The sequence below is a fragment of the Budorcas taxicolor genome, chromosome 2 (assembly GCF_023091745.1).
Source record: "Budorcas taxicolor isolate Tak-1 chromosome 2, Takin1.1, whole genome shotgun sequence".
In the NCBI taxonomy this organism is placed as follows: domain Eukaryota; kingdom Metazoa; phylum Chordata; class Mammalia; order Artiodactyla; family Bovidae; genus Budorcas; species Budorcas taxicolor.
Window position 1 is genome coordinate 110,190,856 of NC_068911.1, and position 72,089 is coordinate 110,262,944.

The following is a 72,089-nucleotide window of genomic DNA, read 5'->3' on the forward strand; positions in this document are numbered from 1 at the left end:
GAACTGAAGTCTGGAGAGGTCCCCAACACTGCAACCTGATGTTTATGTTTGAATCCAACTTGGCTTCATAAAGTTCATGTTGGTTATAGGAAGGGAGTACTGGGAGGCCCTCCTTCTGGCTGCTATTTGGATCTCATAGGATAGAGACATTAAAATGGCATGAAGGAAGGCAGGATGGAGTAGGAGGAGAAACCCTTAGCTCAATGCTTTAATCAACCCCACGCTGTCCGCTGGACCCACCATCAAAGTCTGTTCCTTGTCACCTTGTGGGATGTCTCTAGGAGGTGCCAACTGTACCTGTTGAACCTACTCACTTTATTTGTCTTTGTTTATAGACTCTGCTGGAGATTGGGTTCATCCTAGTTGGACCAGAAGTTTCCAAGTGGTCCTTGATGCATGGAAACTACAATTCCCCACAGCACACCAGCCCAAGTGCCTGGGCCCTTAGCTTGGAGAGAAACTGGGAGCACTGCTTACCCAAATGAAGAAGTCAGATCCAAGGCAGGAAACTGTAAGGTAATTGTATTACTTTTCTATTGCTGGGTAACATACCAGTTTAGCAGCTTAAATCTATACAACTTTATCACCTCGCTTTCCGTGTGTCAGGAGTTAAGAGTATGGTTTAGCTGGGTTCTCTTTTCAGGGTGTCTCCAGACTTAAAGTGTCGGTTGGAGCTGCAATCTCATTTAGGCTCAGGATATACTTTCAAGGTCACTAGTTGTTAGCAGAATCAAAGAATCAAGTCTGTTTTCTCCTTTAAGGTCAGTGGGCAAATCTCTTTGACTTCAAAGAGGGGCCCAGTCTCTCTTCTAAAGAGTTCATAATAGGGTTATGCCCACCCAGGATAATCTCCCCACTTAAGTTGATTAACTAAAAAAAAAAAAAAAAAAAAAAACAAAGCCTAATTATATCTGAAAAATTCCTTTGCCTTGTAATATAGCAATCCCAGGAGGGATTCCATCATACCACATATCCTGCCCATACTCAAAGGCAGGGCCTTATGCAGGGCTCATATGCCAGGAAATTGTGGCTCTTAGGGACCATCTGAACATTCTACTTATCAAAATGATGACAAGAGTGTGACCCCAGGAGTCAGACAGTCCTGGGTTCAACTTCTGTCCTTGGTCTTTCCTGTCTGTTAAGTAATACTGGTTTTCTGATACCTGACCATCAAATGAAGATAGTCATATTACGGTGCAATCTTGTAGAGGTTTGAGGCAGTTTGTGTAATCACCCAGCACAGGGAGTCCCCCCTCAGCAAGGATATTACGATAAGAAGGAGAGATACTGCTCTTGGTCAGAGAGAAGGGGGAGTAGATAAGCAGTGATGCTGATATGTTACAAGCTTAATTGTTATGGAAAAGTTTTTGAAGGCCTTTGGAATATTGAACTACATCTGCAAATCCACATAAAGAGTGGGAATTTTCCAAGAAATAACTGGGCAGTTTCATATTTATGTTTTCAATTTGTTCAGCCTAAACCACAAAATTCAAACAAAGAAGATGTGAAAGTCTGGCCCAGACATTGCAAACTTGCAGCATCTGATGAAAAGAATAGATAGAAGGAAAATGTTTTTCCTATTTTTGTAATAGTGCTAAATTTTTCTATTTATGAAAGTGATATATGCAAATTATATAATTTGGGAATTATGTATAAATACAAAAAAGATAACCAATATAGGAATTAATTTGTTTCCTTCCAGTCTTTTCTTCTTGCAAAGTTTATATTATTAGTATCTTTCTATGCGTACAGTTGGGCTTCCCTGTGGCTCAGTGATAAAGAATCTGCCTGCCAACGCAGAAGACATAAGAGACATGGGTTTGATCCCTGGGTTGAGAAGATCCCTTGGAGAAGGAAATGGCAACTCACTCTAGTATTCTTGCCTGGAGAATCCGATGGACAGGGAAGCCTGGAAGACTACAGTCCATAGGGTTGCAAAGAGCTGGACACAACTTAGTCACTAAATAATAACATGTGTACAATTACACATCCTTGTTATTTATCTTAGCATTAGATCATAAGCAGGTTTCTTTTTTTGACAACTGTTAAATGAAAACCATCATTTAAAATGGCTATACCATTTAGGGGTTGCAGTTTTGCATTCGTTTATGTGGCTATTTGATTAATGTCTCTCTTTGCCAACTGGGATATAAATTCCATAGGAATATGAACCAAGTCTCTTGTGCATCACTGTTGTATCCCTAGTACCTAATGATACCTGGCACATGGCAGATAAACAATAAGTATTTGTTGAAAGGCTGAAAGAATGAATAAGTGACTATATCTTGTGAATGTGCTATAATTTGCTTGCACTCTATTGTTGTTAAACACTTTTTTCATTGTTATAAATGAAGTTGCAGTGAGTATTGCACATAAAGCATTTCCCATGAATAAAATGGTTCCCCAAATGCAATGTATGTAATACTAGTACCCACCCATGGATACTATATCATTCCTGTAAAGTGTCAAAAAATAGACAACATCTATAATATTCTTGATGAGAGAATCTGGTCTCATTATACTCTCTAGGTTTTGCTGGTTATAACATAGAACATACTGGCTACTGAGTAATAATTGTATCTTTAGGTAAGACCCAAAGTGGGGATTTGGCAAAGGTGCTCTTTGTTTCCCTGGTGATGCCCAAGAGCTTGGGTGGCATCTGGGTATAGTAAGAGATGTACTTACAGTAGACAGAATTCTAAAAATAGATCCCAAGATTCTATGATTAATCTACAGGACCTATGTATATAATGAGCTATTACTACCATAATTATGTTGTGTTATATGGCATGGTTGACTTTAAGATAGATAGATTAAAAGAAAAAGCTAGGGAATGAGATGCCCATAAAGGCTTTGAAAAACTCCTGCATGTTTCTTGGAATTTAGAAAGTCATACACATGTGTAGGGCTATATGCATGCTCAGGGCTGTGTGAGTGCTGAGAAAGACCTGAAATAAATGTCCTAAGCTCTCACCTCTGGCTCACCTTGAAGTTCTATATAAATCTGAAGTAAAGACTAAGGTAAATTTGTCAGCTGGCTGGCTGATTGTTAAGATGTGCCCTAATATGCACACCAAGATTCTAAACAAAGACTGAGACACCTACTGGTTTCAAGAGTTTAAAGAAATTTCTGTTTAGTAATTAGCAACTACTAAGCTAACTGAGCAGACATTTCATTTACCAAATAAAACAGAGAATACAGATTTTATAAAAATAGTTCAGAAAAGTCACTAAACAAACAACAATCAGCAATAATAACAAACTCTGGGAAGGAGGGAGAATATAATTTTCAGAGTTTCCACATATGTCCCATTTTCAACAAATTTATGAGACATGGAAAGAAACAAGAATGGATAGCCCAAACAGAGAAAATAAGCACGTGATAGAAACGGTCCCTGAGGAAGCCCAGATGGTGGACTAAGTAGATAAAGATTTTAAATCAACTATTTAAAATAACTTAAGAATATCATGTTTATGGAATCAAAGAAAATATGAAAGCAGTGTTTCACCAAATAGAGACTACCAATAAATATATAAAAGTTATTTTAAAAGAACCAAATAGAAACTGTGGAGCAAAAAAATACAGCAAGTGAAATTAAAAAAAGCTTACTAGAAGGGCTCAAAAGCAGGTTTGATAAGGTGGAATAAAGAGTCATTGAACTTAAAGACAAGTCACTTGAGGAACAGAAAGAAAAAGGAAAAAAAAATGAACAGAGCCTTAGAGACCTGTGGTGTATTCAAATGTATGAACACACACACAATGGGACTCCCAGGAGGGAACAGAGCAACAGGAGTAGAAAGAATACATGAAGAAATAATGGCTGAAATATCCCAAATTTGTTAAAATAAAAACAAAAACATTTACCCACACATCTAAGAAGCTCAGTGAGCTCCAAGTAGGACAACCTCAAAGAGAGTAACACCTAGACAAAACATAATCAAACTGTTGAAATGCAAAGACAGAGAGAGTCTTGAAAGCAGAAATAGAGAAGTAACTCACCACTTGCAAGATTAACCTGATTTCTCATCAGAAACCATGGACAGCAGAGGCAGTGGGGTGATGTATTCCATGTGTTCAGAGTATAAGAATGTCAATCAATAAATCCATTGAATCTGTCCTTCAAAAATAAAGGAGAAATTAAATCATTGTGACATAAATTTGAGAGAATGTTGTATACAAAAATTAACTTGAAAATGGATCAAAGACCTAAATATAACAGCTAAAATATAAAACAGAAGAAAACACAGGTCTAAAACTTCATGACCTTGTCTTAGGCAATGGTTTCTTAGCAATGCCACCTAAAGTTCAAGGAACCAAAGAAAAACAGATCAATGAATAGCATCAAGAAAATAGAAAGATATCCCCCAGAATGAAAGAAAATATTTGCATTAACACACATACAATGGATAATATACTCTTTTTGATATATGATGTAATAAAATATTTATATAGAAAAAAAAGATAAATTACCTAGATGGGCTTTATTTAATCACATGAACCCCTTTAAAAGCAAATGTTTTTTTCGGGTTGGTGGCAGAAGGAAATGAGAGTAATGCTATCCTTATCTTCCCTGATATGCAGAATCTTGTGTAAAGATTCAGCTGTGAGGCTGAGTCTAGAATTATCTCACAATTGTCTTCTTCTGTTCCTTTGTTTTCTTTTTTAAATTAATTTTTATTGGAGTTTAGTTGATTTATGATGTGTTCATTTCTACTGCACAGGAAAATGGATCAGGCATACATGTACGTATATCCCCTCCCTTTTGGACTTCCTTTCCATTCAGTTTCCCCACAGTGCATTGAGTAGAGTTCCCAGTGTTATACAGCATGTTCTCATTAGTTATCTATTCTATGTGCAGGTGTGTTAAGTTGCTTCAGTCATGTCTCACTCTTTGTGACCCCATGGACTGTAGCCTACCAGGCTCCTCTGTCCATGGGATTCTCCAGGCAAGAATACTGGAGTGGGTTGCCATGCCCTCCTCCAGGGGATCTTCCCAACCAAGGGATGGAACCCACGTCTCCTGCATTTGCAGGTGGGTTCTTTACTGCTAGTGCCACCTGAGAAGCCCTTATTTTGTACATAGTGTCAATATTGTGTATGTGTCAGTCCTAATTCTTCTTGTTCCTTTCTTATTTTAGAAGACTGATGGGTGGATCTAATTAACTGTAATAATTTTAGAATATATATATATCCTCAAAATGTGATTCTGACTGACTGGCTGACAATCTGGAGTCTCCACAGAAGGCCACTTACCAGAGGACTTCACCATTGCTCAAAATCTAACTTTCAGCACCCAACAGACTTGGGAAGCAGCCTTTGTCTCCACACTGGGAGTGGGCGGGAAGAGCAATAACCAGCCTGGTGGAAAATGATGGATGAACTGTTTATGCAAAGTGTTCATGGGTATAAGGGAAACTTAATTAAAAATGAGAGTTTTGAATTTCAGATGAAGAAAACATTCTAAACACATCATAGCATTAAAACAATAATAGCAACTGACTAACCAACAACTTAAACAGGTATTTACTTAAAAAGGGAGAGAGAAAAGCGAGCAGCCCTTAGACTTTTTTTGTAATGTAAAATGCCAGAGGAAAATAAAGCGATGATTACTGAAGTTCAGTGAAGCAGGCTATGCCCCCAAATTCTCTCCTTAGCCAGTTATCATTCATTTGAAAGCTACAAAAAAGAATACACAAGCATGCAAGAGTTTAGTACTATAGTACTTTTCACATTTTTAAAAAAGTGAAATTTCTTAACTATAAGGGAAATAAATGAACTAATCAAAATAAATGGAATAGAACAGGAAAAAAAGAAGAAGAAAGATTAAAGACAATTTTATAAGTTAGAAAGCAGAATACAGTTTATATTAAGTTCTAAAAACTTAATTTTGTAAAAAAGCAATAATATAGACAAAAGATTATGTAATCCAAGTAGATTAAAAATACACTAGATTTAGCAATGACTATATAAGCAAATTAAATCAATTGTACAAAAATAATTTTTAAAATACTAGCCTATTAATTTTCAGTTTCATTGAAATATATAATTTTTGACAAATTTCCAAAAATTGGTACATAGAAGTTATCACTATATCAATAACTCTAAAATAAATCTAAAGATTGAAAAAAATAACCCCAGGAAATGGGTCAGGCCTGGGTGGTTTCACTAGTGTTTTATGGTCTTTCAAGAGATACACGATGCTGATATTGTTTAAACTTTGTAGAGCACTGGGGAAAAAAGGACCCTTGCAATAACTTTATTTTTGTATGGATAGTGTAAGCCTTGTGGCCAAAACTTGAAAGAGGTAGCATAGGATAAAAATAAATGAAAAACTGTGAGTAATTTCTCATTTATCCATGAAGCAAACATGTTGAATAATATATTAGAAATACAAATCCAGCAGTATAGTCAATGAATAATTCACCATGACTAAGTAGAATTTATTTTAGGAAAATGAGTATGACACAATATTTGAAAATCTGTTAATATAATTCATAATATTAGTAGGTTAAAGGGGAAACACTATTATCATAATTTCAAAATATGAATTTTATAATATTTAATATTATGATTAAAATAACAAAATCTCAGTCTTTAGGAATAGGTGTCTCCTTCTTACCATGTGGGGGCTGGAAGCTTGGTCTCAAGTGAACAACAGACACATCAAAGACACGGTGGGTTAGATGAGGTCAAATGAAATAAAACAACACTTCCTAATGTTATCCTTAGACTTCAGCACAGTTTTGGAAATGCTGCTTTGTGCAAAGAGAAGTGAAAATAACAGCAAATGAAAGAAGAATGAAAATTGTAAAGGATAAAGTTATAATTTATAGGAAATATAAAGACATGAATGGCTTCTGAAAAACCTAATATAATCAACTAAAACCAGTATTGGACATAATGAGAGTTCAAAAGATTTTAATTTGTGTTTTATTGCATAACAATTAACAACTAGAAAACAAATTAGAAAGCAATTCTGATTTATAGGCACACTGGAAAAAAAAAAAAAAAACTAACGGAACAGCAAATTGCCTGAGTCAAGACTTAATGTGTCCTAAAGGCAAAATGTTCAAGCTGATTTTAGAAAAGGCAGAGGAACAAGAGGTCAAATTGGCAACATCTGCTGGATCACTGAAAAAGCAAGAGAGTTCCAGAAAAACATCTATTTCTGCTTTATTGACTATGCCAAAGCCTTTGACTGTGTGGATCACAATAAACTGGAAAATTCTGAAAGAGATGGGAATACCAGACCACCTGACCTGCCTCTTGAGAAACCTCTATGCAGGTCAGGAAGCAACAGTTAGAACTGGACATGGAACAACAGACTGGTGCAAATAGGAAAAGGAGTACGTCAAGGCTGTATATTGTCACCCTGTTTATTTAACTTATATACAGAGTACATCATGAGAAACGCTGGGCTGGAAGAAGCACAAGCTGGAATCACGATTGCTGGGAGAAATATCAGTAACCTCAGATATGTGGATGACACCACCCTTATGGCAGAAAGTGAAGAGGAACTAAAAAGCCTCTTGATGAAGGTGAAAGAGGAGAGTGAAAAAGTTGGCTTAAAGTTCAACATTCAGAAAATGAAGATCATGGCATCTGGTCCCATCACTTCATGGGAAATAGATGGGGAAACAGTGGAAACAGTGTCAGACTTTATTTTTTTGGGCTGCAAAATCATTGCAGATGGTGACTGCAGGCATGAAATTAAAAGACGCTTACTCCTTGGAAGAAAAGTTATGACCAACCTAGACAGCATATTAAAAAGCAGAGACATTCCTTTGCTGACTAAGGTCTGTCTAGTCAAGGCTATGGTTTTTCCAGTGGTCATGTATGGATGTGAGAGTTGGACTGTGAAGAAAGCTGAGTGCTGAAGAATTGATGCTTTTGAACTGTGGTGTTGGAGAAGACTCTTGAGAGTCCCTTTGACTGCAAGGAGATCCAACCAGTCCATTCTGAAGGAGATCAGCCCTGGGATTTCTTTGGAGGGAATGATGCTGAAGCTCAAACTCCAGTACTTTGGCCACCTCATGTGCAGAGTTGACTCATTGGAAAAGACTCTGATGCTGGGAGGGATTGGGGGCAGGAGAAGGGGACCACCGAGGATGAGATGGCTGGATGGCATCACTGACTCGATGGACGTGAGTCTGAGTGAACTCCGGGAGTTGGTGATGGACAGGGAGGCCTGGCGTGCTGCGATTCATAGGGTCACAAAAAGTTGGACACGACTGAGCGACTGAACTGAACTGATGCAGATGACAGCACCCTTATGGCAGAAAGTGAAGAGGAACTAAAGAGCTTCTTGATGAAAGAGAAAGAGGAGAGTGAAAAAGTTGGCTTAAAGCTCAACATTCAGAAAATGAAGATCACGGCATCTGGTCCCATCACTTTATGGCAAATAGATGGGGAAACAGTGGTAACAGTGTCAGACTTTATTTTTCTAGGCTCCAAAATCACTACAGATGGTGACTGCAGGCATGAAATTAAAAGACGCTTACTCCTTGGAAAAAAAGTTATGACCAACCTAGATAGCATATTAAAAAGCAGAGACATTCCTTTGCCAACAAAGGTCCATCTAGTCAAGGCTATGGTTTATCCCGTGGTCATGTATGGATTTGAGAGTTGGACTGTGAAGAAAGCTGAGTGGCGAAGAATTGATGCTTTGAACTGTGGTGTTGGAGAAGATTCTTGAGAGTCCCTTGGACTGCAAGGAGATCCAACCAGTCCATTCTAAAGGAGATCAGCCCTGGGTGTTTTTGGAAGGACTGGTGCTAACAGAAACTCCAGTACTCTGGCCACCTCATGCATAGAGTTGACTCATTGGAGAAGACTCTGATGCTGAGAGGGATTGGGGGCATGAGGAAAAGGGGATGACAGAGGATGAGATGGCTGGAGGGCATAACCGAATCGATGGACGTGAGTTTGAGTGAACTCCGGGAGATGGTGATGGACAGGGAGGCCTGGCATGCTGTGATTCATGGGGTCGCAAAGAGTCGGACACGACTGAGCGACTGAACTGAACTGAACTGAACTGAAAAGCAAAATATAATTCCAAAACATGGGTGCATCCGGGCTTGGGAAAAGAAAGGTCAGTTTCAACTGCAGTTCCTCCCCTTACTAGTGATGTGACCAGTTGCTGCTGCTGCTGCTGCGTCACTTCAGTCGTATCCAACTCTGTGTGACCCTACAGATGGCAGCCCACCAGGCTACCCTGTCCCTGGGATTCTCCAGGCAAGAACACTGGAGTGGGTTGCCATTTCCTTCTCCAATTCACGGAAGTGAAAAGTGAAAGTAAAGTCGCTCAGTCATGTCTGACTCTTAGCGACCCCATGGACTGCAGCCTACCAGGCTCCTCAGTCCATGCGATTTTCCAGGAAAGAGTACTGGAGTGGGGTGCCATTGCCTTCTTCGGATGTGACCAGTTAACTAAGCTTAATTTTATCCTCTTTAACGCTAAGAGAAAAATATCTCATGGGGTTTTTATGAGGGTCGAATGAGACAATGAATCTGAAAACATTGAGAAAATTTCAAAACTATTGGCAGATGATAATAATCCATCCTGGAAAAAAGTTAATCATCTGGAGAAATTTGTATGCAAAATAAGTATATATAAGTATGTTCTATGTAGTTTTGTTTTAGTAGAGAAAATTTAGAAATTACATAATGTCACAAATAGAGTACTGATTAAATATGCTATTATATAGCTAAGTTATTTAATGTTATATTCATTTTAAAATGTGACATGGTAATACATTCACTGGTAATATGAAGATTTTCATAATATGTCTGGTGAAAGGATGAGCAAATGTAGAATTTATGATCCTATTTTGGTGAAAATTCCATATATGATCATATGTATTTAATAGTAAAATGAAAACAAGGATATACACTAAAATAATAGTAATGCTTCTCTATGGATTTTCAGATTTCAGGCCATTGCTTTTTTTTCTTTGTATTATTTGGGTTTTTCAATAATTCTATAAAGAACATTAATTCCTTGTATTAGTAAAAATAGTAAGAAACTGATTGCTTGAGGGCTTCTCTTGCACACTGAAATTACTTGTCAAATCCTAGAAGCTGACTCTCTCTCCTGACAGTTTAAGTAAAAACTTACCTCTTAGTCTTTTTCCTGATCCACAGTCTTTGGAAAGTTAAAGCCCACCCTTATGTGATTGATGCACTTCTGTACATGTGTCAGTATCATCATTCAAGAATTGCTCTGACTTGGGAACCATTGTCCCTTTGATGTGATTTGTGCATTTCAGCTCTCATCATTCATTCAACAAATATTGACTGTGCATCCAGATATTCTGCCAGATGCTTGGTATGAGCTGTTGGTCTGGGGTCCTAGAGAGATCTGAGAAATAACCCTGTTCTTTCTTGGCTAGGTTTCTGAACCAACTGAGAAATAATACAAAAGAGAGAGCACATTGAGAAAAAAATGTTTGCTAAAATTGTTCAGGAGACAGCTCATCTGACAATAGTTGGAGTCTGAAGAGCAGATATGCTTTCCTAGGTCACTGCCTCTGTTTGGGTGCAGAGGGAAGGATAGAGTCCACATCTTACATAGGCAGCAGTGTGGATGGACTTATACCCCCCAGTTGAGCTCTGCAGATAAAAGACTCTCTTAGGTGACATTTTTGAATAAGGGTGAGGAAGGGAGTAGAGAGAAACCAGGTGTTTGCTGCTACTTTGATTTTTTCCTATGGAAGGAAAAGGCCAGGGATAGAGACACCTTCCCCAGAAAGGCAGTGGTTGTCTAAAAGAAAGTAAGCTTCTAGCTTCAAAGTCATTCCCCCTGTTCCTAACCACTGTTTTTTGGATATTTTCCTGGAATCCCTGGTGGGCAGTACAGATTTTTTTCCCCTGGAAGGCTGAGTAGAGGCAGAGAGTGCTATCAATTAAATGAACTCTGAGGCCACACTATGCTTAAGGCTAAGCATTGATTCCCAGGTCTATTTCTCTTTCCAAATTATGTCTAGCCATATTTTTCAATATAGCCCACCAGAGATACAATAAAATTAAATGACAACATTAAGATACTCCTAATAATAAAATGTCAAGAACATAGAAATGCCCCAAATTGAATATAAACACCCTCCCATTATCCAATTCCTGGGGAGAAATTAGTCCAAAAATTAAATTGCTTTGCAAGTTCAAGTGCAAAGAAATTAAAGGCAGAAATCAAATTTGTTTGCCCTTGTAAATGAAAAGTCTAATGAAAACAAAGTTCTTTCCTATTTTTTATTTTGTTCATTGTTAACCAAAGGTGGTCTTTTGGGTGGAATTGGGGAGCTTTTAGCAGCTTTCACTGGAATGATTATGATTGCTTCAGGAACTCTGAAGATGAGTTAGTCCAGTGCCAAATTTCTGACAAGCCTCACTTTTAAAAGACTCAGAATTGCTTCTGTGTGTGCTCAGTCACTAAGTTGTGTCCGACTGTTTGCAACCACATGAACTGCAGCCTGCCAGGCTCCTTTGTCCATGGGATTTTCCAGGCGAGAATACTGAGCAGGTTTCCACTGCATGCCCAAGGGGATCTTCCCAACCCAGAGAGTGAACCTGCATCTCTTGTGTCTCTTGCATTATAGATAGATTCTTTACCACTGTGTCACCTGGGAAGCCCAAATTGCTTCAGTTCAGTTCAGTCGCTCAGTCATGTCCGACTCTTTGCAACCCCATGAACTGCAGCACGCCAGGCCTCCCGGTCCGTCACCAACTCCCGGAGTTCACTCAAACTTATGTCCATCGAGTCAGTGATGCCATCCAACCATCTCATCCTCTGTCATCCCCTTCTCCTCCTGCCCTCAATCTTTCCCAGCATGAGGGTCTTTTCATTTTTTTTTTTTTTTTGACTTTAAATATTCATTTATTTTTTTTTTTAATTTTTTTTTTATTTTTTAAGTTTTTTATTTTTTTAATTTTAAAATCTTTAATTCTTACATGTGTTCCCAAACATGAACCCCCCTCCCACCTCCCTCCCCATAACATCTCTGTGGGTCATCCCCATGCACCAGCCCCAAGCATGCTGTATCCTGCGTCAGACAGACTAGCGATTCAATTCTTACATGATAGTATACATGATAGAATGCCATTCTCCCATATCATCCCACCCTCTCCCTCTCCCTCTGAGTCCAAAAGTCTGTTATACACAGCTGCGTCTTTTTTCCTGTCTTGCATACAGGGTCGTCATTGCCATCTTTCTAAATTCCATATATATGTGTTAGTATACTGTATTGGTGTTTTTCTTTCTGGCTTACTTCACTCTGTATAATCGGCTCCAGTTTCATCCATCTCATCAGAACTGAATCAAATGAATTCTTTTCTTTTCAAATGAGTCAGCTCTCTGTATGAGGTGGCCAAAGTACTGGAGTTTCAGCTGCAACATCAGTCCTTCCAATGAACACCCAGGACTGATCTCCTTTAGGATGGACTGGTAGGATCTCCTTGCAGTCCAAGGGACTCTCAAGAGTCTTCTCTAACAGCACAGTTTAAAAGCATCAATTCTTCGGCACTCAGCTTTCCTCACAGTCCAACTCTCACATCCATACGTGACCACTGGAAAAACCATAGCCTTGACTAGACGGACCTTTGTTGGTAAAGTAATGTCTCTGATTTTTAATATGCTGTCTAGGTTGGTCATAACTTTCCTTCCAAGGAGTAAGCGTCTTTTAATTTCATGGCTGCAATCACCATCTGCAGTAATTTTGGAGCCCCCCAAAATAAAGTCAGCCACTGTTTCCACTGTTCCCCCATCTATTTGCCATGAAGTGATGGGACCAGATGCCATGGTCTTAGTTTTTTGAGTTTTAAGCCAACTTTTTCACTCTCCTCTTTCACTTTCATCAAGAGGCTCGTTAGTTCCTTTTCACTCTCTGCCATAGGGTGGTGTCATCTGAATGTCTGAGGTTATTGATAATAGCTTGGACACTGATAAATACTAGTACTGTTGTCACCTATACCACATTTACAAAGCAAGCCAGTCCCCAGCTCTAATAGTAGTTTCCAGGCACAGCTTTGTGTATAGAACACAGTACTTAATGCTTCCCAAGTCCACAGCAGAAGCCCAGTGGTTATTGAGAAGATCAACTATAAGTCCTAATTTCCCTGGAACTGTCCCAGTATATGTCCTATCCCATAGTTAGGATCAAATAGCACGTTCATTCTCCAAATCATTTGGTTTAAAAAATAAATTATATGGACTTCCCTGGTGGTCCATTCGTTAAGAATCCACCTAAGATGACAAATATTTCTATATTTTCTCCTCTTTTTCTCTTCTTTTCTTTGTTGCTTTTGAATGTTCATTTATTCCAGAACCATTTAACTTACAGGTGATAGACTTAAGAAAAATGTTATAAATTGAGTAACTTCCCAATAAAACTAAAATCTAGATTACCTTCATCAATAGAATGGTCAGATAATTTATTTTTTAATATTTACTCATTTATTTGGCTGCATCAGATCTTAGTTGCAGCAAGTAAGATCTTTCATTGATCTATATGTCTAACCTTATGCCAACACCACATCCTTGTGACTACTGTCACTTTACAGTAAATACTAAAATCAAATAGTATGAGTTTTCTAAATGTGTTCATCTCTTTCAAAGTAGTTTCAACTCTTTCAGGTCCTTTGTTTTCCTATGTAATTTTAGAACCTCCTGTCTTTGCTCCTTTTTGTTAATTTTCTTGCTCCCTTTAGTGGACTCCCTGTTCAGTGTCACAGAAGCTGGAGTTTGAATTCATCTCCTCCAGCAATGCCAGACAAGGCCTGGTCTTGTGATTTATTGCCTGGAGGAGAGTAACTGTGAGCACATGCTCCCTATAGGTAGGCAGCCTCCCAAGAAAGAAAGAGTCAAATGGACACCTAAAATCAAGCCCCAGAATAAGGTGAATCAGGCATGCTTCCTGTTAACAACTGTTACAACCAGAGCAGAGAGGATTGAATCTTGTTCCAAAAAGAACAGAAGAGAAAAAGGGCCTCAACTATGCATGCTCTTTTACCATTTCTTCCCAAGTGAGTAATCAGTCACCCAAAGGAATGAGAAGGGATGAAGAGAAAATAGGAAAGTAACTGCCATCAATGGAAATGTATTGTCCCCATCAGTGTTGACTTAACCTGTCAACATTGAGTTGACAGTCTTAGTTTCCATTTCCATGTTATGAGGGAACCTACTTATTACCTTTATGTATCTCATGAAACAAAGACATGTGTGTGTGTGTGTGTGTGTGTGTGTGTGTGTGTGTGTAGTGAGGGGGTGGTGGGGAAGGAGTTTGTCCTTAAAAGAAAAATGAAGTTGGTCATGGTTTGTATACGACACCTGCAGAGAATTCAGCTGATATCTTCATAAGTCATTGCCATACAGAAGATTTTCATAATTTTTAAGGAGTTTTTTTTTTTTTTTTTCAATAAGGCTTAGGATAAAATACCGAGATTTATTTTTTTTGGGGGGAAAAAAAACTTCCTCTTACAAAAGTGATCATAGTAGATTCTTAATCATATCTCAAGTTAGTTTTATTTCTCAAAACATAGCTCTTCCACAAAAATGCCCTCCCTAGTTATTTTTGGTCTCTGCTTTGTTTCTCTTCCATCCCATTGATGCTTTACCATGGAGCCGCAGCTGAATTCCTCTGTGAAGATGCTGACACATGGGTCAAGGGTGTCATCTATGAGTGCCTGACAGCTGGTCCTCACGTTATTGGAATCTGCACAGGATAAAGCTGATGCTTGCCCTGGACTCTGTCTTCTTAGCCCCCAAAAAAGCCTTTCTCTTGTAGGTTTTCTGGAGCTTTTATGAAAGTGATTCTTTGAATTTCAGAAGTCACCTCTCTTTCATTAAACTATCCATAAACTCTCCCCTCTTCCTTAGAGGATAGTTTTCTTGTGCTGTTCTTAACTTCTCCTGTCCTCCCCTCAACAAAATCCCTATTGTGTATGTACTGTTCTTGTTCTGTAGACCCTGAAGAGCTGACAGGCCATGAGTTTCTAAAATAGACTTACTCTTCAGCTTGGATGAGATGCTTTGCTATAGCTAATTTCTCATCTCATCCTATTCTCAAAATAGGGAACAACCAATGAACTTTAAGTATGTTAATTTGTTTACAACTTACTCTTCTGGAGTAACTCACTCTCACTTAGAATGGGTCCTCAACAAGGCATTTTGCATTTTAAGCCTCATCATGAATTGAAATGAAAGACCATTTCTTCTTATATTTTTAAGTGGTCCATGGGTACAGCTGCCTGGCAAAAAGCCCTGAAAAAACTCGTTCTATTTTGATGTAGGTTTTGACTTCACCTTCTTCCTGAAACATGAGAGGTTTGGTAGAACTCATATAGGAAAGGAAAAAGATGACAGCATTTTGGGAGGTGTTTATTATAGACTGAGAAATGATAACCACATTTGATGCTTATTAGGTGCTAGGCACTCATCTAAAATTTATGCATTTATTTTGTTTTCTGTCAGTCCTCCCTGGCTAGAGTGTAAGCTCCATGAGGGCAGAGATTGATGTCTTTTAAATTTCTTGGTCTATCCCTAGTTTCTAGATTCTGGAGTCACTGAAAAGATAGTTACTGCTTTAGTAAGTCTCTTGTCCCATGCAGTGAGTACTTTGATGATTTGGATGTTACACATGAGTAAACAGGGACTTAATTGGTCATGTAATTTGTCCAAGGCCATGAACTTAATGAGTAATACAGCCAAGAATCTAAGGTCTGACTGCTGAGTCTGTGGTTGAAGCAATTGTCTATACTATATCTTATCTCTCTCAATCCTGTCAATAACAACTCTGTGAGATATATACTACCCTTACTTTATGGATGAGGAAATTGAAGCCCAGAGAGCTCAAATAATCTGTCTCAGGTCACACAGCCAGTACCTTGGGAAGGTACATCTTGAACTCACATAATTTTGACCCTAAAGGCCATGCTTTAGAAGTCCAAGACTTGTCCTTGTACTGTGGTGTATTGGTGAGAGGCTTTAAAAATTAGTGTAATTATACATTTCAGGCTCAAGTCATGATGATATTGAGAATAATGAAAACTCATCAGTGGCAGAAAACAGAAGCTAAACATAGCTCAAATCAAAGATATAGGATCCTTACTTATTATGTTTCAGGATCCAGATTTCCTGGGGTTCACCTCTTTCCACGTGGTGTACCAAGTCATAAGGAGGCTGTAAACCTTGCTTGTGCACTCACCAGCCCTCAGGGCTGAAATATACCTTTTTCTTTTCAGTTAGTGCCACTAAAGACAGATTTGTTTGCTGTCCATTTACCACAATGATGGGTCACTGATCCGAGTCGAGCTAACAAGGCTGTATGTTAACCAGCCAGAGTTGTGAAAGGTACTATAAAAATGATGAGGGAAGCTATGAAGGCGCTCTCTGTGCCCGGAAGGTACAAAGGATGAATGTTCTGTATTCTACTTTTGTGCTCTTGTAGGCACTGGGAGATAAATACCAAGTACTGCAAAAATCCACCTGTCCAGATCCCAGCAGACGTAAGCTCTTTAGGGAATATGGTGCTTAAGAAGTTAATAATGTTTAGAAATCTCTGGATCTGTCAGAATAATGAATGCAGCTAATAAACATTCTAATTAGTTAACCTAGAGAAAAATCTTTGCAACTCTAGAGCAGACATTTTCATATTATCCTGAATGTAAACATTACCTTATCACAGACTGCTGTTTAAATGTTACTCTATATCTTTTCTTGGGTTCAGACACTGTTATTGACTATGCAAAAAGCTGCAGAAAAAGACTTAATAAAAAGTGACAGCAGGCAGCTTTCCCTGCCGGCAGAGATTAAGCGCTTAGCTCTTGGCATTTCAATTACCTAAAACTAATGGAATAAATATTTTACAATATTATTGCCTTTTGGGGGGTAAAGCACTCAAAGAGAAAACTATACATGAAATGGAATTTTTTTTCTTAATGAAATAATTGAAAATGGATTTAATATCAGAATCTGATCATTAAAAAAATAAAGATACCAGCATGAAGAGATCAGGACATAATTTCTTGTATGCATGGCCTTCGCCACTGTCATTTTGCCTCCAGCATAACTTTAAAATAATGCCCTCTAACTCTATCCATAAAACCCTTTTAGCTGAGCTCAGATGATTTTATGATGGCATAAATTTATTAGGGTAATTTTTTTTTTAAGCATGAGGCTAGTCAAGAATTTCCAGCTTCAGAGAATATTACATTTTAGGTGTCATGGGGTTGAGGTACGATTAAGTTTACTCTTTGATTTGGCTCTCAGTGATCCTGTTTTGTGTTCTTCCTTGTCCCCTGGCTTATTGAAGACACAAAACACAAAAAAGCAACAGCTGCCTGGGAAATGTACTTTCTCAATGCAGTGATACTTCTTTATTACCTAGTGCAGAGCCTTCCATGCAAAGATAATAATGGATTTTCTCCACTGATACATAGGGCTGAAAGATAAATCACACACTGCTAATTTCAGTGTTTGATGTCTTTGGAGAGAGGGAAATGGTCTATTTTCCCTTTAGGTATGTCATCATTTTCAGTAAAGTCAATAAAAATAATGTCAAATCTGAATCTGCAAATGACTGGCATATTCCATAATGTCACATCATATCTGATAGGGCCCATTAGTTTATAGTTATTGTTTATAGAATTTATCATGGTGTGTGTGTCTAGGAAAGTTTTATGATGGAACTAAAAATTCAAAAATACCTATCATCTTTTAACAGATCTCTTTCCCTATTCAATTGACTCGCCTTCTGCACATGGCATTTTCAATTCAGTTCAGTTCAGTCGCTCAGTCGTGTCCAACTCTGCGACACCATGGACTGCAGCACACCAGGCTTCCATATCCATCACCAACTCCCGGAGCTTACTCAAACTCATGTCCATTGAGTTAGTGATGCCATCCAACCATCTCATCCTCTGTCGTCCCCTTCTCCTCCCGCCTTCAATCTTTCCCAGCATCAGGGTCTTTTCTAGTGAGTCAGTTCTTCACATCAGGTGGCCAAAGTATTGGAGTTTCAGCTTCAGCATCAGTCTTTCCAATGAATATTCAGGACTGATTTCCTTTAGGATGGACTGGTTGGATCGCCTTACAGTCCAAGGAACTCTCAAGAGTCTTCTCCAACACCACAGTTCAAAAGTATCAATTCTGAACTCAGCTTTCTTTATAGTCCTACTCTCCCATCCATACATGACTACCAGAAAAACCACAACTTTGACTAGATGGACCTTTGTTGGCAAAGTAATGGCTCTGTTGTTTAATATGCTGTCTAGGTTGGTCATAACTTTTCTCCCAAGGAGCAAACAACATTTTCAAGGGACATCTGAACAGTCATGGGTTTTATATAGTTTTATATTTGTTATATCAGTGATAACAGCAAATGATTTATTTATTGAAATTGCATCTATGTATGGTAAAATATCACTTCAAAGACAACTCTTGATATTTCATCCATTTTTATTTTTAAATTGAGGATTTATGGATACTGGCCAATATGGATGGAATGAGAACTATCTTTGAAATTAATTATCTAAAAAGATTATTTGATCACTTAGGAAAAATATGTATACTTGAAGAAAGAACTTGTTGGACACTGAAAAAATGAGCAAGAAATTCTTGCCAAAGGATTGATTAAATTTTGCCTAAAAATATAGTAAAATTATTATGTAATTTCTGTTCCATAGATTGAAGACAAATGATCCAATTATAGCCCATGTAGATTAGGGAACCTCATAAATTCAGTACCAAAATCCAGAACTCTATAACCTAGAATATAACCCCTTTAGCATCTCTGTTGAAATTGCTTCCTAAATCTGCTCATTTCTCTGCAACTTGTCATCTATCAGTCTAACCCTACCTGCTATTTTCTGTTTTCTAAGTCAGTTGTTGCTCTTCTAGAATAATTTCTCAACTCAATAGCCAAAGTGATCAATTAAAGGTATAAACCCAATCCTTTAATTTCCCTTCTCAGACTCTCCAGTTGCCTCCCATTACTATAGAAAATGAAGATCACGGTATCTGGTCCCATCACTTCATGGGAAATAGATGGGGAAACAGGGGAAACAGTGTCAGACTTTATTTTGGGGGGCTCCAAAATCACTGCAGATGGTAATTGCAGCCATGAAATTAAAAGACGCTTACTCCTTGGAAGAAAAGTTATGACCAACCTAGCTAGCATATTGAAAAGCAGAGACATTCCTTTGCCAACAAAGGTCCATATAGTCAAGGCTATGGTTTTTCCAGTGGTCATGTATGGATGTGAGAGTTGGACTGTGAAGAAAGCTGAGCACCAAAGAATTGATGTTTTTGAACTGTGGTGTTGGAGAAGACTCTTGAGAGTCCCTTGGACTGCAAGGAGATCCAACCAGTCCATTCTGAAGGAGATCAGCCCTGGGATTTCTTTGGAAGGAATGATGCTAAAGCTGAAACTCCAGTACTTTGGCCACCTCATGCGAAGAGTTGACTCATTGGAAAAGACTCTGATGAGTGGGAGGGATTGGGGGCAGGAGAAGAAGGGAATGACAGAGGATGAGATGGCTGAATGGCATCAATGACTCAATGGATGTGAGTCTTAGTGAACTCCCGGAGTTGGTAATGGACAGGGAGGCCTGGAGTGCTGCGATTCATGGGGTTGCAAAGAGTCGGACACGACTGAGCGACTGAACTGAACTATAGAAATTTAATCACATCCTTATCATCCTACAAAACCCTGCCTAATCTGGCTCCTGCAGTCTCCAACACCTCAATCCCTAGCACTCTCCATCTCATTGTCTCAAACCATTCTGGACACCTTGTTCCCTTTATTTGAAATGCTCCTTCTGCAGACCTTGCAAGATCATCCATCGCTTCTCTGAGTCCTCAGTTCAAGTCACATCTGTCAGTGGTGTTTCCTAACCCACACTATACTTAGCACATTTCTTTAAAGAACTTTTCAATATCTAATATTTTACTTACTGGTTTATTTATTATTATACTTCTCCTACGACAAGTCATCTGTAAAAGTAAGTACCCTACCAGTCTTATTCACTATTCTACCCTTAGTTCCTAGAAGAGCTCCTGGTACTCTGCTGGTTCTCAATGCATATTTATTGAATGGCCCTAAAGTTTCTCCTGAAACTTGTAAGTTTTTTATCTACCTGAGTACTACATTAACACCCATTTCTAATTCACATCACTTGAATGTGCTCTTCTTCCCTATCATGCTGATCTGAATGCTTTACTGGGAAGCATTTTTATCCAATATAGATGGCTAACTACAAAATTGAAAAGAGTGACGTGTGTGAGAACTCTGGTGATATTTAGAGTGGATAGCATTTTTATTATTTTTAGTGGTATGATGAAATAAGAATCCTTCTAAATGTTCTGGATATCCCCAGGTAGCAATTATCTTGTGAACAGGGTATCCCTGATGTGTTTTGATTTCAAAGCTTCACATTGGATTTCATGGTCACCTACTGGATTCAGGATTTATTACCCTACATTATTTGATAGGTTGATAGGATCAAAATTGTGGCTGAAATTGTCGCCAAGATTCAGTCCCAGCACCATACAAGGGGTAACCCCATTCCAGCTGCAGCTTTATCCTAGGTATACCTCTCCTAATTTATTACTTTTTTCTTATTCATATTAATAACCTAGCGACTTAGGCAGTGAGATGTCTACTTGTTCCTTTTCTAAGGTCAAGGTCAAGACCATCTTTCTAGGACCTCTTTCCTACTCTTTGCTTAAGGCTCAAATTACCTCCATTTACTTCCAGAAATGTCCCTCCTATGTGTTTCCAAAATTGGGGAAGTTGGTAGCTTTTACAAGTGATCCTTCTTATTCAGTACTGAGTATGTGAGTTGGAATATTCTAAAAATTGATTGTCTGGGTTCTTAGAAGTTCCAGGAACCCTGTAATATACAGCAAAAGCACAAATTCTCTGTGAAGATTTTGGAGGAGGAAATGACCTTATGTAGGAGGAAAATGTAGGGGGAAAATGACCTTACACAAGAAGTTCTAGAAAAGAATTTCTAGAACTATATTGATGAAGCATCTGAGAAGAAAGATGATGTTCTACAAATAATATTTTATTTAACACTCATGGAAAATTTAAAGATAGTGTTAAAATTATGGAAACGTCTTGATGAGGATTTCCTGATAGGTCTCATCACATAGAAAGTTTTACACCAGCTAAATTTATTGACATTTTCACGTATTCTTTAAGACTTCTGTCCTAATTCACTGAATAAGAAATTCACTGTTTCTGAATGGCTTTATTTACATGATCATCTGGACCTGTGATGTTGCATAGGTGTTCACTACCCAGTTCGTGCCAATAGTCTTCTCCTTTCCTGTGTTCATATCACACCTCTGAGTTTCATAGGACTTATTAAAATTTCTTGAATGTTTACAAAGGATTTGTTGTTATTAAGCGTACTTAAACTATCAGTAATCAAATCATCTGCAGCCATGAAATTAAAAGACACTTGCTCCTTGGAAGAAAACCTATGACAAACCTAGACAGCATATTACAAAGCAGAGACATCACTTTGCCATATAGCCAAAGCTATGGTTTTTCCAGTAGTCATGTATGAATGTCAGAGTTGGACCATCAAGAAGGCTAAGCATTGAAGAATTGGTACTTTTGAACTGTGGTGCTAGAGAAGACTTTTGAGAGTCCCTTGGACAGCAAGGAAATCAAACCAGTTAACTCTAAAGGAAATCAACCTTGAATATTCATTGGAAAGACTGATGCTGAAGCTGAAATTCCAGTTCTTTGGCCATGTGATGCAGAGTCGACTTATTGGAAAAGATCCTGATGATGCAAAAGATTGAGGGTAGAAGGAGAATGGGGTGACAGAGAATGAGATGGCTGGATGGCAACCCTGACTCAATGGATGTGAGTTTGAGCAAATTCCATGAGATAGTGAAGGACAGGGAAGCCTGGCATGTGGCAGTCCATGGAGTCGCAAAGCGTTGGACACGACTTAGTGACTGAACAGCAACAAATCAAACCATACAGTTTTGGAAGGGTGATGAACTAACAGATAAGTGAAATAAAACACAAATTCCATAAAATGTTCCAAAGATATTTGGAAATCTAGCATTTTAAGTGATAAGAAAAAATAGATTATTCAAAAATTAGTTATTCAGGAAATCTTGTTAGAAGAAGTAGCTAGACACTGATAAAAGCCGAGGCTTTAAAATCATTCTAGATCAGTCAATAGCTTAAATGTAAAAATTATACCATATGCATACTAGATTAAAATATAGATGTTTCAGTTATTTTGAGGCTGAAGAAGAACTTTTTAAAGTATAACATCTCAGGTAGAAAAGTCACAAAAGGATGATAGGCTTGACTCCTTAAAATGATAAACATTCACGTGGAAAATGTCTTGAATCAGTTTACAGAGTGAAAAAGAGGGGAAGTTTGCTTTGTAGATCAGGATTAATATCTCTAAAATATTTTTTAAAACTCCTGTAAAATATTGAGAAGACATTTCTGTCCCCATAGAAAAAATATGCGAAGGATGTAAAGAAGTAATTCACAATAGGATAAATAAAAATGGCCAAGAAACATGGGAAATATGATCAACATTTCCGATACTCAATAAAAACAATAGCATCCCCCCCCCCCCCCCTTACTAAATTTGTGTATAAAAGAGATTGGTAACACATCACGTAAATAGAACATAGGAAAATGGACACTCTCATAGACTGTTAATAGAGTACAAATTAGTATAATATTTCTCAAGGGCTATTTGGCCGAAGGCACCAAAAAGAGAAATTTTGATCCTTTTTGATCTAGCTATTCCACTTCTAGGAAATTGTTTTAAGGGAAAAAGAAGCAAAAAAAAAAAAAAAAAAGATAAACTAAATGTCAGAAGATAAGTGTCTAATAATGATTATTATTGAAGGATCATTAATGAGTGAACATTGCTTGTATTAATAATACTGACAAAGTAAGAAGATTCACATTTAGTGAACCTTAATAAGAAAACATTTAACATATGGTGCATATATTTATTTCAGAATAGTAAGAGCCATTGATAAGGGTGCCAGTCTACATTAATTAACATAGCATGACAGTCACAACATAAAATTGAATGAAAAAGTTGTCTCTCCAGTGGCATGTACAATATGCTACCATTTATTTAAAATACGCATGTAACATATATGCGATTGATATAACTCCTTTTATGAGCTTGTGGTTCAAAAATAAAATGTTATAGCTCCTTTTAAATTCACATACTAGAAAGCTCAAGTCAGGGCTTCCCTGGTGGCTCAGTGGTAAGGAATCTGCCTGCCAATGCAGGATACACAGGTTCAACCCCTGTTTCAGGAAGGTCCCACATGGTGAGGAGCAACTAAGCCTGTGCACTACAACTATTGAGCCTGTGCTCTGGAGCCTGGGAACAGCAACTGCTAGAGCCAATGCTCCACACGAAGAGAAACCACTGCAACAAGAAACCCGTGCACTGCAACTAGAGAAAAGCCTGCCCAGCGACGAAAACCCAGCAGAGCCAAAAATAAAGAAAGAAAGAAAAAAAGAAATAATAATAATAAAGCCTTTTGAATGCCCAACTCCTCAGTTTGCCTCTGAACTGAAATATCCGCTTCTCTTCCTAGGGTTCCCTCTATCATAATGGTCTCAGCAAATTACCAATTTCTTTGTCATACTCACAGGATCAGTTCAGATTAATTTTGGCTTACAGCAAGAGTCAGATCTCAGCTGTGTTTCCTTGAAGCTGAGCACACATCAGATAAATACCACTAAAAACTGGTTCCTTGTCAGGATCATCTGTTGCCAAACCAAAGACTTGGGGTTGCAACATTTTTTTTTTTTGCTCCTGAGTGGCCGATGTTATCAGATCCATAGCTGAGTACATCGTAATTCCCATCAAAATCTGACATGACCAAGTCTGAACCTCTATTTCTGGTCACTGCTCCTGGTCCTACAGCAGAATCCTTCCAGAAAGCCAACATGTTCTGCTGATGGATGAGGGGAGAATGTTTCCCCTGTGTCACCTCTGAACACCGCCTCAACTTGGACCTTCTCAGCCACTCAGGAGCAAGCCAGATTTGGTAGATTTCAATGTCCACCAATCACAAGCTCTATTTCCCTAGGCCCTGGACATTTCTACTAAGGGCTTGTTTTTTGTATCCCTGTAAGGATTTCTTTATAGTGGTCTTATTGGTCTTAGTGGATCAAACCAATAAGTTTCCATATTTTTCTCTTATCTTAAAAAATTATTTATTTATTTTAATGGGAGGCTAATTACTTTAAAATATTGTGGTAGTTTTTACCATACATTGACAAGAATCAGTCATGGGTACACATGTGTCCCACATCCCGAACACCCCCTCCCACCTCCCTCCCCATCCCATCCCTCTGGGTTGTTCCAGTGCTCTGGATTTGAGTGCCCTGTTTCATGCATGAACTTGCACTGGTCGTCTATTTCACATATGATAATATACATGTTTCAATGCTATTCTCTCAAATCCTCCCACCCTTGCCTTCTCCCAGAGTCCAAAAGTCTGTTCTTTATATCTGTGTCTCTTTTGCTGTCATTAGGGTCATCATTATCATCTTTCTAAATTCCATACATATGCATTAACATACTGTATTGGTGTTTTTCTTTCTGACTTACTTCACTCTGTATAATAGGCTCCAGTGTCATCCACCTCATTAGAACTGATTCAAATGCATGCTTTTCAACAACTGAGTAATATTGCATTGTGTATATGTACCACTACTTTCTTATCCATTTGTTTGCCGATGGACATCTAGGTTGCTTCCATGTCCTAGCTGTTGTAAACAGTGCTGTTATGAACATTGGGGTATGCATGTCTCTTTCAATTCTGGTTTCCTCAGTGTATATGCCAGGCAGTGGGATTGCTGGACTGTATGGCAGTTCTATTTCCAGTTTTTTAAGGAATCTCCACACTGTTCTCCATAGTGGCTGTAGGTTTGCATTCCCACCAACAATGTAAGCAGTTTCCCTTTTCTCCACAAGCTCTCCAGCATTTATTGTTTGTAGACTTTTGGATAGCAGCCATTCTGACCAGCATTAGGTGGTACCTCATTGTGGTTTTGATTTGCATTTCTCTGATAATTAGTGATGTTGAGCATCTTTTTGTGTGTTTGTTAGCCATCTGTATGTCTTCTTTTGAGAAATGTGTTTTTAGATCTTTGGAACATTTTTGGTTTGGGTCATTTATTTTTCTGGTTTTGAGCTACATGTTCAGTTTAGTTCAGTCACTCAGTCATGTCCGGCTCTTTGTGACCCCATGGACTGCAGCATGACAGGCCTTCCTGTCCATCACCAACTCCTGGAGTTTACTCAAACTTATGTCCATCCAGTAGGTGATACCATCCAACCATCTCATCCTCTGTTGTTCCCTTCTTCTCCTGGCCTCAATCTTTCCCATCATCAGGGTCTTTTCAAATGAGTCAGCTGTTCTCAGCAGGTGGCCAAAGTATTGGAGTTTCAGCTTCAACATCAGTCCTTCCAATGAACAGCCAGGACTGATTTCCATTAGGACAGACTGGTTGGATCTCCTTGCAGTCCAAGGAACTCTCAAGAGTCTTCTCCAACACCACAGTTCAAAAGCATCAGTTCTTCAGCACCAGCCTTCTTTATAGTCCAACTCTCACATCCATACAGGACTACTGGAAAAACCATAGCCTTGACTAGATGGATCTTTGTTGGGAAAGTAATGTCTCTGCTTTGTAATACACTGTCTGGGATGGTCATAACTTTCCTTCCAAGAAGTAAGCGTCTTTTGATTTCATGGCTACAGTCACCATCTTCAGGGATTTTGGAGCCCCCCAAAATAATGTCTGGCACTGTTTCCCCATCTATTTGCCATGAAGTGATGGGACCAGATGCCATGATCTTCGTTTTCTGAATGTTGAGCTTTAAGCCAACATTGTCACTGTCCACTTTCTCTTTCATCAAGAGGCTTTTTAGTTCCTCTTCGCTTTCTATCATAAGGGTGGTGTCATCTGCATATCTGAGATTATTGATATTTCTCCCAGGAATCTTGATTCCAGCTTGTGCTTCATTCATCCCAGTGTTTTTCATGATGTACTCTGCATACAAGTTAAATAAGCAGGGTGATATACAGCCTTGATGTACTCCTTTTCCTATTGGCAACCAGTCTGTAGTTCCATGTCCAGTTCTAAGTGTTGCTTCCTGACCTGCATACAGATTTCTCAAGAGGCAGGTCAAGTGGTGTGGTATTCCCATCTCTTTAAGAATTTTCCACAGTTTGTTGTGATCCACATAGTCAAAGGCTTTGGCATAGTCAATAAAGCAGAAGTAGACATTTTTCTGCAACTCTCTTGCTTTTTTGATGATCCAGTGGATGTTGGCAATTTGATCTCTGGTTTCTCTGCTTTTTCTAAAACCAGCTTGAACATCTGGAAGTTCATGGTTCACATACTATTGAAGCCTGACTTGGAGAATTTTGAACATACTTTACTAGCGTGTGAGATGAGTGCAATTGTGTGGTAGTTTGAGCATTCTTTGGCACTGCCTTTCTTTGGCATTGGAATGAAAACTGACCTTTTCCAGTCCTGTGGACACTGTTGAGTTTTCCAAGTTTGCTGGCATATTGAGTGCACTTCTTTCACAGCATCATCCTTTAGTATTTGAAATAGTTCAATTAGAATTCCATCACCTCCATTGACTTTGTTTGTAGTGATGCTTCCGAAGGCCCGCTTGACTTCACATTCCAGGATGTCTGGCTCTAGGTGAGTGATCACACATGAGCTGCTTGTATGTTTTTGAGATTAAATTTTTGTCAGTTGCTTGGTTTGTTATTATTTTCTCCCATTCTGAAGGTGTCTTTTCACTTTGCTTATAGTTTCCTTCGTTGTACAAATGCTTTAGGTTTAACTTAGTCCCTTTTGTTCAGTTTTGCTTTTATTTCCATTACTTTGGGATCTGAGTCATAGAGGATCTTGCTGTGATTTATGTCAGAGAGTGTTTTGCCTATGTTTTCCTCTAGAAGTTTTATTGTTTCTGGTCTTACATTTAGATATTTAATCCATTTTGAGTTGATTTTTTTGTATGGTGTTATAAAGTGTTCTAGTTTCATTCTTTTACAAGTGGTTGACCAGTTTTCCTGCACCATTTGTTAAAGACATTGTCTTTTCTCCATTGTATATTTTTGCCTCCTTTGTCAAAGATAAGGTGTCCATAGGTGTGTGGATTTATCTCTGGGCTTTCTAGTTTGTTTCGTTGATCTATATTTCTGTCTTTGTGCCAGTACCATACTGTCTTGATGACTGTACCTTTGTAATATTGTCTGAAGTCAGGCAGGTTGATTCCTTCAGTTCCATTTTTCTTTCTCATGATTGCTTCGGCTATTCTAGGTTTTTTGTATTTCCATACAAATTGTGAAATTATTTGTTTTAATTCTGTGAAAAATACCATTGATGGCTTAATAGGAATTGCCTTGTATCTATAGATTGCTTTGGGTAGTATTCTTGTTTTCAGTATATTGATTCTTCCAATCCATGAACATGGTAAATTCTACACCTATTTGTGTCATCTTTGATTTCTTTCATCAGTGTTTTATAGTTTTCTATATATAGGTCTTTTGTTTCTTTAGGTAGATTTATTCATAAGTATTTTCTTTTCATCACACTGGTGAATGGGATTGTTTCCTTAATTTCTATTTCTGTTTTCTCATTGTTAGCATATAAGAATGCAAGGGATTTCTGTGTATTAATTTTATATCCTGCAACTTTACTATATTCATTGATTAGCTCTAGTAATTTTCTGGTGGTGTCTTGAGGGTTCTCTATGTAGAGGGTCATGTCATCTGCAAACAGTGAGTTTTACTTCTTCTTTTCCAATCTGGATTTCTTTTATTTCTTTTTCTTCTCTGATTGCTGTGGCTAAAACTTACAAAAAAGTATATTAAATAGTAGTGGTGAGAGTGGGCACCCTTGTCTTGTTCCTGACTTTAAAGGAAATGCTTTCAGTTTTTTGCCATTTAAGATAATGTTTGCTGTGGGTTTATCATGTTTATTTTGTTGAGGTATGTTCTTCCTCTGCCTGCTTTCTGGAGAGTTTTTATCATAAATAGGTGTTGAATTTTGTCAAAGGCTTTCTCTGGATCTATTGAGATAATCATATCATGTTTATCTTTCAATTTGTTAATGTGGTGTATCACATTGATTGATTTGTGAATACTGAAGAATCCTTGCATCCCTGGGATAAAGCCCACTTGATTGTTATGTATGATGTTTTAAATATATTGTTGGATTCTGTTTGCTAGAATTTTGTTGAGGATTTTGTATCTATGTTCATCAGTGATATTGGCCTGTAGTTTTGTGTGTGTGTGTGTGTGTGTGTGTGTGTGTGTGTGTGTGGCATCTTTGTCTGGTTTGGTATTAGGGTGATGGTGGCCTCATAGAATGAGTTGGGAGTTAACCTTCCTCTGTAATTTTATGGAAGAGTTCAAGTAGGATAGGTGTTAGCTCTTCTCTAAATTTTTGGTAGAATTCACCTTTGAGGCTATTTGCTCCTGGGCTTTTGTTTGTTGGAGGATTTTTGATTATAGTTTCTATTTCCATGCTTGTGATGGGTCTGTTAAGATTTTCTATTTCTTCCTGGTTCAGTTTTGGATGGCTATACTTTTCTAAGAATCCGTCCATTTCTTCCAAGTTGTGCATTTTATTGGCATATAGTTGCTGATAGTAGTCTCTTATGATCCTGTATATTTTTGTATTGTCTGTTGTGATTTCTCCATTTTCATGTCTATTTTGTTGATTTGATTCTTCTCCCTTTTTTTCTTGAAGAGTCTGGCTAATGGTCTATTTCATTTATCTTCTCAAAGAACCAGCTTTTAGTTTTGTTGATTTTTGCTATAGTCTCCTTTGTTTTTCATTTATTTCTGCTCTAATTTTTATGATTTCTTTCCTTCTACTAACCCTGGGGTTCTTCGTTTCTTCTTTTTCTAGTTGCTTTAGGTGTAAAGTTATGTTATTTATTTATTTTTTTCTCTTGTTTCTTGAGGTAAGCTTGTATTGCTATGAACCTTCCCCTCAGCACTGCTTTTACTGAATCAAATAGGTTTTGGGTTGTTGTATTTTCATTTTCATTTGTTTCTATGCATATTTTGATTTCTTCCATGATTTGATATTCAGAAGCGTGTTGTTTAACCTCCATATATGTGTATTTTTAATAGATTTTTTTCCCCGTAGTTGACATCTAATTTTACTGCATTGTGATCAGAAAAGATGCTTGAAATTATTTCAATTTTTTGAATTTACCAAAGCTAGATTTATGGCCCAGGATGTGATTTATCCTGAAGAATGTTCCATGTGCACTTGAGGAAAAGGTGAAATTCATTGTTTTGGGGTGAAATGTCCTATAGATATCAGTTAGGTCCAACTGGTCCATTGTATCATTTAAAGTTTGTGTTTCCTTGCTAATTTTCTGTTTGGTTGATCTATGCATAGGTGTAAGTGGGGTATTAAAGTCTCCCATTCTTATTGGGTTGCTGTTCATTTCCCCTTTCACACTTGTTAGCATTTGCCTTATGTATTGAGGTGCTCCTGTGTTGTGTACATATATATTTATAATTGTTATATCTTCTTCTTGGATTGATCCTTTGATCATTATGTAGTGTCCTTCTTTGTCTCTTTTCACAGCCTTTATTTCAAAGTCTGTTTTATCTGATATGAGTGTTGCTATTCCTGCTTTCTTTTGGTCTCCATTTGCATGAAATGTCTTTTTCCAGCCCTTCTCTTTCAGTCTGTATGTGTCCCTAGGTTTGAGGTGGGTCTCTTGTAGACAACATATATAGGCATCTTGTTTTTGTATCCGTTCAGCCGTCTTTGTCTTTTGGTTGGGGCATTCATTTACATTTAAGGTAATTATTGATTAGTATGATCCTGTTGCCATTTATTTTGTTGCTTTGGATTCGAGTTTATAAACCTTTTCTGTGTTTCCTGTCTAGAGAAGATCCTTTAGCATTTGTTGAAGAGCTGGTTTTGTGGTGCTGAATTCTCTCAGCTTTTGCTTATCTGTAAAGCTTTTGATTTCTCCTTCATATTTCAATGAGATCCTTGCTGGGTACAGTAATCTGGGTTGTAAGCTTTTCTCTTTCATCACTCTAAGTATGTCCTGCCATTCCCTTCCGGCCTGAAGAGCTTCTATTGAAAGATCAGCTGTTATCCTTACGGGGAATCCCCTTGTGTGTTATTTGTTGCTTTTCTCTTGCTGCTTTTAATATTTGCTCTTTATGTTTGATCTTCATTAGTTTGATTAATATGTGTCTTGGGGTGTTTCACCTTCGATTTATCCTGTTTGGGACTCTCTGGGTTTCTTGAACTTGGGTGGCTATTTCCTTTCCCATTTTAGGGAAGTTTTCAACTATTATCTCCTCAAGCATTTTCTCATGCCCTTCTTTTTGTCTTCTTCTGGGACTCCTATGATTTGAATGCTGGGACATTTAACATTGTCCCAGAGGTCTCTGAGGTGGTCCTCATTTCGTTTAACTCTTTTTTCTGTTTTCCTCTCTGCTTCATTTATTTCTACCATTCTATCTTCCACCTCACTTATCCTATCTTCTGCCTCAGTTATTCTACTCTTGGTTCCCTCCAGAGTGCTTTTGATCTCAGTTATTGTATTGTTCACTATTGATTGACTCTCTTATTTCTTCTACATCCTTGTTAAACATTTCTTGCATCTTCGCAATCCTTGTCTCTAGTCTATTTATCTGTAACTCCATTTTGTGTTCAAGATTTTTGATCATCTTTACTATCATTATTCTGAATTCTTTTTCAGGAAGACTCCCTATCTCCTCCTCTTTTGTTTGGTTTGGTGAGCATTTATCATGTTCCTTTATCTGCTGAACATTTCTCTGCCTTTTCATTTTGTTTAGATTGCTGTGTTTGGGGTGCCCTTTCTGTAGGCTGGAAGTTCATGGTTCCTCTTACTGTGGAGCTTGCTCCCTGTGGGTGGGGTTGGATGAGTGGCTTGTCAAGGTTTCCTGGTTAGGGGAGTTTGCATCCGTGTTCTGGTGGGTGGAGCTGGATCTCTTTTCTCTGGAGTGCAATGAAGTGTCCAGTAGTGAGTTTTGGGGTGTCTATGGATTTGGCATGGCTTTGGGCAGCCTGTCTTTTAATGCTCAGGGCTGTGTTTCTGCTTTGCTGGAGAATTAGCGTGGTATGTCTTGCTCTGGGACTTATTGGTTCTTGGGTGGAGCTTGGTTTCAGTGTAGGTATAGAGGCTTTTGGGTGAGCTCTTGTCTATTAATGTTCCCTGGAATCAGGAGTTCTCTGATGTTCTCAAGTTTTGAAGTTAAGCCTCCTGCCTCTGGCTTTCAGTCTTATTCTTACAGTAGCCTCAAATCTTCTCCATCCATACAGTGCAGATGATAAAACATCTAGGTTAATGGTGAAACAATTCTCCACAGAGAGAGATGCCCAGAGAGGTTCACAGAGTTCCATGGAGAAGAGAAGAGGGAGGAGGGAGATAGAGGTGACAAGGAGGAGAAGAGGGGGAGTCAAAAGAGGAGAGAGCAATCTAGCCAGTAATCAATTCTCTAAGTGCTCTCCACAGTTTGGAACACCCAGAGAGGTTCACAAAGTTGCATAGAGAAGAGAAGGGAGAGGGAGGTTATAGGGGTGACCAGGAGGAGAAGAGGGAGAGTCAAAAGGGTAGAGAGCAATCACACTCCTATGTGAAAATGGATACTGAGGATTAGATTCTTGAAAGTACAAAATTGATAACAAATACCAAAAAGCAAAGATTAAAAATCCAGAGAAGAGGTTAGACCCTCAAAAAAAAACAATATTAAAAATACAAAACAAAATCAGTCATAAAATTTATAATATATATATGAAATTTGCCTTAAAATGGGGTCTTTTTGGCAAGGTAATAGTAGATTATAAAAATGAACATTGAAAGAGTAATAAAGGACTTAAAGTTCAAAAATTAAAAAGTCATAATAGTAAAAATGTATCTAGGAATTTCTCTGGAGCTGTTGTGGGCAGTGAGGGGTCAGTTGTTTCAGATAGTTCCTTGTTCCAGCTTGTACTTGTTCTCAGGGTCTATAGACCCCCTCCAAAACTTAGTTAATATTAACTATGGGGTTTTAATCTGTTGCACCTGTCACTTCCAGAGCAGTTCCCACTTCTTTGTTTATTTTGGCTTCTGTTTGAAGTCTCTTCAGTGTCTAATTTCTGCCCTGAAACAAGGAGGTGAAGGTGGTCACTTATTTAGGCGCACTTGTTCAGTTGTGTTGTGGGGAGGGAGGGACACTGCAAACAAGTATCACTGGCATGTGTAGGAGTGCTCACAGTGTATGGACTACACTGGGTTTGCCCCAGCTCAAGGTGGCATGTGCTTCCTGGGTCTATACTGCTCAGGCTCCAGGGTTCCCTGCAGGGGCACTGTCCAAAGCAGGCCAGTGTTTCGTACGCTTCCCAGGTCTAAGCTGCTCTGGTTGTTGGGTACTCTGCAAGGGCACAGTCTCGGTTGGGTGTGCATTTTGTGTCCTTCCCAGGTCAGAGCAGCTCAGGTGCTTGGCGAGTGTACTGTCCCAGGTGGGCCGTGCATCTTAATCACCTCCCTGGTCCTGGCTGCTGGGTTTCCTAGGTGCGTCACAAGAGCACTGTCTCAGGTGTGCCATGTGTCTCCTCTGGGGAGCTGATCTCAGGCTGTGACCCTCTTGGCAGATGTCAACCATCCAGGATCCCAGGAAGATGTGGTTAACAACTGGGAGCCTGCTCACAGTTTGGGGGAGGATGCCAGGATCTGGGCCTGAGATTGCAGCAGCCCCTTATGTTCTGGCTCTGGCTGTCTCTCTGCCTCTGGCAGTGGAGAAGGACCTGTATGTAGCTCTCCTTCGGTATTCACTCAATCCTTTGTTCTATGAGCAGGCTAGGCTGCTGGTTAGAACATTTCATGGGAAAGTTCTCTCTCTTTTTTTTTCACCTCTGGCGATCCCACAGTTTGGGTTGCTATCTTATGTTAACTCCCTCAGATTGTCCTCAGGGCATTCAGGCCTGGTTCTTACCCTAAGCATTGTGCAGGCCGCGCCTCCATGTCCAGCCCCTGCTCGCTGGTGGCTGATGTGAACCTCTGGGCTACTTCTTCGCTGACAGTTGCAGTTAGGCACGTGTTCTGTGTTTGTTTTTGTTTGTTTGTCTGTTTGTTTCCTCCCGGTTATGTTGCCCTCTGAGATTCCAAACTCCCCATGGACCTGTCTGTGAGAGGGTTTCCTACTGTTTAGAAACTTATCCTCTTTCGTGACTCTCTCCCCAGGACAGGTCTTCATCCCTAACTGTTTTGTCTCTCTTTTTGTCTTTTATATTTTGTCCTACATCCTTTTGAAGAGAATGGCCTGCCTTCCTGGGTGCCTGGTGTCCTCTGCCAGTGTACAGAGTTGTTTTGTGGAAGTTGCTCAGCATTCAAATGAACTTTTGATGAATATGTGGGGAGAAAGTGGTCTCCCTGTCCTATTCCTCTGCCTTCTTGGGACTGCCCCCCCTGCCCCACACCCCCACCCAGTTTCCATATTTTTCTCTCTTGGTGAAAAGAGTTGAATTTTGAAACTTACCCTCCAAAAAGCTCCATTTATAGGATTTTTTCACATATCTCAGCCATATTCAGACTCTTGGTACCATTAGTATGTTTGGTAAATAAAAATTTTTAATGAAATATTTTCTTGATACTTGTTCCTTCAATGGGAGATGGAATTGTTGGAAACAGAGAAAGGGAGGTATTTAGAGAAGCACTTTCCCCCAAATTTCTACTATTTTGTTTCTAGGTGATAAAATTTCAGATGATTTGCTTAAATATTTTTTCTACATTTTAGTTTTAAAAATAAGCATGTATAACATTTTAAAAATAAGGATAAAGAAATATTTAGTTTGGGAAAGTATGAAATTTCTCAAATTCCTTTATGCATGTGTTTGATGCAAGAGCACAACCAAGTAATTCAGTGTTTCTAGGCCACAGTAAAATGGAAGGGTATGATAATTATCTATAGCTAAAAAATATTTTCCTAAGAGATATAATTCACGACAGTGTCAATATGCCAGGGAATTCAGAGGTAGAACATATTTGGAAGCACTCACTTTCCAGAGGAGGTGGCAGAGTTCTAGAAGATGTAACTGTTCCTAAAGATGTGTGTGTGTATGCAGTGCTCAGTTGTATCTGACTCTTTGTGACGCCACAGACTGTAGCCCACTAGGCTCCTCTGTCCATGGGATTTTCCAGGCAAGAATACTGGAGTGGGTAGCCAGCCCCTTTTCAAGGGGATCTTCCCAACTCAGGGGTTGAACCCACATCTCCTGTGTTGGCAGATGGATTCTTTACCACTGAACCACTTGAGAAGCCCCTTCCTAAATGTAATGAGGGCTTCTCCAATAGCTCAGCAGGTAAAGAATCTGCCTGCAATGCAGGAGACCTGAGTTAGATCGCTGGGGTGGAAAGATCACCTGGAGAAGCGAATGGCTACCAACTCCAGTATTCTTGCCTGAAAAATCCCATGGGCAGAGGAGTCTGGCGGACTGCAATCCATGGGCTCACAAAGAGTCAGATACAACTGAGCAACTAAGCACACAAAGGTCGTGTAAGTCATCAGGGGAGAGCTGGGACCACATCCCAGTCTTTTGACCCCTCCATTTGAGTGAGACTGCATTCCACCACTCTTTGTGTCTGTATTTTGTTTTTCACTTTAAAAATAAAAAGTTTATAAGATTGTCTTTAAGGTCTATCTCTGCTTTAAAATTCAATGACCTTTGAAAAAATTAGTGACTCAGAAGACACATGAGGCAGCTTGGAATATGTTGGCATCACTAACTCTATTGAGTTAAATTATCACATTTATTATAGTCAGAGCTACTTCAGAATGAGATCTTCTATTTACTAGTAGCAGAAATGTGTTCTCTTTATTTGTGTAGTTAAAATTTTTTGGAGAAAATGAGGCCAGTGCCTCACTCTTCAAGGGAGCTCTTATCTCCCTTGACTCTGTTAGATGAGGAAGGTTGTAGATTTTCTCATTGCTGCCACTTAGGATGCATTGTAAAGCATATTTTACCTAGATTGCTTCAACAAACTTTTCAACCCTCTGAGCAGTCATTAGCTCATTCTGCTCTTTTGGTTACCATGTCCTTTTCTACCCTCATTACTTGAGACCATGTGCAACTGGGATGGCTTGATTTGTCTGGTGTTAGACAACTGAGATTTGTCTGGAATATTCCTTGTGTTTCACTCATATGCTCTCCAGGATCTTTTTTTTCATGATTTGTTGGGGGCATTCTTTTGATCTGTAACTTTCATCAAAAGTCATTCAAGCTCTGTTTCATCTCCATAGTGGATCTCTCATGCATATCATTATATCATAATAGTAAGACATATCATCCAAACTTTTCAAAAACAAAAATTTTAAGAATCATCTCCGGTAGTATTAGGATTGGAACTCAGAAGGCAGGCCTCAAGAGGAAGTGCCTAATATGGCTTGGATGGGATTGGTGACCCTATTAGAATTCAGACGTAGTAGGATCTCAATCCTGTATTCCATCCTCCTCCATCACTCTCTCCACCCTATCCCGCTTCTTCCTTTAAATTATTTATTAACAATGTTTCAATTATATAAAAATTATTAGAATAAATGTGAACTTCCTCTACAAAGGGTCATCCACATGCCTGCTCCTCTCTTTAGTTGTGGCCATTAACATTTTTGATGAGCATCTTAGTAAACATTTTTCTATTTATCTCATATGTATATACATATTAGATGTAGATTTTATATATATATATATTATATATATATATATATATATATGGATTTAGATATATAGATATGGAAGGGCTTCCCAGGTGGCTCAGTGATAATTAGCCTGCCAATGCAGGAGACATGGGTTCAATCCTGGGGTCAGGAGGACTCCCTAGAGAAGGAAATGGCAACCTACTCCAATATTCTTGCCTGGGAAATCCCATGGACAGAAGAGCCTGGCAGGCTACAGTCCACGGGGTCACAAAAGAGTCACACATGACTTAGCAACAAAAACAACAACAAAGAACATGTAGATATGGATGTAAATTCATGTAGTTTTTCATTTTACAGTAAAGTGGATTGTGATATATGTATAATTCTCTGACTTTTTAAGAATTTAATAAACCCTGGGTGTGTTTTTGGGTAAGCAGCTGTAGGTCTATTCATTCTTTTGAATTCATCCATTACATAAGTGTGCCATAATATATTTAGGGCTTCTCTAGTGGCTCAGCAGTAAAGAATCTGCTGACATTGCAGGAGCCACAGGAGATGTGGGTTTGATCCCTGAATCTGGAAGGTCCCCTGTGGGAGAGCATGCAACCCACTTCAGTATTCTTGCCTGGAGAATCCCGTGAACAGAGAAGATTGGAGGGCTAAAGTCCATGGGTCACAAAGAGTTGTACACAACTGAAGTGACTTTACATATACCATTATATATTTACTATTATCCTGATAATGGATATTATTAGTAACATTATTAATTACTAAAATATATATTCAGCCTTTTTTTCAATTTTCTTTGTAAAAACAATGCTACAGTAGTGTCCTTTAAGGCCACCTGCAAGTATTTCCGTACACTTGTGTTGATTCAGATTCACAAACCTCATCAGATTTGCTTGGCCATGGTTTATTGTTAGATGCTGCTGAGCGACCTTCCAGTTAGCCTGGTGTTAACTATATTCTCATAGGCCCCAGAGGGAAGCCTTGATCAATGACAAACAGAAGATATTGGGAAGCTTGTGGATAAATTATTTTCCTTCCTTCTATCTGATGGGCTGTTGCCAGATGTAGTGTTTAAATGTGCTCTCTTAAGAGATGTGCTGTGACCGAGCGACCAGTGTGCTTTCTGCTAAGGCTGTGCAGTGGCCAGATTAATAATTCACCATTTTATATTTGCTTTCCCTCCTTCTTCACCTCATTTTCTTTTGTCTCTAATCTAACTTTCTTGGGATTGTATGTCTAATGAAACATTAAATGTCTATTTTGCCTCAGGATTTGTGTTCTAGAAAATTTGGGCTTAAAAAAATTTGTTGTTGTTCAGTTGCTCAGTTGTGTCCAACTCTTTGCAACCCTATGGACCTCAGCATGCCAGGCTTCCCTATCCCTCACTATCTCCTCAAGTTTGTTCAAACTCATATCCATTGAGTCAGTGATGACATCAATCCACCTCATCCTATGTTGCCCCCTTCTCCTCCTGCCCTCAATCTTTCCCAGGATCAGGGTCTTTTCCAATGAGTCAACTCTTTGCATCAGATGGCCAAAGTATTGGAGATTTAGCTTCAGCAACAGTCCTTGCAATGAATATTCAGGACTGATTTCCTTTGGGATGGACTGGTTTGATCTCCTTTAGTCCAGGGGACTCTCAAGAGTCTTCTCCAGGACCATGGTTTGAAACCATCAATTCTTTGGTGCTCTCAGCCTTGCTTGTGGTCCAACTCTCACATCTGTACACCACTACTGGAAAAACCATAGCTTTGACCATGTGGATCTTTGTCAGCAAAGTGATATCTCTGCTTTTTAATACACTGTCTAGGTTTGTAATAACTTTTCCTCCAAGGAGCAAGTGTCTCTTAATTTCATGGCTGCAGTCATCATCCACAGTGATTTTGGAGCCCAGGAAAGTACAATTACACTAAAAAAAAAATTACACCACCTTACCATTTAATCAGATATATAGTTGCAAATATATGTCTATTTTTGTTTTCATTAATTGTTTATATTTACATCATAAGAAGAGCTATGTTGATATGTACATGTATATATATATGTATATATTATATTATAAAGCAAGATATTCCTTTTTGAGCATTCGATAGCAGTAAAGAACCTCTCTGAGTGTATGTTCAGGTGCAATGAAATCCTTTAAGTGATGAGTTCTAGTGCTTTCATTTTGTAGCTAAATAAAACAAAGCTTGAATTAGTTTTTTATTCTTCTCTGAATTACACTATAAAACTGTTACTGCACAGAAGCCATCTTTCAGAAAATATGAAGTTGCTGAACAGAGAATCATTAGGACACCCTAGATTACATTTTTTTTTTAATGTTGGAAAGATACTTGGTAGCGTAAACTTTCATAACTTCATGATGCGGAGAGAACTTGATTAGCCTTTTGCCCAAGGTTTAGCCTACTGTGCAGAGGGGAGAAGGAATTCAAGGATATTTTAATCTTATTTTGTGTTCCAGGGTGACGTGGGTGTAGGCAAGGTGAGAAATGGTTAGAGTCTGAGATAAATAAAAAGTGTCAAAACCTGGGCAACTGAAGCCTATCTCTGATTTGTCATCTCTCCATGGTGTTCTCAGTACCAGCAATCATAATCCTAACCCACATTTGTAGTTTCTGATCTAGGAGGGACTAACAGTCCCTCTGTGAATAAATTTTCAAAAGTGTACATGTTATTCAAAACATTTCATTTACTGTGAGAATGTTGGGAACAGAAGATAACCCTTAAATTACAGATCTGAATCTATAGTGTGATGTTCTTGGTCACGCATATCCTTGTACACTCATCCTGTGTCTGCCATTCAAATGGAGATAAATTCATACAAGGGATTCTGACTACACTGTTAATGAAGCCCAATTTTTTATTTTTTCATCTGTTACTCTGTGAATGTTTTTCTGAGTAGGCCTCACTTTCAGAACCCTGAAACTTAGATGGGCACAGGGCAGAAGGAAGAGCATGGATTCTCTGGAGAGTCTCCAAGGGAGATTTCTTTAGATACGAGAGTAAGTGAAAGTGAAAGTGAAGTCGCTCAGTTGTGTCCGACTCTTTGCGACCCCGTGGACTGTAGCCTGCCAGGCTCCTCTGTCCATGGGATTCTCCAGGCAAGAAATCTGGAGTGGGTTGCCATTTCCTTCTCCAAGTAGGTGGATATATAGGAATTATGTTGGCTTTTCATATTTGCTTAATCTGGAAAATGGATGTGGTGTTTTAGTGAACTCCTGAAAAGAGTATACTTGGCCAACCATGAATGCAGGATCTCAACACAGGTGTAGAAGGAAGGGGGGTTTTTAATGGAGTGGAAACATGTCAACAATGTTTGTAGTTGCCTGGAAGCCAGATACACCTGTGTTGGCTTAGAATGAGGTCTGCATGGATTTATAAAATGGAAACCTCATTTGAATTCTAACTAGATTAAAGGCATCAATGGACCCAGCCCAGTTTATGTTGTAGTTGGGAGAACTGGGGCTCTCTTGCATAGTTACCTACTGAAACACATGCTCTTGCAGTGCTTTACTGATGAAAAAGCAATATTTAACTAACTGCTGTCATCTGGAAACCATGTCTTGAATTCAGAGAGTTACCACTTCTCAAATTGTAGCTTCCTGCTGGTGACTTACATGCCAGGTCAGAGGGCAAAAAGAGAAAGCAAAAAATGCAAACTGTTCCCTTTCACTGATTCAGTGTTTTCTCTGACCACTTCATATTTCTGAAATAAAGACTTTATAGTAAAATCTTAAGAAAATGTCTTCATTTTTCTCAAAATAATTCATGCACAAGGTTTCAGAAACTATAATAATTCAGAAAATATAATATTTCTTATAATGGTGAAGACAACATTCTTCAAAGTCTTAGTGTCCATGAATCATTCTGGAATATATATGGTGGGTAACTTGAATATATGTATTTTTTAGTATTTTATTTTAGGAAATGTGATAAAGATGATGCTAATTGTTTGACACTTATGTAGGGATCTATGTCTGTATGTTTTTCCTTTGAAGCTCTGAACAATTGAATCTTGTAGAAATGGTTCTGTGCCACTTTTAATGCCTAGGTCTTAAGATATTGTCAACTTCTACATCCTGTCTTCTAGAATACTTACGTTTGGAATCCAGTATCGATGCAGTGAAAAAATTCAATTACCCCAGTGTAGAAGTCCATGTATGAAAGAACTAAGACCCTCAACTGATGGTATTCCCTGACTTTTCAGTCAACAGCCAGCACTTACATGCAATTGTTTGAATGAGCCATCACTGAAGAGGATACTTCACGTCCACATGAACTGCCCCAGCTAATTCCATGCAGAGGTAAAGCACTGCCCAGCCAAGCCATAGCCATAGTCCTCATCCACAAAATTATGAGATATAATAAAGCAGTGCCTGATTAAAGTCACTGGATTTGGAGGTAATTCATTATGTAGCAAAAGCTAGCCAGAACAGAAATTTTGGCATAGGGATGATTAAGAGACCTGGTTTCAGATTCTGGCTCTAATATTTAATAGCTATGTGATTTTGGAAATAGTTGTTAAACCCTTCAAGAGGTTCCCAGGTGACTCAGGGGTAAAGAATCTGCCTGCCCATGCAGGAGATGTGGGTTCAATCCTTGGGTCAGAAGATTCCCTGAAGAAAGAAATGGCACCCCACTCCAGTATTCTTGCCTGGAAAATCCCATGGACAGAGTAACCTGGCGGGCCACTGTCCGTGGAGTCACAAAAGAGTCAGATATGACTTAGTAACTAAGCAACAACAACTTTAAGCCCTTCTCAACCTTAGTTTCCTTATCTGTAAAATGGCAATAATAATATATGTTTTAAAAATCATGATAAGCATTAAGGCTATAATATGTAAATTGACTATTACATTTCCTGAAAAATGATAGTAACTCCAAACGGAAGCCATTGTTTGTTATTCATCAAACATTTAGCCCACTCCTCTGTACCTTCTTCTTCCTAAGCAGTTTTTCAGATTAGGGTCTTGCCAAAGGAAAGACCATTTTCGAAAATCAGTTTAGCAAGGTGATTCAATGCTTTAAAATGTTCATATATCTTTCATCAGGTAATTCTATTTTATGAGTCTATTCTAAGGAAATATTCCTAAATACTGACCATAATAAATCCCTTCATGAAATAAGATGCTTATATAATACTCTGATCTCTCTGCACAGTACTAATAAATGCAAAAGTCCTTTGATTTCATCACTGTGTTATCTAGACATAAACCAAAGTTTTCAGCAATGGTTGAAACTTTCCTCAAGTTGAAACCATCCCCAACATCTTAACTTAGGAAATATTAACAACACTGGAATCAAGATTGCCAGGAGAAATGTCATTAACCTCAGATATGCAGATGACACCACACTTATGGCAGAAAGTGAAGAAGAGCTAAAGAGCCTCTTGATGAAATTGAGAGGAGACTGAAAAAGTTGGCTTAAAATTCAACATTCAGAAAGCTAAGATCATGGCATCCAGTCCCATCACTTCATGGCAAATAGAAGGGGAAACAATGGAAACCATGACAGACTTTCATTTCTGGGCTCCAAAATCACTGCAGATGGTGACTGCAGCCATGAAACTAAAAGGTGCTTGGAAGCAAAGCAAAAAGGTCCTTGGGAGAAAGCTTATGACCATCCTAGACAGCGTATGACATTACTTTGCCAACAAAGAACCGTCTAGTCACAGCTATGGTTTTTCCAGTGGTCATGTATGGATGTGAGAGTTGGACTATAAAGAAAGCTGAGCACCAAAGAATTGATGCTTTTGAACTGTGGTGTTGGAGAAGACTCTTGACAGTCCCTTGGACTGCAAGGAGATCCAACCAGTCCATCCTAAAGGAGATTAGTCCTGAATATTCATTTGAAGGCCCGATGCTGAAGCTGAAACTCCAATACTTTGGACACCTCATGGGAAGAGTTGACTCATTGGAAAAGACCCTGATGCTGGGAGAGATTGGGGGCAGGAGGAGAAGGGGACGACAGAGAATGAGATGGCTGGATGGCATCACCGACTCAATGGACATGAGTTTGAGTAGGCTCCAGGAGTTGGTGATGGACAGGGATTCCTGGCATGCTGCAGCCCATGGGGTTGCAAAGAGTCAGACACGATTGAGCGACTGAAGCAAACTGATTAGGTTAAGTACATACACTATAGGTCTTCCCAGGTCGTGCTAGTGGTAAAAACCCACCTGTCAATGCAGAAGACATAAAATATGCGTATTTGATCCCTGAGTCAGGAAGATCCCCTGGAGGAAGGTATGGTACCCACTCCAGTATTATTGCCTGGAGAATGCCATGGACAGAGGAGCCTGGTGGGCGATGGTCCATAGGGTCACAAAGAGTTGAACATGACTGAAATGACTTAGCATGTGTACACAACAAAATTCAGTAAGGAAGCATAACTTCTAAGAAGTGCCTTTCATTCAACAAATATTTATTGAATACCAACAAAATGATAGATTCTGGGTAAGTTCCTAGGAGAACAGAGATGAAACCACAGCCTCTAATTTTTCCTAGAGAGACTCATGAGGGGTCATTTTGGCCAGAGTCAGTCCTGTTTCTCATGCATTCCATAAATGTCTGTCTACCTTTATGCCTGGAATTGTCACAGTCTTTTTACTCAGAACCATCTTCCCCATGTTACCAGTCAAGGTGAAGGTGATAGTCATTCAGTCATGTCCGACTCTTTGTGACCACATGGACTTTAGCTTGCCAGGCTCCTCTGTCCATGGAATTCTCCAGGCAATAATACTGGAGTGGCTTGTCATTCCCCTCTCCAGTTGCCAGTCAAAGGATGATGCAGTTTGAGCTCTCCCTCCTCCAACAGTCTTCCCTGGATCTGAGCTATACGTTTTCTAGCTCCAGTGTATCCCCATGGTGCTGGCTTCTTGCAGTGCTCACTCTCTACTCATCTCTAGTTGTTCTATGTAGTTAGTTTTCTTTTTAAATAACGGTATATTATTTTCACAACTAGGTAAACTTTTAAATTAATCTCAAATACAATATTTCTTATGTGTATCTGATACCTGGATATCTTATTAAAATACATATTCTTATTCAGTAGGTTTGGGGTGAAATCCTGGATTCTTCACGGATTCCAAGATGTAAAGAGAAAAAAATGATTTCAAGTGAAAATGATGTGCCAGGTGGGTTATGACATTTTGCTTTTGATACCTTACAATATAAAGTTGCACAGAAGATAGTTCTTCATAGATGCCAAGCTCCCAGGTGATGTCCTTGCTGCTTGGATCTAAGACCACACTTTGAGGCACAATAGCAAGGATGGTGAGAACAGGGACCAGCATATTATTCTCTTTTTCCAACACTTTGGGCAGTGCCTTGGATAAGGGGAAAGTGTTCAGTAAATGTTTCTGGTGGGGAAAAATAAAGGAAGAATACAAACTTTGGGACAATACTGACCTAGGTTATAGTATCAATTCCACTACTTAATGCTGTGAATGATCATGGACATTTCAGTTCAGTTCAGTTCGGTCGTTCAGTCGTGTCCGACTCTTTGCGACCCCATGAATCGCAGCACGCCAGGCCTCCCTGTCCATCACCAACACCCGGAGTTCACTCAGACTCACGTCCATCGAGTCAGTGATGCCATCCAGCCATCTCATCCTTGGTTATCCCCTTCTCCTGCCCCCAATCCTTCCCAGCATCAAAGTCTTTTCCAATGAATCAACTCTTTGCATGAGGTGGCCAGAGTACCAGGCAAGAATACTGCAGTGGGTTGCCATTCCCTTCTTCAGGGAATTTTTCTGATTCAGGGATCGAATATGGATCTCGTGCATTGCAGGAGGATTCTTTACTGTCTGAGCTACCAGGGAAGCCCAGAGGGAGAGAAGGTACTCATAAAATGTTTGACATTCTTTGTAAAGATTATTGCATTTCTAATCTATCAGTTCTAGTGTATATTCCAAGAGGTACAAGAAAAAAATCAAGACAAAAGAAAACATACCAGGTGGGTTACCGCATGTTGTTTCTAGTCGCTCACAATGTAGAGTTGCCTAGAAGAAAATCAAAGCTAATCAATAATACCAAGGAGAAAACAATGTCACTGCCATCTTCTTACTACTCAGGTTCATACCCAGCCTCTTTGGCAGAGATAGTGTCTAGGTCTTCTCCAGATGAAGCCCTGGCAAAGGCCCTCAGTAGGATGACTCAGAGGGTGAATATTGGAGTGTTGACATGAAGCATTTGGTGTTCAGCTAATTGTATTGGAAAAGGAATTGCATGTTGAAGAAATCCCTAAGCTGCCCTTGAATCTGCTCCGCTCATCCACTGGCGGAAACAGTGGTTGAATCCCCCAGATTCAGACAGTTTGTATTGTAAGTGAGGGAGTAACTCACTTCATGTCTTTCTTGCATGAACTGTATTTCAGAGCAGGAAAACAATTAGTGAAGGAAAGTTATTTTTTTTTTAAATTCATAGCTTAAAAATGAGAAGAAATGATAGAAACAGAAAACCACATTTACAACCTTAATGGATCTAGATGATGGTCATCAATATTTGGTAAAACCATTAGATAAGAAACATGAGATGTGAAACTTAATAATAGATGGATCAGGCTGACATGACCTGAATTCACTAATTAGTCTTTCTATCACTAAAGGAGGGAAAAATAGGACATACTTTTCTTCTGATGCAAGGCAATAGAAAGTGTACAGAAATGTTACAATAAACTGTTGACAAAAGAAATAACCCATAACTGATCAGACCTCTAGATATAACTCCAGTTTACTGAAAAATATAGGATATGGAGGTTATGTTAAATGATATTAAGATAATTTAATCAGTAAATCCAGTTTTCTGTAAGATAAATGATTTTTTTTTCAAATAGTAAATACCAAAAAAAAAAAAAAGGAGAATTTTTATATATTAAAAGGGACTTCAGTTCAGTTCAGTTCAGTTGCTCATGTCTGACTCTTTGCAACCCCATGAATTGCAGCACACCAGGCCTCCCTGTCCATCACCAACTCCCGGAGTTCACCCAAACTCATGTGCATCGAGTCAGTGATGCCATCCAGCCATCTCATCCTCTGTCATCCCCTTCTCCTCCTGCCCCCAATCCCTCCCAGCATCAGGGTCTTTTAGAGTTTTGCCAAGAGAATGCACTGGTCGTAGCAAACACCCTCTTCCAACAACACAAGAGAAGACTCTACACATGGACATCACCAGATGGTCAACACCAAAATCAGATTGATTATATTCTTTGCAGCCAAAGATAAGAAGCTCTATACAGTCAGCAAAACAAGACTGGGAGCTGACTGTGGCTTACATCATGAACTCCTTATTGTCAAATTCAGACTTAAATTGAAGAAAGTAGGGAAAACCACTAGACCATTCAGGTATGACCTAAATCAAATCCCTTATGATTATACAGTGGAAGTGAGAAATAGATTTAAGGGACTAGATCTGATAGATAGAGTGCCTGATGAACTATGGATGGAGGTTCATGACATAGTACAGGAGACAGGAATCAAGACCACCCCCATGGAAAAGAAATGAAAAACAAAAGAGGGGGAGGGACTTGTACTCACACAATCTAAATTTAACAGTATGAGGACTTTCCTGGTGGTCCAGTGGTTAAAACTTTACCTTCCGATGGAGGGAGTGCAAGCTCAGTCCCTGGTTGGGAAGCTAAGATCCCATATGCCTTGTAACTAAAAAACCAAAACATAAAACAGAAGTAATATTGTAGCAAATTCAATAAAGACTTAAAAAGTGGTCCACATCAAAAAAGTCTTAAAAATTAAATGCAATGTATGAAACTTGTTTGTTTGGATTGTTACTCACATAAATTTTAAAAATATTTTTAAATATTCAGAAATATAGAACTTGAAGTCACTATTAAAATATTATAAGGAATTATTGCTAATCTCATGATGATGTTATTGGAGTCACATTTTTAAAAGTCCTTATCTGTTGAGATGTCTCCTGGAGTATTTCTTGATAAAAGAAGCCCATCTTTACTAGGAAGAGGAAACAGCGACACTCAAATTCAGAGAAGTGAAGTATTTCACTGGATAAATTAGCAAAAAATTGAAGTATTTGTATTGTCAAGTGTAGCAAAAATGAGAGTAAACAAAAACTCATGTATTTGGTAGAGGTTTAAAGAGTAGAGCATTTTAAGCAGCATCTTGACAATATTTACCAAAGTTCAGGTTGCATGTCCTCAATTTTAAGAATTCAGGGAATATCCAGAATACTTCTTCCAGCTTTGTGAATCAGTAGATCTATATGGAAGCTCCACCTCCTGCTATAGATCTGACTGGACTTGGTTCCTCATTCATATTCAGGCTCAGGACAGTCCCATGTTTTTAACTTTTGTTATCAATAAATCTATTTTTTAAAGTATTTTAGAACTAGTACTGAAGGTTCCCATAAGCACTTCTCTCACAGTTAATCCTATTTTTAATGACATATTTGTGTAATACATCTGTTATAATTAATGAAAAATTGGTTCACTGCTATTAGCTGAAGTCTACAGATAATTTGGATTTCCTTGGTTTTTACCTAGCGCACATTCTCTGTTCCAGGACACGGTCTGGGATACCACAGATTTAGTTGTCATGTCTCTGTAGGGTCCTCTGGGACTGTGGCAGTTAGTTAGACTTTGTTATCGAAGACCCCAATAGTTTTGAGGGATACTGGACAGGAATAATGAAGGATGCCCTTCTATGAATTTTTTTCTGGTGTGTTTCTAATGGTTAGCTTCATCAGGTTATGGCTTTTGGGGAAGAAATTCAGAGAAACAAATTTCGATTTCATTCTTGCTTAAATTGTTTCAGCCTTGGCTGTTGCGCCCCTTTAAGGTACTGCTGTCAGTATGTGTGTGTATTTTCTTTGAGCACTTTTTACTTTCTGGGCTACAAGATGCTCCAGACTCATTTTGTATATTCTCTGCCCTAGTCCTAGGACCACCCATCTCTCCAGTAGTCTCTGGTTCCTTATTGGAAAATGATTTTAGAAACCAATATTTGGGTGGTAAGTGTGCTCATTTCTGCTGTAGTATTATTTCTTCTAGGCGTTCTCAGCTGACAGAGCAAAAATATATCTGTGTATATCCTTATACCTGTAAATATTTCTTTATGCAAAAAACTATACCTATGTTAAGTTAGACATGAGTTCTTACTGAGGTTCCAATTCTAATCCATTATCACACAGATTATTCTAGCTAGTTACCCTTACTAATCTGTAACCTTCCAAAAGTAAGAAACTTGGCTCTGATCATCCACCCTCTATTTACTTAATTCTTCATTTTCAGTGGATATGTACAGCAGTGTTAGAATTATTAATCCCTTTCTTATGCTGCTGCTGCTAAGTAGCTTCAGTCGTGTCCGTCTCTGTGTGACCCCATAGATGGCAGCCCACCAGGCTCCCCCTTCCCTGGGATTCTCCAGGCAAGAACACTGGAGTGGGTTGCCATTTCCTTCTCCAATGCATGAAAGTGAAAAGTGAAAGTGAAGTCGCTCAGTCATGTCCAACTCTTAGCAACCCCATGGACTGTAGCCTACCAGGCTTCTCCATCCATAGGATTTTCCAGACAAGAGTACTGGAGTGGGGTGCCATTGCCTTCTCCACTTATCTTATGGGAAACAGTTTTATCAACTTAACTCTACACTGACTATATTCAGTTCCTTTTGCACTTTCTCTTAAAGATTCCATTAATTTTCAAAGTCCCTTAGGTCAATACACTTTCCCTACCCTCTTTGCTAGGTAGACAAGTGGTAGAGAACCTGCCTGCCAATGCAGGAGACCTAAGTTCAATCCCTAGGTTAGGAAGACCCCCTGGGGAAGGAAATGTCATCTCACTCCAGTATTTTGTCCTGAAAAATCCCATGGACAGAGGAGCCTGGCGGGCTACAGTCCATGGGGTCACAAAGAGTTGGACATGACTGAGCATGCACGCATCCTCTTCACTGAAGTTGTTTCATACATTTTAAATACAATTAGATTCTCTTCTCATGGTCTGCATTGTTTATTGGGATCCTCTAAACTCCTAAATTATTTTTTAAAGTTTGCATTTATTAAGGTACATTCTTTGTGTTGTAAATTCTCATATGGTGCTAGTGGTAAAGAATTCATTTGCTAATACAGGAGATGAAGATTTCATCCCTGAGCCAGGCAGATCCCCTGAAGTAGGAAATTGCAACCCACTTCAGTATTCTTCCTTGGAAAATTCCATGGAGAGAGGAGCCTTGTGGTGGGGGGGGTGGGGGGGGCGTGGGGAGGGGTAGGGGTGGTGCTATAGTCCATGGGATTGAAAACAATTGGACATGATTTATTTAACTTATATGGAGAGTACATCATGAGAAACGCTGGGCTGGAAGAAGCACAAGCTGGAATCAAGATTGCCAGGAGAGATATCAATAACCTCAGATATGTAGATGACACCACCCTTACGGCAGAAAGTGAAGAGGAACTAAAAAGTCTCTTGATGAAAGTGAAAGTGGAGAGTGAAAAAGTTGGCTTGAAGCTCAAGATTCAGAAAACAAAAATCATGGCATCTGGTCCCATCACTTCATGGGAAATAGATGGGGAAACAGTGGAAACAGTGTCAGACTTTATTTTTTGGGCTCCAAAATCACTGCAGATGGTGACTATAGCCATGAAATTAAAAGACGCTTACTCTTTGGAAGAAGTTATGACCAACCTAGATAGCATATTGAAAAGCAGAGACATTACTTGGCCAATTAAGATCCATCTAGTCAAGGCTATGGTTTTTCCAGTGGTCATGTATGGATGTGAGAGTTGGACTGTGAAGAAAGCTGAGCACGAAAGAATTGATGCTTTTGAACTGTGGTGTTGGAGAAGTCTCTTGAGAGTCCCTTGGACTGCAAAGAGATCCAACCAGTCCATTCTGAAGGAGGTCAGCCCTGGAATTTCTTTGGAGGGAATGATGCTAAAGCTGAAACTTCAATACTTTGGCCACCTCATGTGAAGAGTTGACTCACTGGAAAAGACCCTGATGCTGGGAGGGATTGGGGGCAGGAGGAGAAGGGGACGACAGAGAATGAGATGGCTGGATGGCATCACTGACTCGATGGACGTGAGCCTGAGTGAACTACGGGAGTTAGTGTTGGACAGGGAGTCCTGGCGTGCTGTGATTCATGGGGTCGCAAAGAGTCAGACACGACTGAGCGACTGAACTGAACTGAACTGAACACACACATCACACACATGGATTTTGATAAGTGTATAGTGTCATGTACTGCCATTAGTTGTTATTGTTGAGTCCGTAAGTCACATCCAACTCTATTGCCACACCGCGGTAAAATACCCCATTCTTCAGCTATTCATCCTTCTTTACCTCTCTTTTTACTTTATGGTTTTTCCTTTTCCAGAATGTCATATAAATGGAATGTTTGTAACCTTCTGGAGGGGCTTCCTTTTCTTAGCAATATGCATTAAAGATTCCATTATGTCCTTGTAGCCTGAAAGGTTGTTTCTTTACATCACTGAATAGTATTTCGTTGTATGATATACTACAGTATATTTCAAAATCACCTATTGAAGAATAACTTGTTTTCAGTTTTTGGTGAAAGGATAAAACCACTAGAAACTTTCATATGCAGGATTTTGTGTTGACATATACTCAGCCCATCTGAATAAGCAACTAGGAGAACAAAAGCTGGAATGTAGGATAAAACTATGTTTAAAAGAAACTGTCAAACTTCCATCCAGAGTGGCTTTAGCATTTATATTTCTACCTGCAATTAATTGTATTTCTAATGCCCTCTATTCTTGCCAACATTTGGTATTGTTTTTCGAATCTTAGCTACTTTAATAGGTGTATAGGCATATCCATTCCCTTCTCCAGTGGACCGCTTTTTGTCGGAACACTCCAATTTGACCTGAATGTCTTGGGTGGCCCTCTATGGGGCATGGCTTAGTTTCATTGAGTTAGATGAGGCTGTGGTCCATGTGATTAGATTGGCTAGTTTTCTGTGATTGTGGTTTCAGGGTGTCTACCCTCTGATGCCCTCTCTCAGCACCTACCATTTTAGTGGGGTTTCTCTTACCTTGGACATGGGATATCTCTTCATGGCTGCTCCAGCAAAGTGCAGCCACTGCTCCTTACCTTGGATGTAGGGTATCTCCTCACTGCTGCTGCATCTGACCTTGGACGTGGGGTATCTCTGGGAAAGGGAATGGCAAACCACTTCAGTATCTTGCCTTGAGAACCCCATGAACAGTATGAAAAGGCAAAATGATAGGACACTGAAAGATGAACTCCTCGGGTTGATAGGTGCCCAATATGCTACTGGAGATCCATGGAGAAATAACTCCAGAAAGAATGAAGGGACAGAGCCAAAGCAAAAACAACAACCAGTTGTGGATGTGACTGGTGATAGAAGCAAGGTCCAACGCTGTAAAGAGCAATATTGCATAGGAACCTGGAATGGTAGGTCCATGAATAAAGGCAAATTGGAAGTGGTCAAATCGGAGATGGCAAGAGTGAATGTTAACATTCTAGGAATCAGGGAACTAAAATGGACTGGAATGGGTGAACTTAACTCAGATGGCCATTATATCTACTACTGTGGGCAGGAATCCCTTAGAAGAAATAGTCAACAAAAGAATCTGAAATGCAGTACTTGGATGCAATGTCAAAAATGACAGAATGATCTCTGTTCGTTTCCAAGGCAAACCATTCAATATGGTAATCCAAGTCTATGCCCCAACCAGGAACTCTGAGGAAGCTGAAGTTGGGTTCTATGAAGACCTACAAGACCTTTTAGAACTAACACTCCCAAAAGATGTTCTTTTCATTAAAGGGGACTGGAATGCAAAAGTAGGAAGTCAAGAAACACCTGGAGTAACCGCCACATTTGGCCTTGGAGTACAGGATGAAGCAGGGCAAAGGCTAATAGAGTTTTGCCAAAAGAACACACTGGTCATAGCAAACACCTTCTTCCAACAACACAAGAGAAGACTCTACACATGGATTTCACCAGATGGCCAACATCAAAATCAGACTGACTATATTCTTTGCAGCTGAAGATGGAGAAGCTGTATGTAGTCAACAAAAACAAGACTGGGAGCTGACTGTGGCTCAGATCATGAACTCCTTATTACCAAATTCAGACTTAAATTGACGAAAGTAGGGAAAACCACTAGACCATTCAGGTATGACCTAAATCAAATCCCTTATGATTATACAGTGGGAGTGAGAAATAGATTTAAGGGCCTAGATCTGATAGACAGAGTTCCTGATTAACTATGGACGGAGGTTCGTGACATTGTACAGGAGACAGTGATCAAGACCATCCCCAAGAAAAAGAAATGCAAAAAAGCAAAATGGCTGCCTGAGGAGGGCTTACAAATAGCTGTGAAAAGAAGAGAAGGGAAAAGCAAAGGAGAAAAGGAAAGATATACCCATATGAAAGCAGAGTTCCAAATAGCAAGGAGAGATAAGAAAGCCTTCTTCAGTGATCAGTGCAAAGAAATAGAGGAAAATAATAGAATGGGAAAGACTAGAGATTTCCTCCGGAGAAGGCAATGGCACCCCACTCCAGTACTCTTGCCTGGAAAATCCCATGGATGGAGGAGCCTTGAAGGCTGCAGTCCATGGGGTTGCTGAGGGTCAGACACAACTGAGCGACTTCACTTTCACTTTTCACTTTCATGCATTGGAGAAGGAAATGGCAACTCAACCCAGTGTTCTTGCCTGGAGAATCCCAGGGATGGGGGAACCTGGTGGGCTGCCATCTATGGGGCCGCACAGAGTTGGACACGACTGAAGTGACTTAGCAGCAGCAGCAGAGAGCTCTTCAAGATGATTAGAGATACCAAGGAAAAATTTCATGCAAAGATGGCCACAATAAAGACAGAAACGGTATGGACCTAACAGAAGCAGAAGATGTTAGGGAGAGGTGGCAAGAATACACAGAAGAATTGTACAAAAAAGATCTTTATGACCCAGATAATCACGATGGTGTGATCAATCACCTAGAGCCAGACATCTTAGAGTGTGAAGTCAAGCAACGCTATGAACAAAGCTAGTGGAGATGATGGAATTCCACTTGAATTATTTCAAATCCTAAAAGATTATGCTGTAAACGTGCTGCACTCAATAGGCATGCAAATTTGGAAAACTCAGCAGTGGCCATAGGACAGGCCACAGTTTTCATTCCAATCCAAAGAAAGGCAATGCCAAAGAACACTCGAACTACCACATAATTGTATTTATCTCACATGCTAGTAAAGTAATGCTGAAAATTCTCCAAGCCAGGCTTCAACAGTACATGAACCATGAACTTCCAGATGTACAAGCTGGTTTTAGAAAAGGCAGAGGAACCAGAGATCAAATTGCCAACATCTGCTGGATCATTGAAAAAGCAAGAGAGTTCCAGATAAACATCTATATATGCTTTATTGACTATGCCAAAGCCTTTGACTGTGTGGATCACCATAAACTGGAAAATTCTGAAATAGATGGGAATACCAGACCACCTAACCTGCCTCCTGAGAAATCTGTATGCAGGTCAGGAAATAACAGATAGAACTGGACACGGAAGAACAGACTGGTTCCAAATCGGGAAAGGAGTATGTCAAGGCTATATATTGTCACCCTACTTATTTAACTTATATGCCCAGTACATTATGAGAATTGCTGGTCTGGATGAAACACAAGCTGAAATCATGATTGCCAGGAGAAATATCAATAACCTCAGATATGCAGATGACACCACCCTTATGGCAGAAAGTGAAAAAGAACTAAAGAGCTTCTTTATGAAAGTGAAAGAGGAAAATGAAAAAGTTGGCTTAAAGCTCAACATTCAGAAAACGAAGATCAAGGCATCCAGTCCCATCACTTCATAACAAATAGATGGGGAAACAGTTGCTGACTATTTTTTTGGGCTTCAAAATCACTGCAGGTGTTGACTGCAGCCATGAAATTAAAAGATGCATACTCTTTGGAAGAAAAGTTATTACCAACCTAGACAACATATTAAAAAGCAGAGACATTACTTTGCCAACAAAGGTGCATCTCGTCAAGGCTATGGTTTTACACGTAGTCACGTATGGATGTGAGCGTTAGACTATAAAGAAAGCTGAGCGCTGAAGAATTGATGCTTTTGAACCCTGGTGTCGGAGAAGACTCTTGAGAGTCCCTTGGACTGCAAGGAGATCCACCCCGTCCATCTAAAGGAGATCAGTCCTGGGTGTTCATTGCAAGGACTGATGTTGAAGCTGAAGCTCCAATACTTTGGCCACCTGATGGGAAAAGCTGATTCTTTGGAAAAGACCCTGATGCTGGGAAAGATTGAGGGCAGGAGGAGAAGGGGATAACAGGGCATGAGACGGTTGGATGGCATCACCGACTCAGTGGATATGAGTCTGGGTAAACTCCAGGAGTTGGTGATGGACAGGGAGTCTGGGTGTGCTGTGGTCCATGGGGTCGCAAAGAGTCGTACAGGATTGGGCCACTGAACTGAACTGAACTGAGGCGTATCCATTTTTGTTTTAATTTTCATTTTAAAAGGAAATTTATATTAAAAAATTTCAGTGCTTATTTACAATCTGTGTATTTTCCTGAGGTGTTTGTTCAGATAACTTGGTCTTTTTAAAAATTGGGTTATTTTCTTATTAATGAGTATTAAGTGTTCTTTGTATATTCTGAATACAAGTCCTGTTTTAGGTAAATGTTTTGAATTTTTTTCACCTGGTCTGTGACTTATCCTTTCAGTCTCTAAACATTCATTTTTTTTTTTTTTTTTTACTTCTGGGGCTACAGAATAGAGATGATTATCTATGTTATTCTGCTAATAGCAGTGGCAGAGCCTGGAAAAAACAATCAACCTCACAGTCTTATTAGAATTCTCTAATTTTGTCCTTTGATAACATTGCATTAAGCAGAGAAAGTCACATGGTCAAATTTTGCATTAATGATGTAGAATAGAATATAAAGATGGTAGATGGGAAAGAATGAATAATCTTAAGAATAATATAATTGATCACCCTATTCATGAAAGTGCAGTGGCTTTTGATTACTTTATTTTGCGTCTTATTTAATATTGAACATTTCTTCAATCTTTCTGAAAGATCCTAATATGAAAAAGCAATAAATTCTGTATTTCTTTCTTTTGCATAATTTTACTTCCCCGACATTGTTTGTGTTGATCAATGTTGCATAAGTAAGAGCTCATCTAATAAACTCTGCTTTGAGTGCGATTCAGTGAATAAAGCTGGTTTCTCTCCATTACCTTGTCAACGATTACATGTAGCTGTGTTCTATAATAATTTTTTACAATTATCTAACAATATTATACTGGATTGGTTGCTTATTGCCAGTTTTTTTTTTTTTTAATTGTGACTTCTCCAGTTATTCTGTTTATCAAACTTATTCCATAAAGTAGGTCTTCTATATTTGAACATGATGTCTGCTTTTTTTCTACTTAAAAAACAATTTAATTGGATATATCTTTTTAGGTCATACAGTCTTGTCTTGATAACTGTAGCAGTTGCTTCACCATCATTATAATTGCTATGGAGTTTTATTAATATTATTTTCATGTTAAACTTTAAAAATTAAAACTTTATAGAAAAGCAAAGTTAAGACTGTCTTCCCAATCCCAGTACATTATTCAAAGGCAATCAATGATATCATCTTTTGTGTTATCATTCAAGACCATTTTATGTCATATATGTGTGTATACACACACACACACACACACACACACACACATATATATATATATATATTCCATTTTGTTTTAGCTTTTAACATCACTATGGAAAGCTCTGAAAAAATTTGATTTTTGAGCAGAAGTAACTTTTTTTCCCCAAATTTTCCTTATATCCTTTCACCCTTACAAATCTTTTTCTTTTTTTTAACTTTTAATTTTATAGCTGATTAAAAATATTGTGTTAGTTTCAGTTGTACAGCAAAGTGATTCAGTTATATCTATATATGTATCTGTTCTTTCTCAAATTCTTTTTCCGTGTAGGTTGTTACATTATATTGAGTTGAACTCCCTGCGCTATATAATATGTCCTTGTATAGCACAGGGACTCTTTAACCTTTAAAAGTGTGTATTTCACTGTTAATTATTTTATGCCATTTTCTGGAACATTTTACACACACATGCATACACACAGTAGAAGAAAATTGTTCCAATACATGGCAGAAGAAAAACTTTCTTAAAAAAATATATACAAATTCATTTGTAGTTTGGAAAAACATCCTTTTTACTGTATCTTTGATTATTTTTTTCTTCCATTGTTTTGAGTTTACTTCAAGAAAGTCTACTAATCTATCTCCTTGTTTTCTGCATATATCACTCTCCCCTTAGTTATTATAAATTGTTTTTCCAGTTTTATTTTTCTCAGTTTGGTTATCTAGTTTCCTGGGTGTTATTAGCAGTTACTTCTATTTTATATTTTTTATAACTTGTTTTCATTTCCTTGATAGTTTGATTTTCCACTTCTGAGATGCCAGTTTACTATTCATTTTGTATTTCCTTTTAGATTTTAATTTATTTTGTATTATTATAATTCATACTTTTTATATTTGTTTATCTTTTATATACACTCAGATTTCAAAGAAGTTATGCTTTCTGAATTTTATTTGCTATCATAGATACTTTTCTTTTTGTTTTTGACTGTGCTGGGGCTTCATGGTGATGTGTAGGCTTCTCTATTTGTGGCTCATGGGCTTAGTTGCCCCATGACATTGGGATCTTAGTTCACTGACCAGGGATTAAACCCACATCTTCTGCATTGGAAGGTGGATTCTTAACCACTGGATTGCCAAAGAAATCCCATAGTCATTTTTCATATCTACATTGCTGCTACTGCTACTGCCGCTAAGTCGCTTCAGTCATGTCTAACTCTGTGCGACCCCATAGACGGCAGCCCACCGGGCTCCTCTGTCCCTGGGATCCTCCAGGCAAGAACACTGGAGTGGGTTGCCATTTCCTTCTCCAATATCTAATAAAGATTTATTTTCTCCTTTATGTTATTATATATTTTCCATATAATATCATAGTCTTTTATATGCTTTCCTTCCTTCCTCCTGGTATTATCCTGAAGAGTAGTTTTATTTGCTTTATGTTTGTTGTATTATATTCCTTCTTTTGGTGTTTTTGTCTATGCTAGATTCTAATTGACTGTGAATTATATTTATGTAGGCTTTTGGGACTTGCTTTTGTCTAGAACACATGTGACAAGGGGCTGGGGAGTGAACCAGCAAAGAGGGCAGTTTTAAATTCACAAATATTGTTTCCAAACACCTTCTTACCAACTCTGCTGTTTATTTTGCTCCAATAATATGGGTGTTCTGCACTCTCAAAATGTGCCTCTCAAAATGTGACTGGCACCCCTCTGAGGAAGTAGGAAATCTCTGTGCCAAATGGCTGAGTTCTGCAGGCCGTAAGTCTCTCACTCTCCTTATTATCTAAAGTGTTTGTTTTTCTCCAGCTGACTGTGAGAAACAGCTGAAAAGCAGAAAACTTACCCAGTCACACCAGAGGGTGACTCTTTGAGCAGATAGCATGTGAGCGCTTTTCTGCATCATCCCCTGTTAATCCTCAGTGGAGCAAGAATTCAGTGTTGTATCAATAGCCTCTCAAACTCTTGAACTTGTCCCAAATAAGAGAAGTGTACATTGGGATCTTTAAAAACTTGCTACATAATATGGAAAACTTTTGTCAGGTTAGAACATAAAGGCACATATTATGCCTTTGTGTTTCATTTATTTGATACAATTAACACGGGTTGTGGGTATTTTATAATTTCAATGAAAATGGGATTCACCCCCACCCCCTTCTTGTCTGTTTTATTGTGTTGATTTTGCTTAATGGTAAATATTTCTTTATACCACTATTTTTAACTAGGTGTCTCTTTAATTTTATTAACATTCAGTTTTCTAAATTTTAGAAGTTATAAGAATTCTACACAAGAAATTTGGAATGAATGTTAAACCACAGATATACATCAATAAGTAAGGTGATCCTTTACCCACTTCCGAGAGATAATAGGGTTTATCAGATAACTTTTAATATTTCAGCATCCCCATAAGCTATAAAAAGCCCTGTACTTGTGGAAACCTGCTGTTTAGCACCAGGGGCTCAACTCGTTTCTCTGTGATGACCAGGGAGTGGGGTGGGGGGAGGGGTGGGAGGGAGGTTCAAGAGGGAGGGGATATATGTTTACATATAGCTGATTCCCATTGTTGTACAGCAGAAACTAACACAACATTGTAAAGGAATTATACCCCAATAAAAAAAAGGAAAGAAAAAAAGATTTACAACAACAAAAATCCTTGTAAATTGAATGCATGTTTAATTTGCTTTAACCAAATATCTAAGTGTTCACCTGAAGACAACAGAAACACAAACTATAGTCTCAAATATAGTTTCAAAGGTGATTAGTTAATTGATCAATCAAGAAATACTGGTCTGAACCTAGTAGTGATAAGACAGAAAAATGAACAGCTAAGAAAGATAAAAAGTGGTTGTCTCAGATATAGAATAGGAGGAATAAGGAGAGGTTAGGCAGAAAACTTGTTTTCCAAATCCTAAACTTTTCTATATTATTTGATTTTTAACCATGTTGGTGAGTTCCTTGCATGAGATAAAAATCATTCATTAAAAATAAAGATTAAAAATAAATTAGATGTTAGTGAAATAGGTTTTTTAAAGCATTTTGTTAAATGTTTCTCTTATCACAGACTTTAGATCTTAAATATTAAATTAAGGTATGTAGTAGAGTTTGAATATGGAGTGATGCTCAGATTTCTATTTTGCTTATGCATTTTAACATGAGAATTTCTCAGCACCTGTTGATACACTGTTCTATGTTTCCTAGTTCTTTTTGACCCCCTGTGTTCTAGATCACGTATCTTAGATCTATGTCATTGGTTGTGTTAAGTACATACTCTTATTGTTAAGGTCATATACATTTCATTTTGTTTCTCATAGAGCCTGTTTGGAGAGCACTAAAAGCATCTTTTACATCTGGTGGGTGTCCTTGTCTCTAGATTCTAACACTAGGTTTTTCTGGGTCTTTCACCACTTCTCCCAACGGTCCATAGTCAAGCACCTCCCTTGCTGTGATTCTAGTCACCCAGATGGAGGACTCCTGATTTTGAAAAGAAAATAAAGCAGCGACAAGTGATATACTTTCCAGTCTGGGGAAGTAATATACTTCCCAAGTTTTGAGACTCCTGGGACCAAATTTTCTTCATCTATACATGTGTACATGCATGGTGAGCCGCTCAGTCATGTCTGACTCTTTGCAACCCCATGGACTGTAGCCCACCAGGCTCCTCTGTGGGATTTTCCAGTCAAGAATACTGGAGAGGGTTGTCATTTCCTACTCCAGGGGATCTTCCCAACCCAGGGATAGAAACCCTGCATCTCAAGCATCTTTTATATTGGCAGGCAAGTTCTTCACCACTGTTACCACCTGGAAAGTCCTCATCTACACAAACGGAATGTCAAATCGGGTAATTGGTGAGGTCTGTTAGGAATGTGGGGCTTCTCTGGTGGCTCAGTAATAAAGAATCTGCCTACCAGGCAGGAGACACATGTTTAATCTCTGAGTATGCTGATGAGAGTCCCTGTTCAGCAGTGAAGAATCCACCTGCAATGCAGGAGATGCCAGAGACTCAGGTTCGATTCCTGGGTTAGGAAGATAGCCTGGAGACTTGGCAACCCACTCATGCCTAGAGAATGCCATGGACAGAGGAGGCTGGCTGGCTGCATGCTGTAAGGTCACACAGAGTCGGAAATGGCTGAAGGAACTAAGCAGCAGCAGCATTAGGAATGCAAAATGTTCAGGGTCTATGGAAATGTGGAAACAATGTCATTTCTGTCATTCACTCTGAATGACCTACACCATGATGTCAGATGATTTAAAGCCTCGCTCTCTACTTCTCACTGACAAATACATGTGGAGAGTCACAGGAATATACTTCTACAGTGCTTGAAATGAGAGGGGGAAGTTGATGTGGGTGTTATTGGGAAGAGCAAAAATGAAGAAGCAAGGTAGTGTGGCAACTATCAGTTTCAGAAATCTAAAGATGTGAGAGGACTTGGGTATGGCTGGAATCTGAGGAATAAATGAGAAGTTTATTCCACAAATCCAAGCTCTTTAAACATCTGGAGAGACTCCAAGATTCCTGGGTGGGTGGGTGGGGGTGGGCAACAAAACCACTTGCTTAACATCCCCATCTTTCCAGGAGTTTGATAATTAGAACAAGGCAGAAATAGTGAGGGGCTCTGCAAGGTCATATCAATCATCAAAGCAGGAGAAATGTACCCAGTTCCTGCAAAAACCCATAGCAAGAGGCTGAGGCTTCACTTGATAGATTTAGATGATTCATTTATTCCTTCAGTGTCTCTGTGTGTGTGTGTGTGTGTGTGTGTGCTCTGTCATGTTCAACTCTTTGTGACCCCACAAACTGTAGCCCACCTGCCTCCTCTGTCTATGGGATTCTCCAGTCAAGAATACTGGAGTGAGTTGCTGAGTCCTTCTCCAGGGTATCTTCCCAACCCAAGGATCGAACCCAAGTCTCCTACATCTCCTGCATTGCAGGTGGATTCTTTACCACTGAGCCAGCAGGGAAGTTCATCAGCATATGATGCCAATCAGTATCCTAAGTTCAAAGGGTTCCAAAAGCAAAATGAAACAAAACAAAGCAAAAACTCATGTCATTTATGTTACATTTTGTTTTTCACTCCTTACTATTCTGCTTGGTCTTCTCATGAACTGTCTGAGGTGGGCACAAGACAGACGATTACTCCCATTTAGCAGATGGGATAACTGAGGCAAAGCTGGATTACTTAATATGCCCAATGCCAGGCAGCAGATTTTCACAGAGGTAGGATTGGAATTCTAGGTTCCTGATACGTTGGCAATCTCTCCTGCCTGCTTACACTGCTGCTTCTCTAATTCATCCACACAGGTGACTCAGAGGAGGAAGTATATATCAAGGCCCTGCAGTAGAACTTGGCAGAGAATAGGTGCTCTGTAAATGATGGCTGCCCCTTTAGTTTGAGCCACTCCTTTCCAACACCACTCTCTGGAATGCAGTCCTTTATAGGAAGGGATTTTCCTCGATACCTGCAGTGAAACAGAATTTTTAAAAAATGGACCTACTTATAGGATGAACTTACTCTATGTGGGAAAATGCAGGCTATGGATGGAGTCTGCAAAATTTTGCAGCTGAGGCTAGCAAAACTACCCCATTCTTATTTTGCTAGCTTTTTGCTCTTAGGTTTCATATCTTCCTACTTACTAATGTTCTCATCAAATACATGCAAACGGCTTATGACTATTAGCATTGACACTAGCAAAATGTAAGTTTTGTCTTCCTAAGTAAATGAGAGAACTCCAGTCAGCATTTGCATTACTTGAGCCTTTTATTTATTATTTTTTTTATCACCTTCCAGTTGTGCATTCTCTCCATGTATGCCAGAGATTTGTTGTATTTTCATTTTTTCCCTCAATTATTTTATGTTGGCTTTGAGGCTCAAGAGTCATAACACAATTGCATGATTAATTTTGTTCCTCTGTTACAATGGAGTTTTCATGAAATTAACTATGCCATTTCCTTCTCAGTAATGTCCTCTGATGAATATTTTATTTTTCTCAATTGCTATGTGGCCGGCGTTGCTTGATATTTTGTGGTACCTTTTCAAATAACAAGATGCTCCTGAGACCTTTCAGAGCCTCTGCTGCAGCAGAGTGGAGCTCTGTGACTTAATAGGAAAGCCAGAGATCAGTTAAAGGAACTCTTCCCTCTAAGAGCACAGTAAATGCCTAATATGGGAGCCCACAGGGTATGAACAAGATTCACCTGACCTCCCAAAGGCCGTATATTAGAAATCATGGCATCAGCAGAGAAAGGGAAATAAATGCATCCCATCATGGAGATGTTATGGACCAACCTAGTTCCATGACCTTAACTACTAAGAACTGCAAGGGCTTTCTGTTTTTTCCATGACAACAGAGTTGGCTCTAGAATATTCACTATAAAACCTCCTCTGGCAACTCCAAAGGTTGTGTTATTGTTGTGTAGTCTATAAGTCATGTCTGACTCTTTTGCAACCCTATGAACTGTAGCCAGCAAGGCTCCTCTGTTAATGGAATTTTCCAGGCAAGAATACTGGAGTGGGTTAGCATTTCCTCCTCCAGGGGATCTTTCTGATCCAGGGATCGAACCCACATCTCCTGCTTGGTAGGTGAATTGTTTACCACTGAGCCACCAGGAAAGCCCCCTAAGGGCTGTGTGAGTGAGTGAGTGAAAGTCGCTTAGTTGTGTCCAACTCTTTAGGACCTCACGGTCTGTAGACCGCTGGGTTCTTCTGTCCATGGAATTCTCTGCTGAGTATTTTTCTGAGATGGACATAAGTTCAGCAACAAGAAAGACCCCACTGAAAGAGCGACCAGAACAAGTACAAGGCAAAATAAAGGAAAAAAATAAATGGAGCAGCTACTAATGGCCAGACACTCCTTAGTGTTTTAAAAATATCTCATTTAATTGTCAAAATTACCTTGCAATCAGGTTATGGACCCCATTATAAATATGAGACCTCTGGTGCTCAGAGAGGTTAAGTAACTTGTCTAAGGGGCCCAGTGTCTGTCATTTAAATATTTGCTGATTCAATAATGAATGAATGAATGTTAACGCTGCCAATGCAGGGGATCGATAATGGGAGCTCCTCTTATCTCTATTTTAGAGGAATAAATATTCCCTGTGGCAGAGGGATGACTTAGCAAGTGACATGGGAGCTGATTAAATGAAGTTACTGGCATGAAGTGCTGAGAGGATAAGGGTGGTGTGTCCTTCTGCCCCAGCTGTGTGCTCTGTAGTCTAATCTACAAGACTGGACATGCATGGCTCTGTCTCCCTTCCTTTCCACCCCAGCCCTGCTTTGACAAGGAGCGTTTAGGAAGCTCTGGGCATTCTCCTGAGATACATAATGGGATGTAATTATACATAATTCTGTATGTGGCCAAGGACTGGGGACTGGAATCAAGGTCTTAAGTGTTTCTCCCTTTGGGTGCATTGAAAGTAAGGCAAGTTAAAGAATTAGAAACTTCAAAGCAGGACAATAAATGTGGGTTTCATATTTAAATGACAGAGGATGTGCCTGGAAGTCCTGCTTAGAAGTGCTAATTTCCTTTGCAAGTCCTGTTTCTACTAAACCTTGTGGTTTTTCAAATTGTGCTGAGAGCAAATCCCACATCCCCTTTGAAATTATTTGGTTTCTGCACTCAAAACTGGTCTGAAGGGCAAACTGCTGAAAAAGCTTCTTTCCCCTTGAATTAAATGCTCTCAGGCAGGGGGGAAAGAGTGTGAGATTGTTGAGCCTGGTTGAAAGCACGCCAGGTATCGCCATCATCCATATCAAAGCCTCCAGTGCCCATGGTGACATTAATAATAAATCACGAGTTTCTTGCAGATTTTCAACTAAGCAGTGTTGCTTTTCCTGTGGTTAGGTCAGTTCCAGTGTGTTTGGTGCTAGCATTTCAGGTATGTCCTGCCAAAATGAATGCAAAATAATTAGCAGCAGGCAATGCTTTTGCTTTGCTCACCAGAAGTAGTCTTATAACCTAAGGAGAATCGAGTTTTCATGTAAATCTTGGTTGTGAAAAATCTCTCCTTTCTGAGGATTACTAACCAAGCCAGGTAACTGCTGGGTGAAATCTTTTCTCTGATTGATGGACCCATATTAGGCGGAACTGGTGACAGCAATTGGAATAGGCACATAAGGAAGTGGGATTGGGTGGGCCTCATCTATCTGCCAGGCAGAGGAGAGCTGAAAAACAACTCCCTCTGGTTTCTCTCTGTCTCCACTGCCCTCCCACAGTCTAAGCCATGGTCAGCTCTTGTCTGACCATTGCAGAAACCTCCTAACTATTCCTTCTGCTTCCACTCTCAGCCTGCTCCAATTTAGCAAGCCAAGGTGAGCTGCTGCTTCTTTTTTTCCCTAATATTTATCTATTTGGCTGTGCCAGGTCTTAGTTGCAGCATGCACGGTCTTCTATCTTCTTTGTGGTATGCAGGATCTTTAGTTGTGGCATTCGAACTCTTAATTGCAGCATATGGGATCTAGTCCCCAGACCAGAGATCAAACCTGAGGCCCCTGCATAGGGAGCACAGAGTCTTAGCCATTGGGCCACCAGGGAATTCCCTAGGTGAGCTTCTTAAACAAAAGCCAGTCTGGACAATTTACTCCTCTGGTTGAAAACTTTCAAAGGTTTTCAGTTCCACTTGGCATAATTCCAAAACTCTGCCCCAGTTGACGGGTCCTGCAGGCCCCTGGTCTCACCTCCTTCCTGTGCCCTGGCTGTTCTGGACTTCTGTCAAGTCCCTGCACCCAGAGTTCTCACCCCTTCATAGAACATCTCACACCTTCTCACCTCTGCTCGCTCTGCTTCCTTCTCTTTGTCAGTTTCACCTTTACAAATCCATCAAGCCTCATTCCAAAGTTGGTTCCTCAGAAAGTCTGCTCTGACTCTAAAACAAATGTCAGTTCTCATAGGGGAAGTGGCCAAGATGGCAGAGCAGGAAGACCCAGAATTATTTTTCTCCACGGGTATGTCAACATGACAACTGTTTACAGACCCACTGTCTATGAGAACAACCTGAAGACTAGCAGAGAATATTTTCCACAACTAAGGATATGAAGAAGGAATCACGACAAGATGGGTAAGAGGGGTAAAGAAATGGTATAGTCAGGATCCATACCCCAGGAGTAGGTGACCCCCAAATGGAAGGATAATCACTATCACAGAGGTCAACCCCAAGGAGCAGAGGATCTAAGCTCCAAATTGGGCTCCCAGGGTTCTGAAAAAGAAACTTAGACCTCAGGATGTCTGGCTTTGAAAACCAGCAGGGCTTACATTGGGAGAGCTACAGGAAATAGCAGCCATGAAATTAAAAGACGCTTACTCCTTGGAAGGAAAGTTATGACCAACCTAGATAGCATATTCAAAAGCAGAGACATTACTTTGCCAACAAAGGTCCATCTAGTCAAGGCTATTGTTTTTCTAGTGGTCACGTATGGATGTGCGAGTTGGACTGTGAAGAAATCTGAGCGCTGAAGAATTGATCTATCATTCATCATCTATGTAAATATCAAATCATTATGGAGTACACCTAAAACTCACATAATATTGTGTGTCAATTATATAGATCAATGAAAAAAAATATTCTCGTGCTGTTTCTTATATTTTCCTTTGATAGAACTTAAGCCTGATGCTGTTTGTTAGTGTGTATTTTATATATGTCACTATATATCTATATCTATCTTCTTTCCCACTGATTTATAAGCTCAGTTAAGCAGGGATCAAGTCTGTTTTATATTCTTAGCACCTAACAGAGTGCCTGACACATAAGAATTACTATTTATTGAATGAATAAAAAATTGGTTTCTTCCATAATTGAAAAAGACACATGTACCCCAATGTTCATTGAATACTATTTGCAATTGCTTGGACAAGGAATCAAGCCTAGATGAATGGATAAAGAAGTTATAGTACATATATACAATGGAATGTTACTCAGCCTTAAAAAAGTTACACATTTGAGTCAGTTCTCATGAGGCGGATGAACCTAGAGCCTATTATACAGAATGAAGTAAGTCAGAAAGAGAAAGATAAATATCGTATATTAATTCATATATATAGAATCTAGAAAGATGGTACTGATGAATCTATTTGCAAGGCAGCAATTGAAATGGAGAAATAGAGAATAGACAGTGGGGGAAGGAGAAGAGGGGATAAATTGAGACATTGAGTAGCATTGAAACATATACATTACCATATCTAAAATAGCCAGTGGAAATTTACTGTATGATGCAGGGAGCTCAGACCTGGTGCTCTGTGACAACCTAGAGGGGTGGAATTGGGTGGGACGTGGGAGGGAGGTTCATGTGGTAGGGGACATGTGTATACCTATTGCTGATTCATGGTGATGTATTGTAGAAACCAACACAACACTGTAAAGCAATTATCCTCCAATCGAAAATAAATTTAAAAAAATTGGTTTCTTGTGCCATTAGTCAAGTTGACTTGTTTTCATTTTAAAAACCACTATATAGGATGCCTGGTTTCAACCCTCACATCAGTGGGCACAGCCTTGCCTGATTCTTGTATTAACTGGCTTCACCATGTTGGTCTTTGTGGGCATACTGCCTATACCAGCCTTGTTGGCGTCCGCTCCCTCTCCTGGTCCAAGTTGAACCCTTGGAACCTGACATCATATCACTTGATCAAAATCTGTTTCTTGATTGTTCCAACCTCTTTGGCAGTGTTTTGAGCCCTTGCTCAAAGCCTGTTTTCAAAATCCTTATATTTTTAAGTTGCAGCCTCTTGATAGATCTCCCTGAGGAGTATTTGTAACTCTATAGCACCATGAGAGTCAACCTAAGCCTCACTCAACTTCTTATCTTGGCTTATGTGAGCAGGAAGTCCTAGTACAAATATTTATAAAGTAATCTATATTGAAAATATTATGGTTGTTGCAATTTACAGGAAGTCAAGCTTTTGGGATTCCTCAAAGTCATAAAGCTTAAGATTGTAAATGATACACTTTGGGGATGAGCTTATAAATAGAAGTGTGATGCATATGCATTGTTCATTGAAGAAGGCCTTCTTATCTCTGCTTGCTATTCTCTGGAACACTGCATTCAGTTGGATATCTTTCCTGTTAGCCTTTCACTTCTCTTTTCTCAGCTATTTGTAAAGCCTCCTCAGACAATCACTTTACCGTCTTGCAATTCTTTTTCTTTGGGATGGTTTTGATCACTGCCTCCTGTACAATGTTATGAACCTCTATCTATAGTTCTTCAGGCCCTCGGCCTACCAGATCTAATCCCTTGAATCTATTTGTTACCTGCACTGTATAATAATGAGGGATTTGATTTAGGTCATACTTGAATTGCCTAGTGGTTTTCCCTTCTTTCTTCAATTTAAGCCTGAATTTTCCAATAAGGAGCTGATGACCAGAGCCACAGTCAGCTCCAGGTCTTATTTTTACTGACTGTATAGAGCTTCTCCATGTTTGACTGCAAAGAATATAACCAATCTGATTTCGGTATTGACTATTTAGTGATGTCCAAGATCAAATTGCCAACATCTGCTGGATCATCGAAAAAGCAAGAGAGTTCCAGAAAAACATCTATTTCTGCTTTATTGACTATGCCAAAGCCTTTGACTGTGTGGATCACAATAAACTGTGGAAAATTCTGAGAGAGATGGGAATACCAGACCATTAGACCTGCCTCTTGAGAAATCTGTATGCAGGTCAGGAAGCAACAGTTAGAACTGGACATGGAACAACAGACTGGTTCCAAATAGGAAAAGGAGTATGTCAAGGCTGTATATTGTCACCCTGCTTATTTAACTTATATGCAGAGTACATCATGAGAAACGCTGGGCTGGAAGAAACACAAGCTGGAATGAAGATTGCCGGGAGAAATATCAATAACCTCAGATATGCAGATGACACCACCCTTATGGCAGAAAGTGAAGAGGAGCTAAAAAGCCTCTTGATGAAAGTGAAAGAGGAGAGTGAAAAAGTTGGCTTAAAGCTCAACATTCAGAAAACAAAGATCATGGCCTCCGGTCCCATCACTTCATGGGAAAAAGATGGGGAAACAGTGGAAACAGTGTCAGACTTTATTTTTTGGGCTCCAATATCACTGCAGATGGTGACTGCAGTCATGAAATTAAAAGACGCTTACTCCTTGAAAGAAAAGTTATGACCAACCTAGACAGCATATTGAAAAGCAGAGACATTACTTTGCCGACTAAGGTCCATCTAGTCAAGGCTATGGTTTTTCCAGTGGTCATGTATGGATGTGAGAGTTGGACTGTGAAGAAGGCTAAGAGCCAAAGAATTAATGGTTTTGAACCCTGGTGTTGGAGAAGACTCTTGAGAGTCCCTTGGACTGCAAGGAAATCCAACCAGTCCATTCGGAAGGAGATCAGCCCTGGGATTTCTTTGGAAGGAATGATGCTAAAGCTGAAACTCCAGTACTTTGGCCACCTCATGTGAAGAGTTGACTCATTGGAAAAGACTCATGCTGGGAGGGATTGGGGGCAGGAAGAGAAGGGGACGACAGAGGATGAGATGGCTGGATGGCATCACTAACTTGATGTATGTGAGTCTGAGTGAACTCCGGGAGTTGATGACGGACAAGGAGGCCTGGCATGCTGCGATTCATGGGGTCGCAAAGAGTCGGACATGACTGAGCGACTACACTGAACTGAACTGATGTGTAGTTTTCTGTTGTGTTGTTGGAAAAGAATGTTTGCTATGATCAATGTGCTATCTTGACAAACCTCTGTTATATTCCAATTAGGCATTCATCTAACATTCCTCTTACCCCTACCCTTGCTAGGAGTCAAAGAAGTTCTTTTTTCAGAGTTCTGATTCCAAATTTTCTGAAAATTTAAATTGTCTTGCCCTTGACTCTCTGCACTTCTCACTTGAATCTGACTCTCTGCAAGAGCCTGGCTCCATTTATTCCTGAAGTATCTTGCAAATATTGCAGTTTGTTTAATACCTACAACACCAGATATACTGTTTTTGTGGCAAAGAATTCATCTTAACTCATCATGAGGGAAAGGGCAATGACACAGATCGTTCAAGAATGCTACTGCAATCCCCTTTTCATTTTTTTGAACAAAACAGTTCTCAGCCTCTCATTAGTAAATGTTATGTGCCTGTTAGAAAGAAGCTTTCTGACTCTAATTTATCTGGTGGCATTTTCTATCACAGTAAACAAAATATTAGTGAAAGGTTGAGCCTGCTTCTGCCTTTCCCTTTGCCAATTTACAAAATAAACATTTACTGATTTGGTCATTTAGAGTTTAAACTATTGAACTGAAGACAGATGTTCTTTGAACAAAGGTTGAAAGGAGGAGACTGATCAGAAAATCTCACAAGGCTGGAACTTAAAACATTGATAATTACAGCTTCTCTTATCTGTCACCAGAGCGTGTGGGTAGAAAATATGGCTGTAGATTTTCTGAAGATTTTATGGTGTACACCGGCTAATGGGCTTTGGAAAACCTTTTTCTTAGGTGTCCTTCCGTGGAATTAAAAGGAAAATCAGTTCTGAGTTTAGCTTTGTAAACTGAACTTTGTCCAAATAGTCTATCAAACTGATGTATAACTAAATACGTAAGTTCCTGTTCATTCTGGGGAGTCAGCAAGCACTATGAAAACAAACCAAATCAAACAATGTCAGTACCACCCCAAAAGATATGAAAATGAAACAAAATTCTTCTTTTTAAAAAAAGTTACATGGAAAAGGAAATGTGATTATTTGGGGGAAATAACGGTTGTTTTCTTTCTGTAGTCAACCTCTGATAGCATTGAGAATATAAATGGAAGTACAGGATGGGTGTGTGGCAGTTTTCCTCAGGCATGAAAGTCGTACTAAGAACCATTTGTGATTGGAAAGGTGGACTGCACACAGTGTGACCGAAGTCATGGCTTTGTGCTTTACCCTCACTGGCTACCAAAGGAAAAAAGTCCAATATCAGCACAACACAAAAATGCTCTCAGTGCCTAAAATTACACCATAAAGATCCATTACTTTGGGAAAATCAAATTTTTTGGTAGCCATCTTGGTTTAAAGTATTTTCCCTAAGAAGTCACAAACAGGATATGTCGAGGTTGGGGATGGAGACGGAGATATGGAGAGAAAGAGAGGCTCGCCTATAATCATATTAGCCCTGTTTGGGATAGGAAGGGTCAGAAGAAACAAAAATGAGCCATACTAGTGAGTAACATTCCCCAGCGGTGAGGTGGAGGACAAGAATACACCAAACACAAGGCAACCTTCTCCCTGGTTTAATCAAAACCAAGGTCAACTGTGGCTTCCCTTGTAACTCATCTGGTAAATAATCCTCCTGCAATGCACGAGACCCTGGTTCAATTCCTGGGTCGGGAAGTTCCACTGGAGAAGGTATAGGCTACCGACTCCAGTATTCTTGGGCTTCCCTGGTGGCTGAGACAGTAAAGAATCTGCCTGAAATGAGGGAGACCTGGGTTCAATCCCTAGGATTGATCCTCTGGAGAGGGGAATGGCTACCCACTCCAGTATTCTGGCCTGGAGAATCCCGTTAACAGAGGAACTTGGCGGGCTACAGTCCATGGGGTCGCAAAGAGTCGGACAGAACTGAACAACTTTCATAAGACCATCTGTCTGGGTGGGGCAAAAATTTACTTAGTGAAATAGCACTTTCCATTGAAGCCAAGGAGTTCTTAGGGACATTTCCTGGCTTTCTGTCCAACACCTCCAGAACAGTCGAAAGGCACAGTGGGAAGAGAGTGGTATAGTTAGATAACAGACCACAAAAGGGTTCATGCCTGCATGCAGCACTGTCTGAACTAGCCAGAGAGAGAGAGAAAGGACAATTTGGAAAGAAAAGGTTCATCCCAGGAACTAAGACAAAAGGGAAAGATATAGTGAGTTCTTCCCTTCTTCCTGCTCTTCCTCTTTTTACTCCTGTGAATGTTTACAGAAAATTACAGTTCTGCTCTGTATTTTGAGAGAGAATATAAATCTACCACCCCCCGACATGTCACAGCCACCATTTGCCACTGCCAACTACCTATGGATTTCCTATAAGCAGGGTTCATTCATTGTGAAAATTAGATAATTGAAACAATCTATCTGCTTCAGGCTGTTGGCTTCAGGGATGACGCTTGCCTGTTGCTATGACAAGTAATTTTCAGAGTGAAATTTTAGGCACAATAACTCACTGAACAATACCCTGTTTCCCTGTTCTGTTTATCAGGAAGTCAAGACATTTTTAAGGATACAATTATTTATTTATTTATATTTATCGGCCACTGGATATGATAAAGCAACATCCTGCCAATTAGTATTCTAGCCAGTCCCTTTTTTCTGCCTTGTGATCATCTTCCATGCTGAAAAGGAAGATTTGATAAAAGAGTAAAATTCTGTTGATGGTGGTCCTCTGGGATTCCTCAGTCATATCTTCTAGACAGTGAGATATTGATTATAGTACAGATCTTGATGGGATGAAATCAGAGGAACTGAGAAATCCATAGTTTATGTTGCTTCACAGATATGCATGTGGCATCTTTATCCAGGGATTAATTATAATTTTATATATTCTAGTCATAAAGAAACATCTTTTAAAAAAAATCAAGTATACTTAATTTACAATGTTGTGTTAATCATGCTGTACAGCAAAGTGATTCAGCTATATATATAGATATATATATATATAATTTTAAAAATATTCTTTCCACTATGGTTTATCATAGGATATTGAACCTGGTTCCCTGTGCTGTACAGTAGGACCTTGTTGTCTGTCCACTGTTTACCTCCCAGTTTGCATCTGCTAGCCCCAACCTCTCACTCCATCCCTCTCCCAAGCCCCTCCTCCTTGGCAACCACAAGTCTATTTTCTGTGTCTGTGAGTCTGTTTCTGATTCGCAGATAGGTTCATTTGTGTCATATTTCAGATTCCACATATAAGTGATATCGTATGGTATTTGTATTTTCAGAAAAGAGAGTCTTCAAAGGAGCATGACAGGCATGGAACATTTTCTCTGTGTTTTATAGGATTAAAAGCAGTCAGCAAAGTAAAAAAGGTCAAAAGAGGACATAAGCTCTGAGAGAGCTGGGACTTCTGCTGGTTTTGATCTCTGCCTTGTCCCCGTTGCCTGGAAGGGTTCAAGGTCCAGCAGGTGCACATGATAGATATTTTCTGAACAAGTAAGTGAATGAATTGCTTTTCCCCACTTCACTTCAGACACATTACATTCGAATGCCCTCCCCCTTTCACTTTGCATCAAAACCTGCTCCTACAAATCTATCCCCATTTAAACGCAAGTCCTTACAACCTACTCCATGAAAAGAGCGCTATAGATCCACATAAGTTGAAGAAATTTTGTGTGCTAGATTCTATTATTGATGATTGAAAATAGTCTTGGGAATACCAGAGGCACCTTCTCCTGTAGCTAAAAAATTTGAATAACTTTGCCTGACTTAAATTTTCCTAAACTTTATTCTTTCATTTGGCAAATATTAACTATGGGATTTACATTTTGGTGGGGAAGACACAAATTAATGAAGTATTTTGTCTGACCAAATGGTGGTAAGTGCAATGAAGAAAAAGAAAAAAAAGAAAAAAGAAAAATAAGGCAAGAGCGGTAGGGAGGACTGTGAGAGGGGGTTACAATTTTAAGTTGAGTGGTTATCATTGAGGAGAGGTTAGAACAAAGACCTGAAACAGGTGAAGGGGTGAGACACTGTGGGGAAAGGTTTTCCAAGTAGTGGAAGCAGCAAGTGTGAAGGCCCTGAGGCTATCTGCATGTCTGGAATGTGTGAGGAAACGCGAGGGCCAGGGCTGCTGGGTGAATCTAGGGCGGGAAGAGCAGTAAGAGGAAAGGTCATGGGGATCAAAGGGGTGGAGGTGCGGGTCAGGTGATGCAGACCATGCGTGTGTGCTAAGTTGCTTCAGTTGTGCCATGGGCTTCTCTAGGCAAGAATACTGGAATGGGTTGCCGTGCCTTCCTCCAGGGGATCTTCCTAACCCAGGGATTGAACCCATGTCTCTTGTTTTCCCTGCACTGGCAGGTAGGTTCTTTATCGCTAGTGCCTCCTGGGAAGACTTATGTAGAGCATATCTAATTACAAAAGTGCTTTACTGGTTTTTAAGTACTGTCTCTGTGTCTCCTCACACACAATTAAACCACAACCACCCACACAACTTTAAGAAAAGAAAAAGGAAAAAAAAAAAATCAAGACTTGTTTCCTCATGAGTAAAATTAGGAAAATAAAAGTGTCCCCATTTTAAAATAAGATACACATTTTATAGAGTTGTGGGTATTTAATTAATGCTTAATAAATGTTAAATCTCTGCCTTCTTCCCCCAAAACCATGTTGCCTGCCCACTCTACTGTCACTTATAGTAGTAAGCAATGAGCATAAAATGCAGAATCCAAGGGACAGAGCAAACACTGAGACTGAATAGATAAAAACTCAAACTTCAGTGAGTTCAATACAGTGTATTTCACTAATGAAGTAGATTAGAGAAATGAAGAGATTCCATATGAGAGGATGAAGAAAATAGACTGGGCAACGGGGATAAGGATTCTGGGCTGTAAACATAAATGGTGGGTGCAAACAGTGAGAAAGGCACTGGTATCTACCAGGGGAGTTTCTTGGAAGAGTGAATACTGGATGGTTTCTGGGGGGTAAATAGGAGGATGAATGGACCTTTCTGACAACCCACGTCAAAGACTAATGGACATGCTGGGTTGGACACATGGAAATGTATAGATTCTGATAGAAGATTGGCCAATCACTGCTTGAGAGTTTCTATTTCCCTACATCATAACTAACCACATGA